The following is a 72,089-nucleotide window of genomic DNA, read 5'->3' as shown; positions in this document are numbered from 1 at the left end:
TTTTTTCTAAGTAATTTGAGATGCTGTCTCTATCAAATACTAAATTTCCAGACACGTGAGTCTACACTTTATCTTCTGTTTTTCTTTTTTTTGTCCATACCACACTTTTTAAATTATAGTGGTTTAAAATATGTATCTTAATATCTAGTGATAATTAGGGATATTTTTCTTTTTAATTTTAATTATTGCTTTTATACAAATGCACTTAATCCTCTTAATATTGTCTATTAATTTTTTCTTTTTTCCAAGTTGTGTATGTTTCTTTTTTATTTTTATTATTTATTTTTTAAAATTTATTTATTTTTATTTTTTATAATCATGATTATTCTATTACAGTTGTCTCAATTTTTCCCCCTTTGCCCTCCTCCACCCATCCCACCCCGCCCCCCACTCCCACAGTCAATTCCCACTCTGTTCTCCATGTCCATCGGTCATTCATACATGATCTTTGTCTAGTTCCTTACCCTTCTTTCCACCATTGTCCTCCTTCTCCATCCCTTCTGGCCACTTTCACTCAGCTCCATGTTTCCATGCCTGTGCTTTATTTTGTTCGTTAGTTTATTTTGTTGAACAGATTATACTTCTGACTGAGATAATATGGTATTTGTCTCTCACCAACTGGCTTATTTCACTTGGCATAATATTCTCCAGTTCCATTCATGTTGTTGCAAAAGGTAGGAGTTCCTTCTTTCTTTTTTTAAAAAAAATGTGGATTTCCTTCTTTCTTTCTTTATTTTTTTAAATGTAAAAATCCATTATAAAATATTAAAAAATTTAAATCAATTATAAAGTCTCAGCAATTAAAACCACATGACATCAGCACAGAAATAATCAAATAGATCAATGAAATAAAATGAGCATTCTAGAAACAAACATATAAATCTGCCTAACAATGTAATATATGATTATATTGATATTTCAAATCAATGGGAAAAATAAGGCTTATTCAACCAATAAAGTGCATGGACCACTATTATTTGAAATAAAACAAATATAGGGCCCTATTTCACACATTATACAAGAAATATTTAGGTGAGTTAAAAATCAATATGTAAAATCTAAGGAATTTTAGGAGAAAATACAAACTAATATTTTTCTTTCCCCTGAAATAAAATATTCAAACCCAGAAGCTATAAAGTAAAATATTGACAAGATGACTATATTAAACATTTAAGACTATATAGTAATATAAATATAAAAAAGTTAAAGGACAAGTAATAGAATAGGAAAGTATTTGCAACACATCTAAAAAAGGGTTAATAGTTTTTTTTTGTTTTTTTTTTAGGGAAAAAATTCTACAAACATTGAATCAAAAAATGAATAAAGAGTACCAAAAGGTCATTTAAAGCTTTTTAAAAATAATACAAATAGGCAAGAAATATACAAAAACAGGTTTAGTTTCAACAAATAATAAAGTAACAATTAAAATAACACATCATTGTCACAATCAGATTAATAAGTATTAAAAATATTTGTAATATCAAGTATTGGTGATGGTGAGAGGGACTGGGTATTCATAGATTCTTTTTCTTCATCTTAAAGCAGTCCTTTTAGCATATTTTGTGATGCTGGTTTGGTGGAGGTGTATGCTTTAAGTTTTCTTTTTCTGGGAAACTCGTTATTTTGCCTTTCATTTTAATTGAGAGCCTTGCTGGGTGGAGCAGTCTTGGTTGCAGGCCTTTGCTTCTCATGACTTGGAGTATTTCCTGCCCTTCCTTTCTGGCTTGTAGTGTTTCTGTTGAGAAGTCAGCTGCTAGCCTTACCAGGGCTCTCTTATATGTTACTTCCTCTTTCTCCCTTGCTGCCTTTAGGATTCTGGTTGTCTTTGATATTTGCCATTTTAATGATGATGTGTCTTGGAATGGGCCTCACTGGGTTCCTCTTGAATGGGACCCTCTGTGCTTCCTGGACTTGTGTGACTTTTTCTCTCCTCCAATGAGGGAAGTTTTCCATCATTACTTTTTCAAACTGGTTCTCTATTCCTTCCTCCTCCTCTTCTCCTTCTGGTGTTCCTATTATATGGTTATTATTACGTTTCAGGTTGCCTTGCAGTTCCCTAACTGCCTCTTCATTCTTTTTGAATCATTTTTCATTTTCTTGGTCTTTCTGAGAGCGTTTTTCTACCTTGTCCTCCAGCTTGCTGATTTGATCCTTTGATTCATCTAGCCTGCTTTTGATTCCTTCTACTGTGTTCTTCAATTCAGAAATTGTATTCTTCATTTCCTCTTGCCTCTTATTGATAGTTTCTATGTCCTTTTTCATGCTGATATAGCGTGCAGTAAGTTTCCTGTAGTTTCCTTGTAGATTTTTGTAAGTCTCTCTGAGCTCACTGAGCTCATTGAGCTTCCTTAGAACCTTTGTTTGGAACTCAATATCTGAGAGTTTACTTGCCTCTATTTCATTTAGTTCTTTTTCTGGGGATTCCCACTTTCCCTTCGATGGAGGAGGGGTGTTTCTTTGTGTTCCATTATTTGTGAGACTCTTCTTTTTTGTTTCTGTTTCTTAAATTGATCTGTCTTGACTTCTTGACTTTGTGGTGTGAACTTCTACAGGAGGAGACTGCTGTTTTTTTCTTTCTGGATCCGCCTGTGTTGATGTCAGATGTTGTTCCTGTCTGAACTTAAGCAGTCTGTTTGCGACTTCCAGGAATCTACTGTGTGTTGCTCTCTCCTTCAGTTGTTAATCTAGTCACTCTGCACTTAGCAGTCGGGCTTAGGCACCACAGGGTGTGGCAGAGTCCCTCCTGAGGGCAAGGTTATTGGGTCCTCTCACTTTGTGGCTGCTCAGGGGAGTGGTCTGCCTGAGCCAGGTGGCTGCCACCATGTGGGGGAGGAGCAAACACTGGGATCCTACCGGCCACTCCCTCTGTTCTCTCCCCATAGCCTCTGTCCTCAGTCTCTCCTCAAATGTCTCTAGACCACTCTGCGCCCCCTTTTGCCAGGGATCTACTAATCTGTGGCTGCCACTCTGTACTCAGCAGTCAAGCTTTATCACCACTGGGCCAGGGCAAAGTCCCCCCTGGAGGTGGAGCTATTGTGTCCTGTCACGCTGTTGCCACTCATGGGAGTGGTCTGCCTGAGCAAGATGGCTGCTGCTCTATGGGGATGAGTCAGCACCAGGATCCCACTGACTACTCTCTCAGTTCTCTTCCAAATGCCTCCCTCCCCAGTCTCTCCCCAGGTATCTCCAGCCCACTCCACCCCCTCCTTTGCTGGAGACTTGGGTAAGTGGCTGCAAATAAGAATGTATGCGTTGGCCATTTAAATGGCTCTTTATGTCTCCAGCTGCCTGTCTCTGGAAGAGAGCAGCCCTGCGGCTTTTCACAGCTGGTTGTTATATGCGTACTTTTTGGACTCTGGTACTATAGACTGGAGACCCCAACTAATGGTTTAGACCCTGCTCTTTTCAGGGGGATCCACCTGGCCCTTTTAGTATCCCTCTGTTGCTGCTGCCTGTGGGTGCCCCGCCCACCTTCTCGAGTCCCTATCGCACTCCTTACAAGTTAGGTTGTGCTAAAGCTGATTCTTCTGTCTGTCTGAGGTTTTAAGGCTCCTCTTTTGCTATTGTTCAGTTGTTTGTTGCAGAAGATTTGTCCACTATTTAGTTGTAATTCCAGATTGGTCCTAGGAGGAGGCCATTGTGACTTCCATTCCCTCCCCTGCCATCTTGATTTCTCTCTCTGTTAATTTCATATGAGAATCAATACTTCATTTACTTTTTTAATATTTATTTTTATTGCTGTTCTATTACAGTTGTCCCAATTTCTGCCCATTGCCCCACCCACCCTCACTCCCACAGTCAGTCCCCACCTTGTTGTCCATGTCCATGGGTGATTTTTACTTGTTCCTTGATCAGACCCTACCCCTTCTTACTCCCCTTATCCCCCATCTCCTCTCCCTTTTAGTCACTGTCAGTCTGTTCCTTGTTCCATGCCTCTGGTTCTATTTTGCTCATTTTTTTTGTTTTGTTCATTAGATTCATCTTGTAGGTGAGATCATAGGGTATTTGTCTTTCACTGCCTGGCTTATTTCACTTAGCACATAGTACTCTCCAGTTTCATCCATGCTGTCACAAAAGGTATGAGTTTCTTCTTTCTGCTGCATGCATTCCATTGTGTATGTACCACGGTTTTATGATCCACTCATTTACTGATGGTCACTTAGGCTGTTTCCAGCACTTGGCTATTGTAAATAATGTTACTGTGAACATAGGGGTGCATAGGTTCTTTTGAATTTGTGTTTAAGGATTCTTAGGGCATAATCCCAGCAGTGGAATTGCTGGATCAAAAGGCAGTTCTATTTTTAGTTTTTTGAGGAAATTCGATAATGTTTTCCACAGTAGCTGCACCAGTCTGCATTCTCACCAACAGTGCACTAGGGTTCCCTTTTCTTCATATCCTAGCCAGCACTTGATGTTTGTTGATTTCTTAATGATGGCCATTCTGACTGGTGTGAAGTGGTATCTCATTGTGGTTTTAATTTTCATCTCTCTGATAGTTAGTGATCTTGAATATCCTTTCATATGTCTCTGGGCCCTCCATATATCCTCCTAGGAGAAGCATCTGTTCAGGTCCTTTGCCCATTTCTTATTTGGATTGCTTGTCTTCTTGGTGTTGAGTCATGAGTTCTTTATATATTTTGGAGATCAAACTCTTGTCCAAGATATCATTGGCAAGTATGTTTTCCCATATGGTTGGTTCCCTTTTCATTTTGATGATATTTTCTTTAATTGTGCAGAAGCTTTTCAATTTGATGTAGCCCCATTTGTTTATTTTTTTATTTAATTTCCATTGCCCTAGAGGATATATTGGCAAAAATATTGCTGCATGGGATATCTGAAATTTCAGTGCCTGTGTTTTCCACAAGGACTTTTATGGTGACACAATTTATGTTTAAGTGTTTTATCCATTTTGAGTTTATTCCAGTGTATCATGTAAGTTGGTGGTCTAGTTTCATTTTTTTTTCATATAGTGTTCCAGTTCTCCCAACACCATTTGTTGAAGAGGCTATTTATACTCCATTTTATGCTTCTGCCCCCTTTGTCAAATATTAATTGACCGTAGAGACATGGGTTTATTTCTGGCCTCTCTATTCTGTTCCATTGATCTATGTGTCTGTTCTTATACCAGTATCATACTGTTTTGATTACAGTGGCCTTGTAATATAGTTTGATATCAGGTATTGTGATTCCTCTTACTTTACTTTTCTTTCTCAGAATTGCTGAGGCTATTCGGTGTCATTTTAGGGTCCATATAAATTTTTGAAATCTTTCTTCTCAATTCAGAATATGTCATTTGTATTTTAATATGGATTGCATTGGATCGATAGATTGCTTTGGATAATATGGACATTTTAATGATGTTAATTCTTCCAGTCCATGAACATGGTATGTACTTCCATTTATTTGCATTTTCCTTAATTTCTTTCTTCAGTGTTCTGTAGTTTTCTGAGTACAGGCCTTTTACCTCCTTGGTTCAGTTTATTACTAGGTACTTTATTTTTCTTGTTGGTGTAGTAATTGGGATTTTTTTCCTAGTTTCTGTTTTTGATATTTCATTGTTGGTTTACAAAAATGCCATTGATTTCTGAATATTGATTTTGCATCCCACTAATTTGCTAAATTCACCTATTAGGTTGAGTAGTTTTTTGTGGAGCCTATAGGGTTTTCTATGTACACTATCATGTCATCTGAAAATAATGGGAGTTTTACTTCCTCCTTTCCAATTTAGCTGCCTTTTATGTCTTTTCTTGTCTGATTGCTGTGGCTAGATTTCCAATAATATGTTGAATAAAAGTAGTGAAAGTGGACTCTTTTTGTTTTTTCCTGATCTTAATGGGAAAGCCCTTAGTTTTTGCTCATTGAGTATGATGTTGGCTGTAGATTTCTCATATATGGCTTTTATTATGATGAGGTATGCTCCCTCTATTCCCACTTTGCTGAGCATTTTTATTATAAATGGGTGCTGTACTTTATCACATGCTTTTTCAGCATCTATTGATATAGTCATGTGATTTTTGTCTTTCATTTTGTTTATGTTGTATATTACATTTATTGATTTGTGAATATTATGCCGTCCTTGCCTCCCTGGGATGAATTCCACTTGATGATGGTGTATGATTTTTTAATGTATTGCTGGCTCTGGTTTGCTAATATTTTGTTGAGGATTTTAATATCTATGTTCATCAGCAATATTGGCCTATAGTTTTCTGTCTTAGTTGTTTCTTTATCTGGTTTTGGAATTAGGATAGTTCCCGTTTTTTGAATTTTTTGGAATAGTTCAAGAAGGATAGGAGTTAGCTCTTCCCTAAGTGTTTGGTAAAATTTGCCTGTGAAGACATCTGGTCCAGGGCCTTCATGTGTTGGCAGCTTTTTTTATTACTGCTTCTATTTCACTAGTTGTTATTGTTCTATTCAGGCTTTCTGCTTCTTGATTCAGTTTTGGAAGATTATATTTTTCTAGAAATTTATCCATTTCACCCAGGTTTTCAAATTTCTTGGCATATTTTTGTTCATAGTAATTTCTGACAATCCTTTGTATTTCTGTGGTATTGGTTGTAACTTCTCCTCTTTTGTTTCTGATTTTATTTATTTGGGTCCTCTTTTTTTCTTGATAAGTCTGGTTAAAGGCTTGTCTATTTTGTTGATCTGTTCAAAAAACCAACTCCTTTGAACTGTTCTTTTAGTCTCTATGTCATTTAATTCTGCCCTTATCTTGATTATTTATTTTATTCCTCTTGCTCTGGGCTTTGTTTGTTGTTGCTTCTCTAGTTCTTGCAGATGTAGGGTTGACTTGTTTATTTGAGATTTTTCTATCTTTTTTAAGAAGGCCTGTATTGCTATGAACTTTACTTTCAGGACTGCCTTTGCTGTGTCTCATAGGTTTTGGGTTGTTGTGTGTTCATTTTCATTTGTTTCCAGAAACTTTTTGATTTCTTCCTTGATCTCATTGTTAACCTTTTCATTATTTAATATCATGTTACTAAGTCTCCATGAATTTGAATGCTTTTGAATTTGTTTCCTTGAGGTTGGTTTCTAGTTTCAAGTCATTGTGAACTGAGAAGATGCTTGATATGATTTCAATGTTCTTGAATTTGTTGAGGCTTATTTTGTGTCCTACCATGTGGTCTGTCTTTGAAATTGTTCCATTTGTATTTGAAAAGAATGCATATTTTCTTCTTTGAGGCGAAAGTTTCTGTATATATCAGTTAAATCCATTTGATCTAGAGTGCTGTTCAATGCCACAATATCTTTGTCAATTTTTTGCTTGGAAGACCATACATTGGTGATAGTGGGGTGTTAAAATCCCCTACTATGAGTGTGTTGCTCTTAGTATCTTTCTTGAAGTTTTCCAGTATTTTCCCTATATATTTGAGTGCTCCTATGTTGGGTGCATATATGTTTCCAAGGGTTATATATTCTTGATGGATTATTCCCTTAAGTATTATATAATATCTTTCATCTCTTTTTAAGGACTTTGTTTTAAAATATATTTTGTCTGATATAAGTATTGCTACCCCAGCTTTTTTTCATGTCTGTATGCTTGGAATAACTTTTCCATCCCTTCACTTCCAGTCTGTGTAGATCTTCTGTTCTGCGAAGGGTCTTTTGTAGACAGCAAATATGCAGGTCATGTTTTCTTACCCATTCAGCTGCCCTATGTATTTTGATTGGAGCATTTAATAAATTTACATTTAAGGTTATTATAGATAGGCACTTATTCATTATCACTTTTTCCCCTTTGTACTTGCATTCCACCCTGCCCCCTGCCCCCCATCTTCTTAAAGTAGTCCTTTTAGTATGTCTTAAGTGCTGGCTTGGTGGAAATATATTCCTTTAGCCTTTTTTTTTCTGGTTTGAGAAACTCCTTATTTTGCTTTCCATTTTAAATGAGAGACTTGCTGGGTAGAATAGTCTTGGTTGCTGGCCTTTGCTTTTCATTACTTGGACTATTTCTTGCCATTTCCTTTTGGCTTGTAGTGTTTCCTTTGAGTAATCAGCTGATAGCCTTACTGAAGTTCCCTTTTATGTTCCCAGCTGTTTCTCCCTTGCTGCCTTTAAGATTCTCTCTTTGTCTTTAAATTTTGCCATTTAAATTATGATGTGTCATGGAGTGGGCCTCTTTGGGTTCACCTTGATTGGGACCCTCTGCACTTCCTTGGCTTGTGTGACTTTTTCTCTCATCAAGTTAGTGAAGTTTCCTGTCATTACTTTTTCAAATGGGTTTTCTGACCCTTGCTCCTCTTCTTCTCCTTCTGGTATCCCTAAGATATGGATATTATTATGTTTCATGTTGTCCTGTACCTCCCTTAAACCTCCTTCATTTTTTCTGAGACTCTTTCATTTTGTCATTCTGTCTGGGAATTTTTATCCTCCCTTGTCCTCCAGTTTACTGATTCAATCCTCTGCATTATCTAGGCTGATTTTAAGTCCTTCCACTCTTTTATTTGTTCCAGATATTGTATTTTTCATGTCCTCCTGACTCTTCTTGATAGCGTATATGTCCTTTTTCCTGCTGATGTAGTTTGCAGTAAATTTCTTGTAGCTTCCCCGGAGTTCTTTGTAGTTCTCACTGAGCTCAGTGAGCTTCCTTATAACTATTAGTTTGAACTCAGTGTCTGATAGTTTGCTTCCCTCTATTTCATTTAGCACTCTTTCTGGGGATTCCTCCTTTCCTCGTGATTGGGATTGTTTCTTTGTCTCCCCATTTTAGGTGACTCTTCGTCTTTGTTTCTGCTTCTTATATTGATCTGCTTTGACTCCTTGTCTTCATGACGTGACCTTCTGTGGTAGGAGTCCTGTGGGATTCAGTGGTGCAATCTCCTTGATCTCCTGAACTTGATGCTCTTGGGATGCCCTTTATTCTGTTTTTGTGGGCTTTCTGGTTGTAATTAGGTTTTGGTTGCTGTTTGATTGTTCTTTGGGGGGTCCTTCCCTCTGTCTGGCTGGCTGAGAGTCACTCTGCCTACCACTTATGTATGCTGTTGTATAGGTACACTGTCTTCTCTTTCTGGATCCACCCCTGGTGATGTCAGGTGGTGTCTCAGTTTGGCTCCAGGCAGCAAGTCTCTGTTTGAGACTACCCGCGATCCGCAGTCTGTGGCTGTATCCTTCAGTTGTTAATTTAGTCAGTCTGTAATCAGTAGTCAGGCTTAAGTGCCACAGAATGGGGAAGAGTAATTTGTGTGGGCAGGGCAATTGCTTCTTCTCAGGCTGATGCCACTTGGAGGGGACAGCGACAGCTCTGCCTGAGCAAGATAGCTCTTGAGAACAGGGAATGACTTAGCACAGGGATCCTGGTAGTGGCTCCCTCAGTCTCTCCCCAAAGCCACCCCCCCCAGACTTTCCTCAAGCATTTCTAGTTCATTCTGCCCCACCCCCCATTTGCTGGAGCCCAGGGCTTCAAATGAAATTGTGTGTGTTGATCCTTTCAGAGGCTCTCTGTGTCCCCAGCCATCTATCCCCAGCAAACAGAAACCCCGCTGCTTTTCACAGGTGGATGTTATCTGGGCTCCTTTCTGGCTCTGGTGCTGTAGGCTGGGGAGCCCAGCTGGGGTTTCAGATGCCACACTTCTCAGGAGGAAACTCCCAGCTGCTGAAAATCTCCTCTGGCACTTCAGCTGCTGCCTGTGGTAGCCCAGCTAGACCTCTTGTGTCTACTCCACACTCCATACCAGTCACATTGTGGTGGTTTTTTCTGTCTATCTGTGGTTATAAGGCTTATCTCCAGCTAGTGTTCAGTTGGTTATTCAGAATGATTACTTCACTATTTAGTTGTAATTGCAGATTACAACTAAAGTTGTAATTGGTCCTGGGAAGAGGTTAATTAGCATCCACTTACTCCCCCTCTATCTTGGACCCTCCTGATAATCTTTTGCACAAACAGATGCCTCAGAGTTAGGGAGTTATCATCTGGAATTCAGCCTTCTCTTACTTGATTGACTGCATTAATGTAATTAGTGACATTCCGCCAAGGTACCTAGATGGAAAGGAAGCTGGTCCAGCCTCCAGGGTTGGGGGCAGTATTCATGGGTGAGTTGCTGCAGCTGGAGATGAAATGCGGACCCCAGCCAGGAGGCGAAGTCCCGCTTCTAACCCGAGGGAACACAGTGACTCCTGCGCTCCACCTGCCTCTCACGCCATGTGCTGCTCTACACCCCAAGAGATTCAATACTTTAAATAGCTAGTTACTGCTTCCTCTCCTTTGCCTATCCCCCACCATTCAATTTTATTTTCATCTTAATTTTAATCTTTAATGTTAAAAAGACAAAACTTAATCTTTGTACTTTTTAAACTACAATTAAACTACTGTTATTTGTTTCATCAGTTTCAAGGGAGACTTAGCTCACATTTCTTTCTTTGGGTAGCTTAACATATATAGCTAGTAAGCTGCTACCTAATATCAAGAATTCATATATTACAAATAGATGTCATCATCCTTATTTGTCCCTTAGTGGTTGTTCTACAGATGAATATATTCAGTGCTTACCTCTCTACCTCATGCTAAATCTTCAGTAGTCCTTTTGTGCTGGATTGCTCTGTAGTATCTTCTTCAGGAAGATCTTTTAGGAACAACATTACCTGAACTCCAGTATGTTTACAGCTCTTTGTGGCCTTTATATTTGAAGAGCAATTTCAGCAGATATAAATTCTTAGCTCATATTTCCTTCATTGAGTATCTTAAAAATGTTGCTCCTGTGGTTTCAGACATAAAATATTCCTGTTTAGAAAATAGATGCCAATCTGATCAGTTTTCCTGAATGCCTAACAAATATTTTACATTATCTTTAAAGTTAAATGATTTTGCTTAAGATGTGTCCAATGCTGACCAGTTTGTGTCATTTCTCCTTGGTATGTAGATCCAAGAGTTTTTAATTTCAGGAAACTTTTTTGAATGACAGTTTTAAATGTTTTATTTGTTCCATTTCCTAGATGCTTTTTATTTTTTCTTGTTTTGTTGCTTTGTCTGAGACTTCCCTTTCTATGCTGAAGAAGAGTGGTGAAAGCAGATATCCCTGTCTTATTACCGATCTTAAGGGAAATTCTTGTAGTTTTTCCCATTGAGTATAACATTACTTGTGTGTTTGTCATATATGGCCTTTATTATGTTGAGGTACGTTCCCTCTATTCCAACTTTGTTGAGAGTTTTAATTATAAATGGATGCTGGGTTTTGTCAAATACTTTTTCTTTATCTATTGATTCAGTCATATGATTTTTATCCTTCATTTTGTTTATGTGGAGTATCACAGTAGTTGATTTGTGGTTATTGTACCAACCTTGCATCCCAGGTTTAATTTCTTTTATATTAAAATAGTTTAAGTCTTCTTTATTATTTACTTATTTATTTTTAATATTTTATTGATTATGCTGTTACAATCGTCCCAATTTTCCCTGCTCCACCACCACTCAGTACCTCCTACTCCCCTCAGGCACTCCCCCCACCTTTGTTCATGTCCATGGCTCCATGGCTTCTTTGGCTACTCCATTTCCTGTGTTGTACTTTATGTCCCTATGGCTATTCTGTGACTACCAATTTGTACTTCTTAATCCCCTCACCTCTTCACCCATTCACCCATTCACCCAAAACACTTTCCATCTGGTAACCATCAAAACGCTCTCTGTATCCACGATTCTGTCTCTTTTCTTCTTGTTTGCTTAGTTTGTCTTTTTAGATTCTGTTGTTGATAAGTATGTGTTTATTGCCATTTTATTATTCATAGTTTTAATCTTTTTTCCCTTAAATAAGTCCTTTTAACGTTTCATGTGATAATGGTTTGGTGATGATGAACTCCTTTAGTTTTTTCTTATCTGGGAAGCTCCTTATCTGCCCTTCAATTCTAAATGATAAATTGGCTGAGTAGAGCAATCTTGGCTGTATGTCCCTCCTTTTCATCACTTTGAATATTTTTTGCCAACCCTTTCTAGCCTGCAAAGTTTCTTTTGAGAAATTGGCTGACAGCCTTTTGGGAACTCCCTGTAGGTAACTAATTGCTTTTCTCTTGCTGCTTTCAAGACTGTCTTTTTATCTGTAAACTTTGACATTTTAATTGTGATGTGTCTTGGTATGGACCTGTTTATGTCCATCTTATTTGGGACTCTGTGCTTTTGGGACTTGTATATTTATTTCATTCACCAAGTCAAGGAAGTTTTCTATCATTGTTTTTTCTAACAGATTTCCAATTTCTTGCTCTTTTCTTTTCTCCTTCTGGCACCCCATGATGTGATTGTTGGTTTGCTTGAAGTTGGCTTCTTACACTATCCTTGGTTTTTGGGTTTTTTTGATTCGTTTTTCTTCTTGTGGCTTTTGGGACTTGTATATTTATTTCATTCACCAAGTCAAGGAAGTTTTCTATTATTATTTTTTCTAACAGATTTCCAATTTCTTGCTCTTTCTTTTCTCTTTCTGGCACCCCATGATGTGATTGTTGGTTTGCTTGAAGAGGCTTCTTACACTATCCTTGGTTTTTGGGTTTTTTTTATTCGTTTTTCTTCTTGTGGCTCTGCTTGGTTGTTTTTTATTTCCTTATGTTCTATATCATTGATTTGATTCTTGGTTTCATCTACTTGACTATTGATTCCCTGTAAACTGTTAATTTCCATTAGTGTATCCTTAATTTCTGCCTGGCTCTTTTTTATGCTGTTGAAGTACTCACTGATTTCCTTTAGCATCCTTACAACCAGTGTTTTGAATTCAGATGCAGATGAGTAGCCTACTCATCTCCATTTTGTTTAGTTCTTTTTCTGGAGTTTTGATCTGCTCTTTCATTTGGGTCATGTTTCTTTGTCTCCTCATTTTGGCAGCCTCCCTGTGTTTGTTTCTGTGTATTAGGTAGAGCTGCTATGTGTCCCTGTCTTGGTAGTGTGGCCTGTAGGCTTCAGTGGCACAGCCTTCCCTATCACACAAACTGAGTACTTGAGGTGCACCCTCTGTGTAGGCTGAGTACACCCTCCTCTTGCAATTGGGCCTTGACTGCTGTTGACAGGTCTATGAGAGGGATTTACTGAAGCCAGTCAGCTGTAAGGACTGGCTGTGATCACTTACCATCAGCCTCTGCCCTCTGTGGAGGGTTGGCTGTGCCAGGGCGGGTGGTGGTCTTCTGATGTAGTCTGTAGTTCTCCACTGGGTGCACAGGCTCTGGGGTTTCCCAGGTGGTGCAGGCCAAGGCCAGTCCCTAGCTGTGTTCTGCCCCAGGACCACGCAGCATAAGCTACAAAGCAATCTGTGGATGGCTGCTACTTGCACTGGTCTTGGAGTTTCCCAGGCAGAGCCAAACTGTTTTCTAAAGCTGGCTGCTGCTAGTGCCAGGGCTGGGTGCTTAGTCAGAAGTATGGGATTGGGTGTAGGCCCATAAGTTGGGAGGGGTGGAGCCTCAGGCAAACACCAGGGTGGGGCAAACTGTGTATGGCTGGTTGGTGAAGTCCCAGATATGGCTCCTGCCTGACAGTTCTGTGACTCAGTGGGGAGAGGGCTCAGAAAAGACACAATGGCTTCTGCCCACCAGCTGTCCCCCAGCTCTTAACCTGACACCTCAGTTCCTTCCCATGTGCCACTGGTACCTTTCAAGCTGCTACGCCAGTGGTGCTGGAGCTCAGAGGGAGTGCATCTGAGTAAGTTGGGCAGAGGCCCTTGAAGAGGAACTACCAGGGAGTCCAGTAGGTTTTTTTCACTGACTCTAATCCTGCTGGTTTTTGCACCCAGAAATTATCGGGGCTTCTCTCCCTGTCACTGTTACCATTGCACTGGGGGCCTGGTGTGGGAACTTGGACCCCTCACTTCCAAGATATCCCTCCTGAATTTTTATCCACTGCACGTGGGTGTGGGACCTGCCCAATCTGCATCTCCTCTTTTGGATTGATGTGGCTTCTTTAGTTCCATAGTTGTTGGATTTCCTGTCAGCTTGATTTCTGATGGTTCTGAGTGATCTTTGGTCTGTAGTTTAGTTGTGATTTTGATGTGGTTATGTGAGGAGGCGACCCATGTTTACCTATGCCTCCATCTTGACTGGAAGCTCTGTTATTTTTTATTGCACACTATTGCAGATGTCCCCCATTTCCTCCCCCCGCTTTGTTCTCTTCCATCCGGTGCCATCCGCCGACCCCCGCCACCTCCTGGCCTTCACCACGTTATTGTTTCTGCCCATGGGTTATGCATATATGTTCCTTGGCTAATCTCTTCCAGTCCCCCAACCCCATCCCCTGTGAGATCTGTCAGTCTATCTTTATATGGGGAAAAATTCCAACAGGAATTAAGTAATGGACAACTTTTTGTTGTTGGATATTTCTGAAAGTGTCTACTAAGGATTTAAATACCATTTTAATTAGAGAACAGGACAAGAGATAAAAATATTTATCATTAATTAGTATTCTAGTAATCAAAAGCAATCTAAATACACAATATTAGATAATGCTGTTCATTTAGTCTAATTTGTCTTTTTTTAAAGGTAAAGTACTTAACCACTTTATCACTGATAGAAAAGTCAAAATTGCTAACTGGATATGCATCAGTGTGTCCTTTCGACTCTTTTGAGTTTAATTTACAATGAATTTTTTTCAGCTGAATCGCTTGCTTCCAAAAGGACCGGAACACTCCTGCCTGGGAATCAGGCCATCTGTGCTCTAAGTCCACTTTGCTGAAATGTGGCCGTGTAGCCTGTGGAAACTATTTACCCCCTTGGGCTTCAGTTTCCATACCTGTGAAATGAGTTTATTAGATTAGATAATCTCCAGGCTTCATCTAGTCTATGAAATATTATAGTTAAAGTTAAAGGTTACGGATAAAATGTTTTCATATTTGTTATAAAAAACTAAGATAAAGAAATGGAAGCCATATTTAGGAAATGAGTGGGCAGCACAAATATTAGAAAATGCAATTAATATTTAAAACAATTTTCCAGACTGGAAGGAGAGATTACTTTATCCAAGATAAACTTCAATAAAGGATATGTTTTTTCTTTTTTCCAAAGTAACCCTTATTTTAGAATAGTTTTAGATTTACAGAATTGTCATTGTGTTACGGTGAGGAGAGAGACCTCAGTCAAGAGGCTCCCTCCTCTGCCTTGGTTCTTGTCTTACTCGTAAGAGAATTCATTCAAGCAAGAGAGAAACAGGTATAGTGGGAACGAGTTAGCAAGTTTATTTATGAAACACACACGAGCACAAAGCTGCAAGCAGGCCCCCAGCTCGTATAAATGTCCCACATATAGAGGAAAAAAAGTTGTTAGTAAGTTTGTTCTATACACTTGAGCCGAGGCTACATGTGGGTACTTAGCTAATCTAAGTAGGCCGACTATTGGGATTCAGGGGTTATATACCTTAGTCAGCTTCTAGCTACCCCCACCCCCCCCTCTTCAGAATAGTGTACAGCTATAAAGGCTTTCTTTCTCCCTTAGCAAAGGCTCTCAGTGAAATTGTTACAGAGACCCCCTTTCCCTGCATAGGCCCCCTCTTCCTCCTGTGCAGTTCATGCTTGTGAGGTTCAGAACACCAGAAATCTTGGTAACATTGTTACAGAAGCCCCTTTTCTCAACACAGTCCAAGGACTCTCCCCTCCTCCTGCGCTATTTTGCTTGTGATGCATGGGACACCTGTAATCTTATCAAGCGGCGCTCAGGACGGCTGAGTTAATTGGTGACATGTCTCCCTTTTGCGTCCAGCCTCCTGCATTCAGTTTTTTGTTAGATTGTAATGGCAAGGGCTCTGCCTTTATTTCCCCTCCGGCTGCTCATTCCTAGCTGCCATTTAACAGTTGAAGATAGTACAGTGATTATTTGTTTTTGTTTCATACTTAACTTTAAATATATGTGTGACAATCAGTGCTAGATGGGTGGTATCAATGGTGGGAAGGGGTAAGTTTGGTCTCATGGGCGGACTGTGGAGAGACTTGACTTAACCTTTTACATGAAAACAACTCAGGCATGTTACGGGATGTGATCCTGATATTACGTAAAAATCTTAAAAAAACTAATAAAAGCTTAACTACATTCATAGAGATGCACGATCCAGACAGAATAATGGAAGTGACAATCACATTGTACTCTAACCTGGCTGTATGTACTCTGGAGTTCTGTTTTTGGTTCAGGGCACTGAGTTTTAAAAGGAACGTTGAAATGTGTGTAGGAGATCCAAGGGGGAGGGAGCAGGGTGATGAAAGATTTGGAAATTATACAAGAGGAAAGAGTGAAAAAACTGGAGAGATTTAGCCTGAAGAAGGGAAGACTTCGCAGGGATATGCAACCTATTACTTTTTAAATTAAATTTATTTTAAAAATTAGGTACAGTATTTATATAATTACAAAATCAAAATGACATGAAAGATACACGGTGCTTCCACTCCTGTTTCTACTCCTCTGTTCTTCATCCTGTTTAAGTATGATTTTTTAATTAGTTTCTCTTGAATCCTCGTAGTGCTTCTTTAGACAATTGTAAGCAATTACACATATACAAAAGGAATCAAACTGTATGTGTTATTTTGCACCTTGATTTTTCTTTTACTTTATAATATATTTTGGAGATCTTTTCATATATGAATTGAGAAGGCACCTCATTTGTTTTAAATAGCAGCGTAGAATTATATTCTGTGAAATCACCATACGTTATGTAAGCAGTCCCAACGATGAACGCTTGAGTTCTTGCCCCTGTTCTTTTTTATGATGTTGTCTTTCACAAGAAAAAAAAAAGAAAAATGAATAACAATGTTTATTTTTCATCTCGAATATGTTTGCAGGCATAGCTATAGGATACATTCTCAGGAACAGGGCCCTTGGGTCGAGACTTACCTACACATGCTCATTTTTAATTTTGAAAAATGTTGCCTAATTGCTCTCCATAGACATGGTTCCATTTGTGTGCACCCAGGAGCAGTGTGCGAGAATGCCTGTGTCCATGGCCTCGCCCGGACTGGGTGCTCCAACCCTTAGAATTTTGCCCATCTATTTAGGTGAGAAATGGCATCCCAGTGCAGTTTCAGTTTTAGTGCATCTCTTCATAAATCAAATATCTTTTATATGTTGAAGACCCTCTTCCCCGCTGTGAATTGTCTGTTCATACTCTGGACACAGCTTTCCATTGGATTGTGCAGCAGTTGTCAGCGCTGCGCGCTCATCCTGTTGACAGTCACCTCTATAAGCAGAAAGCACCATGTGTGAACACCTCTAACACTTTGCCCGCAGACTCTTTTTCCTGGCTATGGTGGCGCTTGTTGCCAGGAAAAGTCAGAGGACCCAGAAAGCTAATGTCCTGGAAGCTTCTACCATCCAATAAAAAACCAAGGATTTGGTGCATAAAACCCCTGTCTCCCCCCATCAAAGGAGACAGCTCTGGGGTATATTTGACCCTGCCTTTTGGAGTTTCCCAGGGGAGTAGGGCCCGCAGTGGCCACTGGCATGAAAACTTCCATTTTATTCCTTTCCCACTCTGTTTATTTTCCCATTCCATCCCCCATACTTAATCATTTCATTTCCATAGTAAACTTTGCACTAGAATCCTTGCCTCAGGGTCGGCTTCTGCAGGAACCCCGGCCGAGCCAGGCCGGCGGGCCGCCCTGGGAGCGCTCCTCCGACTGCGGGGGGCGGATGGTGCTGCATGTGCCCTGTTTGTCACCAGCCTGATAAATTCAGAAACTGAGCTTCAAAGTTGAGAAACTCTTACAGCAGTTTGGTGTTGTCATAATATTTAAGTGTGTGGTTTTGTATTTTATACACACACAGTAGTCTGCAATCAATGGGGAAAAGAACAAAAAAAAGTTGGTCTTTATCTTGGATAGTGAGTGGCAGAGGCTCTCCTTTAAATGGTGGCACCAAGAACGATGGGTGTACATACAACCAGGAAAAACTTGGTTAGGTATAAGAGGATTTCCTAATTGCCCAGGGTGACTAAAAATGGAAGAGGTTTCCTGTTGGTGGCAGGCAGTGCACGCTTACCATGAGAAGCGGTGAGTCTGCTTGGCTGGCTAGCTGTTGAGAAGATCAAGAATCATTTGGTGGCAGATCTCTGCCATTTTCACAGATTTTACTACTCTGCCTTAATGAAATGTGAACAGTGATGTTACTTACCAACTTAGGTTGTCCGTGCCCCCACGGAGGGGACCTGGTCCCAGGAAGACCCTCCGTCCTTCCAGAGGTTCTTTCTCTGTCTGTTGTCATGGAGCCAAAAAGCCAAACGGAAGCTGAGTGGTGAGCAGCACAAGCTTTATTCCGTGGCCAGAGAACGACAATGGGGAAGTGGAAGCTACACTCACAAATCAGCTTTTCATCCTAGAGAAATCTCGGGGAGATTATTATGGGGACAACATAATGAGGGGAAGCATATACATCTGTTTTCAGAGAATGGGCCTAATTCTATTCCCAGAATTGGGCCCCCCCTTTCTTCCCTTATATGCTCCCAGGCCGATCTGTCATGGCGCCTGTGGGTGTGTCAGTCAGTTACCTACTGTTTTGTAATCAGGGTGTAATGAGGTTCATGGTTGCCATCGTTGGCTCTGGACATTTTGTTTGTTGGTTTTTTATTGTAGACTCCTTCCTTCTTTTGTGTTTTTCCTGTAACTGGAATGGAACTGTAGGTACACAAGGTTTCACCAGCGAGGGCCTATGGCCTTGGTGACACTAACTCTCTCATTCTTTTCTCTCTCTCTGAAAAAAAACAAACAAACTTTTAAAGTAGTCTTTCCTTTTCCCCAAGTGTTCTCATGGATTTGCTTTCTCTAGTTATTCCTTTTTCTTCTATGAAAGACAATATTAGTAAAAAATGAAACTACAGTTGCCTGTTGAACAATGTGGGAGTTAGGGGTGCCATTCCCCAAGTATTTGAAAATTGTGTTTAACTTTTGACTTCCCCCCCAAAACTTAAGCACTAAGAACATACTGTTGACCAGAAGCTTTACCAATAACATTTGCAGTCAAATAACACAAATTTTGTTATACTGTAGATTTATAATAAAGTAAGCTAGAGAAAAAGAAAATGTTATTACAAAAATTTTAAGAAACAAAAAATACATTTACAGTATTTATTGTAAGTCTGCACGTAAGTGGACCAACACATTTCAGGAGTCAAATGTAATTTAATGGTTGTGCTCCTTAAAAACCAGTTGTCTCTCTAAAAATCATAGCGGACAGTTTAATTTTAGTTGATCCTGTTCTGATAGTTTTTGATAGACTGCGAGTTCCATTTCAACAAGTATTTGTAAATATTTACAAAACAGAAACTGGCAACTATAGGTAATGGGAATGAATCATCTTTTTTATCACTGTTTTCTCAACTAGTGTTAAAATACTAAATGACAGGTATTATGAGGTTTCCTGGGCACACCACTGAATCTCAAGAACCAATATGTTGACTTAGACCACAAAGCACTAAGCTGAAACCAGAGAAGGAAAGCATTTGCCTTTCAGTGCCAGGAGAGGATCTGTATCCCTGTGGCTAATACTTTGAGCCCTCCGGTTATAGAGCGTTCCCTACATCCACCTGAAGGAACAAAGCTCTCTTTGATGCTTAGGCGAGCTTGTGGCTGGACTGGAGTGGGAAGGTGAAAATGGCAGTTACAGCAGAGTGGAAGTCCACGCTGAAACTATAGGTCCCCTGTCACCACAACACTTAGGGTGCATTCACATCCACGACAGGCTAATGTGGGGCGTTAAGGACAGTGTACTCAGGAACAGTTAAAGTGCTAATGAGCTTCCTTTAAAAATGTTTTTAAAAAGTTCCCGCTGTAGTATATGAATTCGAAGAGACATCGGGGAGGACAGCATCGCTGTCCTTCATTATACTGTGTTGTTGAAAGGGAATGGCCTTGGTTCAAATTGCAGCTCTGCCTCTTAGAAGCAAAGCACTCAGTGTTTTCAAGGCCCAGTTTCTTCTGAAAAATGGGGATAACAAGAGGATAAACTGACAAGAAAAAATTCTGAGATGTCCTAAGTTAAATTTCAGCAGATTGATGGAGGGAGGAAGAGACAAGAGAGGTTAATCAGTTAACTAGTGCAGGTCAAAACCAACAAAAGATTGCTTACATTCCTGAATGTACCATGAAGCTTTGAATTAATTTATAAGTGGCTTGTCCCTTGAGAATAGCCAAGCAGCTGACTGCCAGGTGCCTCTGCATCTTGCTTACGCATGAACTTTCTAAATTTGTTTCCACAGCCAGTGTAAAGGGGAAACATTTCCTCTGTATGGACTATGAACCTGTCCTAGAACTAGCCCCACTTTTCCTTCTCCCACTGGCCTCATCTGTAGTCAACATAAATTCTTTCAAAACAACTTATATCTTTCTTCTCCAAACTTGATGTATAAAAGGTCCATCAACTCCAGGACTGTGACCCGTTTGTCTTTCCCACCCAACCCTCCCACTGGTGGTTTAGGCTTCATGCCCTGGGACCGGGTCTTTTTTTTCTGGCTAGCATAGTTGTATGGCTCAATAAATCCTTTCTTTTAGAAAAGCTTTTGGCCTTAAGTTTTTTAGTCAACAGTTCTTTAGAAGATTGTTAATGAGGATTAAACAAGATAATGTATATCAAGTTTTTAGCTCAGGCTTTGCTCACAGTATTTTGTACAATAAACATCTTTAAAAGCTTTCCAACGTTCCCTTGTAGCAGGAAACATGAAGAACTGGATGCCTCTGTCCTGCTTGGGTCTGGGTGGGGTGCTCTGCCCTGCTCGCCCACACTTCTCTTTCCTCTGACCCCCCACTCCTTTCCCTTTCACCCTTGAGCCTTCTCCTCCCTTGTTTGGGTCTTTTTCTTACTTCCTCTCACCTGAGAGTTCAGGTCTTCGTCATGAGCTTTATGAACGGTAATGCACAGAAGAATAACGTATTCCCTTTCCTAAATTCTACTGAACAAATCTTTAGAAGAGCAGAGGATTTTTCTACGTTGGTACCCTAACTCACAGTGCACAGCAGAGCAGGACTGCATTGGAACACCTTGGGTGTGTGCGTGTGGGACCGGCGGCGGCGGTGTGGGCGGGGGCTGTGGTGACGCAGAACCAGAACTGAGGGTCTGCCTGCCGCTCCACCCTGACGGGGGAGGAGGTCCGCTCCTCGTATCCTGGCTCTCCTATGATCCCTGAGCCATGAATACTTGCCATTTCTAATTGAAGCGCCTTTTGGATAGGGGCTTTTCTGTTTGCTTCTAGCTGAAGCTAGGTTTACCAGCCTCTCTTTATCAGTTTTTATTTTGCTTTTGAAAGAATGATAACACCCATTAGGGCTGCAGCTGTCCAGTTGTGCACGGAGTTTAACATTTGGTCCCGCAGATGAAAACCCAACCTGAAGTCAGTCCTCTCATTAAGGTGTTGGCCCTGTCTGGGAGGCATCCACCTGGAAGAAGGGAAGTCCAGTGAGGGGCAGTATATTCATACCCATCGGTTTGGGCAGCTGAACACGCAGGATATTGGAATGCATCTCCGCACTGAGCTCAAGCAAACACTGCATGAGGCTGCAAATCCGATAATGTGCTTTGAAACCCATGTAAGGGCCTCTCTTTCTCCTTATTTCTGAAGGGAAGTATTTTTAGTTCCAGTTGCTGGAACTAATGTGAGTCAGAATCATTTCATCACTTTCTTTGCAATGCTGATGAGCTAAAACCAGAATTAAACAAAACTAAAAAATATTTTTAAAATAATATTTAATGAGTACACATTTACAAAAGCAGTCATATTTCAACACGGGGAAAACATATAAAAATAAAAGATCAATGAGCTTAATAAAAATTTTCCTAGAATACAAGAAACACACCAGTAGTGAAGAAATTTAGTCTTTTTACATGTAGAACAGTTTGGATCTGTTAAAAGGAATACAGCTCACCATTTCCATCTATTCCAAACTCATTCTTTCCACCTTCAGTAAACCGGAGAGGCTGGCTGTGTTAGGATAGCCAAACTGGTCTGATGGTTTCGGGAGGGAGAAAGTTGGGGAGGGAAGAAAAGGAAACTGGCTTTTCTGTTCAGCTTGTGCAGCTTGGAGCCTTTGAGGTTGAGGCCGAGGGTCAGGCCTGGCAATGAAGTGTAACGTCAAAACCACCAGGGGGCGCTCTTTAACTCCTAGCCTCACGGAAAGCTTTTGTTAAGCCTTCGGGTAGAGCCTTTTTACTAGGTTAGAAAAGTAGAGTCCATTTCCAGGAAAGCTTTGTTACCTAGGCCTATTATTTTCTATTTTTAGGGATAAATTGTGACCCAGTAAAAACATATTACTCTGTTACTAAAAAGGAGCATGGTTAACCCAGAAGACTTTTTTATATCAGCCTAGATAGTCCTTAACCCATTTGCCAGCCAAAGGGCAGGTTCCCACGCTTGAACACTTGGCTGTCTGGCATAAAATAGAGCAGATGAGTAGTGACATTCTCCCTGTCCTTCCCCTTCACGCTCTAGGGTCGGCACTACACACCATTGCTCTGCTCAGAGTCTTCCAGCGTTTTGTATCCTTGCTGGGTGGATCAAGGATACGTTGATGGATCATATGTTCTGTGTATCTTCTCAGCACAAATTGAAGCAAAAACAAAATCTATAAAGGTATGATGAAAGCAACACCCTTATCGAATACCAATGATATTGACAAGGTCATTTTCAATTTGGCAATATATATAGCAAATGCTATTAAAAGTTATTTAATTTTGTAATCCCAATTCTTGGTAAATATTCTGAGGAAATAATTTGAAATATGAAAAAGGCTTGCAAGTGCTAAGGTATTCTCTGAAATGTTATTTGTTTTAGTAACAAAAGCATATAACCTTCATGTTTAATTAGGGCAGTAGTTAGTAAATGTTCATTAAATATAATATTATGCAGTTATAAATTAAATACATACACTGTGTAACTAAGAGAACAAAGCCACTGATACATTAAGTGAAAAAGGATATAAAGTTGAGTATACAGTATAACTAGAACTATTTTCAAAAAGTTTTATAGAAAAATATCCTGGATTATGAGTGATATTTTAATGCCTTTTAATTATTTGGTATACTGTCATGTAGAATATATGATGAAAGTAAAAAAAAAAAAAAGAGAGAGAAATAACTGGTCTTGAAAGAGCACGTGAGAAATGTCAAACCCAAAGTCTTTTTGTTCTTTCAGGATGTGAGAAGATTGTGCATAAGACTCCTTTTAGCTCCATGTATGAGCCAGGAAGGCTAGTCCTGGTGAAGGTCATCTTGGAAATGGATCTACCAGCACAGAAAAACAGGAGAATCATCCTGCATTCCAGTGAGGACGTGAGAAAGAACCTAGTCTCATGGAATAACTGCTCACACCGCTCTCTGCCCTAAGACTTTCCATAATTCTCTCTAATCTGCGTATCTGTCACACTTACACATTCATTATTCATTTAATTTCACTGCTTAAAATTATAATGAGCTAAGACAAATTATAGGACCTACTTTTTTATGCTAGAAATTCATTTCATAGATGATTAATAGTGAATAATATTTGGAATACATTATTTACAAAGCGTACCACAATACCTAAATAAAACCAAACCTAATCTAGTGTAACTTTACAACATTTATTTAGCTCATTGTCTAAAATTATGAACATATTTAGAACAGAATTCTGGTTTATTTGAATTTCTGTGCACGGGCTTTTATGAAGCTTTCCTTGCTCATTGTACATTGAGAAAACCCAAGTGCATATCCTTCGATTTTAACTCAACCTTTCTTGTAGAGAAGTGACCGTTGGACCACTGTATAGATTTGCATGTATCTGACCCATACTTCCAATCAACCATAGTATTTTTGTTGTGTTATAAAATGTTCCCCACTATACACACTGATATTAGTAAAAGCAAAATCAAAGAGCACATTTAACTATAGAAGTTGTTATGACAATATCTATGATCACTTTCATGTCCCAGAAAAACAAAACAAAACTCATTCCTTTTACTTCCTTTGGCTCTCCTCTTCAGACCTACCTACTAAAGCCTTTATCAGTGGCCACATTTTACTGTTTTCTCTTTCACTCCACTCAGCCTTTGAACCAGAGAGGGAAGTTGCACGTACTTCCCCTGGAATTTGCAAGACATTAGGTTATGCATGTTGCCGAAGACAAGAAGCTTCTGAGTACGAAGCCACGGGCTAATCTGGATCTTCAGGTGAGGCCTGCACTCATCCATCACTAAAGCAAGGTAAAGTGCTCTTCTCTTCCAATCTCTCAAGGTCTAAAAGTCAGGCAGCATTTTCTTCGCTGTCCACAAACTTCAGGCCATGGTGGGAGAAAATGCTTACTTGACTGAGCTCCTTGTTCATCTCTTAAGACTCTGGGTGAATTGAACATTGCTTTAAATGTCTGTTTTTCCATTCATTGCCGATTCTGAGATTTTCGAGTTCCTTTCCCATCCCTGTCGGATCCGTGTGAGGGTCTTGTCTATACAGGGTAGGATAAGGATGAACTTGATCACCAGCACAGAGCAAGGAATAATGAGTGCTATTATGTGAGCTGAAGGAAGATACCATCTGAGATTCCCAAGATTGAGGAATTTCTTTCCGCCATATATCAGGGTATGAGCGGTGCACAAGATAAGCGTCAAATAACCCAGTTTGGACTACAAAAGCAAGAAACAAAAATATGTACATTAACATTATTTACACTTTAAAGCAAAACACCCTAAGCCAATGAAGAATATTTTTCAACAACAACAAATCTTTGAAACCTATCTTATTTAGAATATTTTACTAAGTTCTGAAAAAAGCATCAACCCTCCTTCAGGATGATAAATATTTTATTAAAAAAAAAAAAGATTGTGTTACAAATGACATGGTGGTTTCACCTTAACCTGGCTGAATGGGAAAATTTCCCAGGAGTAAACTCTTTTGAGTTTGAATAAATAAGGTGCCTTGCCTTCTTAGTCAATGGTAAAACTCTTTTCTTGATTACCTTTTCTGGAGGTCAGAGATTAATAAGACACAGTATGTTCCCAAGAAGTACCACATTAATATACATTACTGACTAAAACCGGATACTACGCTAATTTCTATCACAATACAGAGAAATTAGTAAACTTTACTTTTATCTGTTTTGGCCCAAATACTAAAGCTCAATGTTTATTTTTCTCTTAATACCTTGAATAAAGGTGTTTGACATGAGAAATTGTTGACTGCATTTGGTCCCTGGAAGAAACTGTAAGACTTCTGAAATTCAAATAGTTCTATAAAACTCAAACCAAATATCAATTACTCATGGTTTATTCCATTACACTGATTCGCAATGAACATGCATCAGAATAGTCTGGAGGGCTTGTTAAAACAAATTGCTGGGTCACGTGTCCCAGAGTTTGTGATTCGTTAGGTCTGGGAGGGCCTGGGGATTTGTGTATCTAACAAGATCCCAGGTGGTGCTGGTGCCCCTGGCCCAGGTACCCACTCTGAGGACACTGGTTTATAAGAATAGTTAAGGCCCTGGCTGGGTCTCTCAGTTGCTTAGAGCCTCATCCACGCTAAGGCTGTGGGTTTGATCCTTGGTCAGGGCATATACAAGAATCATGAATGAATGCTTAAATAAGTGCAACAAATCAATGTTTTCTCCAAAAGTAATAAATTAAAAGTAAAAAAAAAATAATTAAAATTCCCCTTTAATGAAGTGCCCTGTGGCTGATACGTGAAAACAAACAAACAAACAATTTTCCCTGTTACAGACTAGCATTGACTCTTGTAGGATGATAGTCTAGCATATCATATTTTTAAGGTTTTAAACTTCATTTCAATATATTGCTTTATAAATCAATGTGTCCCTATCTAAGGTTGATTTTTGGAAGCAGAAACTTTGTCTTTGGGTTTCTTTTCACCTTGTACCAAGTACATCTCCACAAAACGTAATAGTTGTTGGTGCTTTTCAATTTATACTTGTGGCTGTGGCTCTGGGAGAGCCAGGAACCCTGGATGCCCTGCCAGGAATCAAACGCTTACGGAATCTGCCCTGGGGTACCAATGTTTCACATTTTCTAATTTGAACTTGATTCAGTTGCTGTTTTTATGAGACTGCTATGGACGTGCTGTAGCGAAATGAAAATGTATGCATGGTATGAGAGAAAAATGAGGATATTTGGAAAGAAACACTCATTTTGTGATTAAAATAGATTAAATCTTGAGGTCTTTACCTGGACAAATCGGAACTCTCTCCAGTTGACTGTGTTGCTAACTGATGGCAAGGAAGTAATTCCCAAGAGGACAAAAAAGAAAAATCCAAGGATTCCCAGAGACAAATATGAATCATTAAGCCAGGCATACGAGGTGTTAAATGGATTTTCTTTCTTGGTTATTGCCTGTGGAAAATTATAAGCAATTTATAAAAATTACATTTTTTTAAAAACTGCCCAAACTCTCAAAGGGATTGAAAATACCTCTGCATGGTTTATTTGCTCAAGGTAAATTATATGACATTTCTTAATAGTCATTTGAAAATAATTGTAAAGAAAAATACACTTAGAAATTATTATTATTATTTTGTTGGTAGACAAAGTAATTGGTTCTGCTGGAAGTTCATTGTAATCGTTGACTCCAGGAGCTGTATAGAGATATTTAATTGACCCTATAAATCCTAAAACAAGGTAAACATTTACTTAAACCATCTTTACCACATGGTTTCTTGTTTCCCAAGCAAAACTTGTTGTTCTCAAATGATTACATTAAGATTCTGCTCTTCTTCTTTATATGCTGATTAGTCACACAAAAAGTTTGGGTTCTTTCATGTCTAGTATGTGTAAATCTGCATCTAGTTTGTCACACCACAGATGGAGAGAAATCAGGCCCCTTTAATGTGATTCTCACCCCCAAATTTCCCATGCATTTTTTAGGGAAATAATGCAGAGAAACCCACAGAAGCACCATCAATGAGTTATTGACTAATAGACTTTGAGACTGAAGTAAGATTGGCCGAAACCAATTACTTCCTGACGAGAGCTGATGTATCCCACGTCCACTGGGACTGCTTTTAGACTCCCTGAGTTGATTCTTTCTGAATTCTTTGGTTATGCAGAAAACAGCATTTGCAATTTGCTTAGCAAATGAAACAATTGAGGACAATCCTACAAGCCAAAATACTAATGGTATTATAAGCACTGTTTTGTAAATTTAGTTACATTCTTGGGACACATGTTGGAACAGCCCCCTTCCTCACAAGATGGTTAGGTTTTGACTTCCAAAAGGAAGTAGCATGCATAATAACAGGACCTTGAAAATGCATTCATTTACATTTATTAAATGTGCTCAAAGGAATTTGGCTCTGTGTCACTAGGTTTCCTGAGCTCTCAACCCTGCCAGTTTGTCAGCATCCCAGGTCTGTGGGAACACAGGTTGGGACCCAAGGGACCGTGAGAATCTAACTTTCTTTCTCAAGTGGATTCACTCAAAAACAAAAACTAGACATGAGATATTTAATCCTATTACTTTAAAAAATAAAGATGCTTAGAAGACTGGTTTTCTGTAATTGTAAAATGGAATATCATATAGCAAGTTTTCTCTTTTACTTAAGGAATAGGAGAGTACAAATGAGGAGAGACTGACCTGGGTAGCGGTTTGATTTCCCAACCTCCATCGCACGTAATAACGAATAGGAATCACAAGTGTGTAGAGGACATGAAGGAAAGCAAACCCCAGTCCTAGCAAACCAAGCTGCTTTCTGCAGAGCATCCAGTGGTCCAGCCAGTCTGGGAATCGGCTGTATTTGGTACCTCGGTACAGCTGCAGAATGGCAGCGATCACACCAGGGAGGTAGACCACTGCGAGTAGTATCAGCGCCGTTACTGGAAAGACACGATTTGGAATGGAAATAGCCATGCGAAATGTGATGTCTTTCTTTTCATAAACATAAGGGTAGATTACTTCTCTGATAACACAGTAGACAAAAAAGAAGACACACAGACAGGCAGACAAGTAGAAGGGCATCTTCCACATTGGAAACAGTTGCAGGGGGTAGTTTTCAATTTCCTTGGCTGCCCTGAGAGTTCCTTGATCCAACGGAGTCAGTCCGAGAGTGTTAACTATGTCCATCACTTTCTGCTTGGCTTTGCTACTATTTCCGCAGATAAATACCTGGATTAAAAATAATTATTTTGTATTTATTTTTTCTTTAATAATTATTTTGAAAAGTCTATATAAGTACTGCTTAGGACAAGGACATGTAGTAGTGAACTGCTTTTCAGACAAGGCTGTGAATCAACATGTTTAATGAGATGATGTTTGAAACTTGCTCATGTGTGTTGGCTAGTTAAGTACCAGGCTTTCAAGTTGAGAATGGTTTCAGGCACATCACACTGATATGGCAAGACGTTGTTTCCCACAGTGTGAATAGTTAGATGTTTCTTCAGTGTTCGTGGGTGCTCCATCACTTATGGACTGCTTCCAATCTCAGAGGATAAATGGAACTAGTTTCATATAAGGAAAGGAGAGTGGAAAGGATGTCTAGCAACAATTTTAGGTGTGTTGTTTTCTAGTACTAGCAAGAGGCCCCCAGAAACTGGCGTCCATCCAACCAGGAGCTTTGCAGACAGTGGGAAACAAATCACAATTGGCCACCTAATTTGGTTAAGTCCAAGAAAACTATTCATGGCGCATATTAGCAGAATGGACTATTTAGTGGGTATTTTCTTTTGGAATTAAATTTCGGAATCTTTGAGGTGAAGACATGTTTAAAAAAATTCATTTTTTAAACATTGAGAGAAGTAAATTCACTGTTTAATCTTACCTGCCTACTTGCATCCAGTGCCCCTGACTGGAGAGCCCAGGCAGAGAGGGTGTTAAATGCTTTCACTACATGCGCTCCCGGTACCAGCTGAGCAAGGTACTCTGCGTTGGATTCTGGGTATTGATTAACTTTGAGGTTGTTGCTGACATCGACCAATATTTTCCCGCGGAGAACCTCAGTCAGTGCTGTGAGAAAATCATAATGTTCCCTGTGGATGGCTATGATTATGGTGTCAGATTTCTGAGCCGCTTCGGAATAGCTCAAGACCTCTGCACCATTGGGCAGCAGACTAGACATCTGAGGGGTTCGACTTCCAAAAACAATAGAGTAACCACACTGGATCATTTTAAGTCCTAGCGATCTTCCAAAATCTCCAGTTCCAAAAATACATACAGTCTCTCGCTCTTCTGAAGAAATCATAGTAAGAGGAAGTGTATCCGTAGTTTTTTCCATGACTGAAAGATAATAATAAAACAAATACCAACAAAATATGAATGCTTGAGGCATGGAAAAATTAATGAGAATTATCTCCAGGAAACAGTAGTTGGCTGATGTTACTTTAAATTTCTGGTGAATTCCCCACAAAATTTGGAAAGAGTAAAAATTGTCATTTATATTATCATGTGTCTTATTTAACAAGTTCATTGATAAAAACTTCTGTTGGATAAAGAGATACATTAACAAACCGAAACACTGGTGGATGCTTTAAACTATGCCCATGTTTTGCAATGATATTACCTTTATTGAACACTTATAGTTCCAAAATTTCTCAGTTTGCCTGGCTTTCCCCTCACTTCTCTATTCTTTTATTCTAATATATTATTTTTTCTCTCTATAACACTAGGACGAACACTTGTAAGCAAAATATGTATTTGATCAAGTTGCTGATGTCCTGTAATGAGATGGGTGATGTGTTTATTGAAATGTCCTCACTTGGATCATCTTGATCATTGCAAAGAGAGAGTGATTGTGGACTCTATTTTGAGTATTTAGCTACCACATTAATTTATTCTAACCTGCCATAAACTTTTGTTTAAACAAAGATATTGACTGCATAGTACTATTTTTTTTGTTTTACCCGTTACCAACAGTGTGATCTTGAGTAAGTTACTGAGACTCTTTGTGTCTCAGTGTTATCATCTTGGTATTTGTTTTAAAATAAATCCTTACCTAAGCATGTGTTTTCACTGATTTTAGACAGAGAGAAAGGGAGGGAGGGAGGGGGTGGGGGGGGCGAGTGGAGAGAGAGAGAGATCAATGTGAGGGAGAAATGTGGAATGGTTGCCTTCTGTTCGCATCCTGACCAGAATCAAACCCATAACCTTTTGGCGTAGGTATGAGACGATGCTCCAACTAACTGAGCCACCCAACCAGGGCTCAGTATCATTATCTTTAAAATGAGAAATTGGTAGTATCCACTTTGGAGACATGGGAAGGATCAGAGGAATTAGTGTATCTTACACTAATTCCTTACAACAGAGGAACAGTTTTTGAGACACAGCAAGTTGGCTATTAATAGATTAATTAATAATGCATTAGTTACCTAATTGTCAACCTGTTAATTATAATTTAATATAACCTTTATATAAACTCTATAAATTAAGGTTAATTATGCTTCTATAACTGTTTTTATATAAATTTTATATAAAATTTATCTAAAACAGCATTCAGTAGTTCTTAAGAAGCTTCTGCTATACTCACTTATTTCTTGTAAATAAAATCTTACATGACATGGCTTTAGAGCATATGAATTTATCAAAACATAGATGTAAAAACAGTTCAAGTGCGAGTTTCTCTCATTTGTAATTCTTTCACATTTTATTTTACTATTTCTCTCTCAGAAGGCAGCTTGGCAAGCCAATGTAACATACTTGGGGTGTTATCCCAACCGTTAAAATTTATTTTCACTCTTCACCCTTCAGAGACATCACTGGGAAAATTAAAGATACAAAACCAGTAAGGAGACATCAAATATCATTGGCTGACAACAGAATGAAATATAGTTATTCCATTGGGCAGTGAGTTACTCCTTTCCAAGTTGCAGAATTTCTTCGGTTGACAATTGTGTTGATCACATCTCGAGCTCCACCTCAAACCCTCCCGGTTCGTTTCCAGCCCTGGGGCAGTCACTGAGTGCTGCTCAGCATCCTGTGCCCAACAGGCGCTCACTCTGGGGCCCTGCACCTTACAGCTCTTGATTATTGTACTGGGGCTCTTCTGATACCTGTACCTGTGATGTGTACAACCCATGGGGTGCCCATGGAGCAGTGGGGATCAGGACTCCATAGACAAATGGTTTCCTTTCAGCTTCTGGCACATGGTTCTGAAAAATGGAATAAGGCCCCTCAGAAAGTCCCACTGGATCAGAGCACCACCCATCTGTAACAGCGGCCAAGGTGACACCCTCGCCCTGTCTTTCCCACCTTCCCTGGTTTGTGCTCCTGGCCCCTCACTCCTGCTCCCTGAAATCACTTCCCTAATAAAGTGTCTGCACACAAGCCTTTGTTGCAGCTCTGCTTGCTAATCAACCCAGGAAAATGCAACTTTTTGACTATTTTTTATGAAAAAAGAAAAATGATCAGACCTAAGGTTATCATAAATGAGATGATGAAATAATATGTAAAAAAAGTTAATAATTATTTGGAAGAATTTAATTTTTAAGTCTTGGGGAAATACCCTAAGTGTAGGAATACGTCAGAATGAGATGTATGCATCCTCTCAACAACAAGAGAGGTCATTTTACAGTAAGTATTACATAAAGAAGGAAGTTACACCCATTTCAGACTATTTGTAACTCAAAATAGCTTATGTGTAAACATGGAATTATGGAGGTAGTAAGGTTTCTTGTTTAAATCTTTAAAAACAGTTTCCTAGTCCTGATTTACTCTTAGATCACGATGGGAGGAATAAAGAAAATGAGAGAAGTGGCAAACAGGAAGTAGGTTATCAAGGGAAAGATGGGTTAAAATAGTTATAACATAGTGGTCTCCTCTTTCTCCTTCAGCTCTTTATAAACCTCGGTTACATACCAGGAAATGCAACAAGAGCATCTCCTGGTGTGGAACATCTCCAGGGCTGGTTTTACCTCCTGTGAAAGCGCTTCCCAGACGGGCTCCTTCAGGGGAGGGCCAGACATGCAATGTGATCCCACAAGGTGTTTGTAGAGATTAGAGACTGGCAACCAATGACGCAGATGCAAAGATGGCCAAGGTGATTGGAAAGCCATAGTGGCAGCTGCCACTGAGATGTGTGTATGTGCGTGTGCACATAGGTGTGTGACAACAGGGGCCAGGTCCTGGTCATGTAGAGTCTTGCCCCTCATCTCCCTGTGCCTGCAGATCCTACCCCAGGTTTTGGGAGGCTGAGGCGGCACCCCTCCTGGGTGTTTCTAAGTTGGCATCCCGTGAGGCACCCGCTGGAGTCAGGGTGGTGTGTGTGTGTTCACTTCTCTCACCTCCCAGCGGTCGGACATCAGAGAGGCTCCGGCCACTCCCGCCTTAAGAGGATTTTAGCATAATAAGACCATGGGGGTGTCCAAACAGGATTACAAAAATTCCATCTATTACATGTTTATACTTAACAAATCAACGATATTAACAAATTTTTTTATCTGAAATAATTAAAGACTCATAGAAATTTGTAAAAATAGTATTAGGAACAGAATCACAGAAATGGCATTCACATGGGGGGTTATCAGCAGGGAGGGGTTGGGGGGAGAATGGGGGGAAAAGGTACAGGGAATAAGAAGCATAAATAGTAGGTACAAAATAGACAGGGGGAGGTTAAGAATAGTATAGGAAATGGAGAAGCCAAAGAACTTATATGTATGACCCCTGGACATGAACTAAGCGGGGGGGGGGGGGGGGGGGGAAGGCTGGAGGGAGGGAGGGGTGCAGAGTAGACAGGAATAAAGGGGAGGAAAAAAATGGGACAACTGTAATAGCATAATTAATAAAACATACTTAAAAAATCTTTAAAAAGTAGTACGAGGTCCCTATGCATCCTTCACCATTTCCCCTGATTATGGAAATAAAAGAAATGGAGTAAGCATTGCTAAGACAGTCACTTTCTATAGAGTCAGGAGGCGACTAAGGAAGTGGGGCCAGTGCACATCTTATGCATCAATTCTCAGATCTGCTGAGTTGCTAAACCTGTTGCTAAATTCTCCTCAAGGCTGACTCACAAACAACCTGGAACAACTACTGCTCTGTGGACACATATGGACTTGACCTCATCCTTGTAGTTTTTACTTCCTCGTTTGCACATATAAACTAACCAACCTCTGTTAACCTAGCCAGCAGTTCTTCATTTGCATGAAAGAATTACACTTTATGGTTTGTGCCTTTACAAAACCTGCCTTTGTTCTCTCTGGAGAGCAGTTTGGGTTGCTACTTGAATCTGTGTCTCACAGATTTGAATCTTTTTAAAACTCCAAATAAACTTTTAAATTATTTTACATGCTCAGATCTTTATTGGTTAACACCTCCAATGGTTATATTTTACATACATATAGTACAATATCTGAGCTGGAAAACTAACATTGGTACAAAGCATGTGTATAGTTCTATGTCAATTTATCCCATATATAATCTCCTATATCCACTACTGCAATCAGGGTCCAGAACTATTCCAGCAGTATCCTTCTGTGGTGATACTTACTCCTCTCCTCTGCCTTTCCTAGCCCCTGGAAATGATTTAATTTATTCTCTAACTCTATAATTTTGTCATTTTGGGAATGTTATATAAATAAAACCCTACAAAGCATCTTATTGGTTTTTTTTTTTTGTCATTTAGCATAATACCCTTGAGATCCATCCAAGTTGATGTTTGTGCCAATAGTCTGACCTCCTCATTTGTTACCTGTATGTTCTGTTTGGTAAAAAATCTCTTTATGTCTTCTTCCATTTTCTGATTGGATTGTTTGTTTTTTAAACATTGGGTGATTTTAATTCTTTATGTATGCTACATATGAGTCATTTGTAAGATATATGGCTTTCAACTATTTTTTCCCAGTCTGTAGCTTATGTTTCCATCATCTTAAAAGGGCCATTCACAGAGCAAAAGTTTTTAACTTTGATGAAATTCAATTTTTTTATTGTGTTTTGATATCATGTCTAAGATTTTTTTTCACTAAACCTTAGGCCCTCAATATTTTCTCCTAAAGGTTTTATAGTTTTATATTTTACATTTAAATCCATTATTCATTTAGAGTTAATAATTGAATAAAGTGTGAGATTTAAGGCAAAAATCACCTTTTCCCTATCATTTGTTAAAAAAGATCATCTTTCACTGAATTGCGTTTTACTTTTGTAAAAATCAGTTGTCTGCACATGTGTGGGTCTGTTTTGGGTTCTCTATTCTGTTCCATTGATCTATGTGTCTACCCTTTGCCTTTGCCTGTACTTGTATAGAGAGTCTTAAAATTGGGTAGACTGATTCTTTCCAATTTATTTTTTATTTTCAGAACTGTTTTAGATATTCTAGTTACTTGGATTTTCAATATAAGTTTTAGAATAAGTTATACACACACACACACACACACACACACACACACACATTGCTTATACTTAACAAATTAATGCTTTTTAACATATTCCAAAATATAATGCAACCTATTTGTTTTGTTTAGGAGATAATCTCATGATATTTTAAATATTAATTTATGCTAAAGCATAATAGTCATGTACACATATCTGATAAATGAATACAAAGTTAAAGTTATATAATGGACTTATTTTCATCCTAGCAGTATATTTCCATGTACAAATAGATCTGATTTGGAGATTATATCAAAATAAAATTTTAAAGTCCTTAGGTATCAGCACCTAGGGACTAAATGGTCCTTTTCCCCTCCCCAATCCTGAAATAGACCTATTCCCCATTCTCTTAGAAAGAAGAATAAGGTTCAGCAACTCAACCATGCCTCTTCTAAAAGGTGGCATGTTTTTACCTTGCTCTTGAAAGACAGACCATTTGTTTCCCATAGTGTTTGCATAGAATAAAGAAGAAAATAGATAAATACTTGTGTATATAAGACCATTTGTAAAAGAGAAAAGGAAGAAAACTCTTTTTCTGGTGCGGATAGGCCTGAAAAAAGAAATTAGCCTTTGTGGATTATTCCTATATCTTTTAGTCTGAGACATCTACAGAAAGTACAAATTAAGGTGAATTATTTTATGTAAAGATCAACCTTATTTACATTATTAGAAATCTTATTTGTTTTTAAGCTCACCCAATTTTACATACACACACACAAAATGCAAAAAATGTTTCACATAAAAAAAGTTTGGAGGTAATCATAAAAACAACTATAAAGACAAAACTATCAACATTACAGCACACACACTATGAGTAATAGGAATAGCTGAGAGTCACAATAAAATCATAAGTAGACAGAGAAAGACGCCCTCCCTACCCCCACCACAGAGTTTGGTTTGGAGAGGAATGGGAGGAGAAGGGAGATGGTGGTACAGGCAGAAGTCTTCTTGGCATTCCTTTCGATCTTTCATTCCGTTATCAAAGCAACTTAGAATTGTTAAGGCTTTAAAAATGCATATACATCTGCAAAGGATTACAAGAGAAACCAGTGTTTTTCAACCCTGCTGCACATTAGAATCACGGGAGAGCTTTTGCAAAATACTGATGACTGGACTCTTGAAGTCTGAATCAATTGGTCTAGGATAGAGTTTGGGCATTGTATATTTATTTTTAATTTTATTATTTTCCTTAATTTAAAGCTTCCCCAGATGATTCTACTGTAGAACCAAGAGTTGAAACCACTGCCCGTTAACTTTCAGTGGCTCTTTTCCCTTGTCACCATTAAAATCAGCTAGGCAACTAGTAAATGCTAGGGCATCACCTGTTGAGCTTCTGATTCAGCTGATCTAAGGGAGAGCTCAGACATTAAAAAAGAAACAAAACAAAACAAAACAACAACAACAAATGAAGCAATCAATTCTAAGGAGCACCCAGGGCCAAGAAACCACTAGGAATGCAAAAGATGACTCTATCTTCTTCGAAGAGGGACGGTGGGAGGCAAAAGACAGAGGGAGACCAATGAGCTTGTGTCAATGAGCTTGCAAGGGGATGCAGAAACATTTTACCTGCTTTACAATTTTCCCCCTAAGTAATCATTGATTGGGTCTGAGCATCTAGAATCTTATTGTTAGGAAAACCAGAGGCAAGAATGGTGTGCAGGCCCGACAAAGAAATGAGCCAAGGGAACCAGACTCAAGACTTGGTGTCAGGCTGCAGGTAAGCTTTGCTCTGTGCCTCTTGCAAGGAAACCTTCAAGAATTTTCTTGCATGAACCACAAAGTTATAGCATAATTAAATCTGTTCACTTGCCATGGCCGGGTAGCTCAGTTCATTGGAGTGCTGTCCCGTACACCAAAAGGCTGCGCGTGTGATCTAGGTCAGGGCACCTACCTAAGTTGCAGGTTTGATCCTTGGTTGGGGTGTGTATGGGAGGCAAATCAATGTTTCTCTCACATGAATGTTTCTATCTTCCTTCCTCTCTTTAAAATCAATAAACATTGGGTGAGGATTACAAAATAAATACATATGTACATACATATATAAATCCATTCACAAGTCTATGTCACTTCTTAATAGCTACTCTCATATAGTGCATATGGTATCTCGTTCAACATTTGGATAAAACCTTTATTAAGGACATTCTGCTACTTTCTGCATTGAGAACTCAGCTGTGAATTCTGAAATGGTGGTTCACACAAGATTTTGAATTCCTTGGATAGCATGTCCTTCGGACCTCCCCACGCCCCCACCCCTTGGTGGTGTAGCACACAAACGCAGTGATCTGGCTTGGCAGCTTCCAAGGAGTTAGAATAGAAATAATGCTTCTAAACCCTGTAAGTTGTAACAGGATTTTTCATTTTAAAATGATGCCTGTAAACAGGATTTTTTGTTTTTGTTTATTTTTTAGTCCTTCCTTCTGTTTTATTATTCCTTTTGAATTTCAACCCAAAAGCCCTACATGCCTTTACAATATATTTATAATGTGCTGAAGTCCGTCAATCAAATATATTTTTTTCATCACAAGGTATATATTGGGCAGGAGGGAATTCTACAACTATCCCAGCCTTCTTGTGATTCAGAGCATTTGTTTGCTTTTTTTGTTTGTTTCATAATCCTCACCTGAGGACATGCTCATGAATTTTAGAGAGAGAGGGAAAGAAACGTCAATGATAGAGAGAAACATCAATTGGTTGCTTCTTGTGTGCGCCCCCGCTGGGATTGAACCTGCAACCTAGGTATGTGCCCTGAGGGGGAATCGAACCTGTGATCTTCTGGTTTATATGGTGATGTTCACACCAACTGAGCCACACTGGCCAGGGCCAAAGCATTTGTTTTGATATATCCCAGGGACAATTGGACAATTGGAAAGAAAAAAACCCAAAAACAACTTACACTACCAAATGAACCCATCCCATTTACTGAGCGATTTGTGTATTTAGTGAGAGCAAAGCTGTTTAGGGAAAGCAAGTGTTCACATTTAAGCAAAATCAAAGGACTTTGGTTTAAACAGACCACTGGTTCCAGTTTATAAAAAAATTTACTGTGCCCCTGCAAAAATCAATGTTTTTTTCTACCAATTGTTTTTTTTTCTTTTGGTGGATAGTTCAATTTTCAGCCTATACGTTATTTGAAAATATAACAGCATATTTCTTATTTTAGTCTTGTAGTTAGAAGTGGGTCTGTTAGTAATAGCCATAGACTAACAGGAACATATCATTTAAAGCTCTTGATCTAAATAAAGAAACCACTGCAGGTAGGTTGCTGAAAAACCAATTATTTCAATTGTTTTGTGAGAAAATGTTATGTGCCTCATAGCAACTTAATTTACTGATGATTAGTTTTTATGCTACCCACTAGAATGACACAAAAGGAAATAATCTTATTTTGTACACTTCCATCAAGTCACAAGAGCATAACTAAATATAACCTTTACATTAATGTTCTGTAGGGATATATCCTTCCATGTGAATTGCTAATAATCAGAACTAGCTAGGGCTTCTGCTGCAACTTAAATGATTCTGTTAGTAACATTTCACCACCACTAAATGAACTACCAAGAGAGTGAGGTAATACGGATCTATATTATCTATTTTAATTGTACTTTAGGAAAAAATATTTTTAATTTAAATTCTTTGGTGAAATTCTAGTTCAATTAAAAATCTTATTAATATATGTTTTCACATTTAGATCTCAGCAGCACCTGTCAAGATAGATGAAGATTGTTTCCTGATTCCCTGGCCAAGAATTTCATTAGGTAAGTTCATTATCCATTGTCTGTGCTGATTAATTCATTTGATTAAAGCCTGGAACTCATGACAACAAGGTTGGGAATTCATTCATGTCTGAGTTCATTTACCTTGACTTCCATTTACATTCTAATTCCTGAACAACTTCTTACAAATCTGTGATTCACAAAGATTCAGCCTGAGGACCAGGAGCAGGACTGTCACCATCAGAAAAACAACTCTCAGTGACTGAGTGGCATTTGGCTCGTATGTAGTTCATGAGCATTAATTTAAACAAAGTTCACTCAAAATTGAAATGACTGAATCACTTTCTAAATATCCCTGACTGCAGCAGTCCTAGAAAAGCAAAACCTACTAATTTACACTGAATACTAAGTGGGTTGTCGTAATCACCAAATTATCCAATAAGCAATTTCCTATGAATAGTCATTAATCTTTACACTGAAGCCACTAGGAAATATCTATTTGATAACTGCCAAATTAGTTTGGTGGTAGAGCAGTTTCGCTGTGGATCTGATCCCATCCCTTAAGCCCTGCTGATGGGAGAACTCCTTTCTGCTTCAAAGTATCTCCTTACCATTTTTAGAAATCCCCTGGGGGTGGTTCACGCTCTTTATGAACACAGTTTCCTTCATATTCTTTTGGATACCATGTTTTTCGATTTTTAACCTGGTGCTCAGAGGCAAGGACTCCCAGTGGCCACAGAGCCTCTACCGTTTCCCAGGATCGGCTTGAACTGTGGGGCCAGATCTGGCTGTTTCTTACCTCAGGAGAGAAAGTGCTCTTGAAACTCCCTCCCCCTTCCTGTGTTACACTCTGATAAAAAAGCCTGAGTGCAGTGGTGGTTGAAAAATATTTTTTAAATGACTCTTTTAATTCCTAGGTTTTACTTATTTACTTACTTACTTATTTATTTATTTATATTGCTCAATTACAGCTGTACCACCTTTTTCCCTGTTGCTCTACCCTGCCCTGCCCCTTTCCCCCCCTCCCCCAGTCAATCCCCACTGCGTTGTCTGTGCCCCTGGGTCCTCTATACATGTTCCTTGACTTGACCCTTCCCCTTCTCCCCCCCAATATCCCCCTCCCCCACCCCTCCGGTCACTGTGAGTTTGTTATTTCCATGTCTCTGGTTCTATTTTGCTCGTTTGTTTTGTTCATTAGATTCTACTTATAGGTGAAATCATAGGGGTGTGGCTGGAGCCAGCTTGCCAGCTGAAAGCTTGAAATCATCTGTGAGGGCAGTTTTCACAACTTGGAAATCAGCAAATGCTACAGATTAGGACTTTATTTTTTCCCCCTGAGAGAGGGGTTTTCCAGCACTCCACTGGGGATTTATTGCTCAACCCTTTCTCCCAAGACTCTGGCGTGTGATTGTAACAGGGTGCAGCTAGGCCCCCAGAAAGGAGATTAGTAATGGGGTCCAGAATTTGGGGTGTCCAAGAAAAATAGAGGATATTCTCAATCCTGCCCGAAGTGCGCTGCCATGGAGGATGGGAGACATGGAGCAGGGCCATTGAGAGTTATTTTGAATGTCAATAATAGCAGGATATCTTCAAACCTCATGTGCAAATATGGTTATTTTGCATATCCACAAAGCTAACCAAGAAGATTTGTGTAACTTTAACTCAGGATGTAACTGGCCAAGCAGCAACACCGCCCCCCCCCCCGCCCCGCCCACCTCCTTACAGCGCCTGCGGAGGGAGTCGCAAATGGGGCTACCGGGAAAGGTTCTCTCCAGGATTTAAACCCAGGCGTGGCAGCCTTACTAGAGGCTTTTGACCATGAGATTTTGAGGAACAGAGTCGGGGCTCCCTTGACCACGTGGCTTAGGAAGCAGGAAAGTAAGATGCAGCAGCCGTGCAGGTGGTTCCCCTGGTTATAGCCTGTGTGCATGAGAGCTCAGGGATGGCTGGCTCCATGCCACAGGGGAACGATGCAAAGACCGTGTGGGAAGGAAAGGGGAGAGAGGACTCTTGCTAGGAGGCCATGAGAAGGTGCCACGTGGTTCTGAATTAAGAGCTGGAGGTCATAGAAACGCAGTGGATGGTGCTGGGAACAGTGAGAGCCCTGCCTAGCCAAGCCCCGGACTTCTGTTCTTTCTCTTCTGAAGGACGGTACCCTGACTGGCCTGACTGGCTTGACTGGGCAAAGTGGGGAAGGCAGGACGGTGTGTGTTGGTGGGTGTTTTAAAGGGATTTTGAGATTTAACAGCGACATTTAGCCATTCATTGAAACCTGTATAACTTTTGAATAGTTCCTTTCCTTTTCACCAAACTCTGCCATTGAAAGCCATAATTTTTAAGGGTAGCGGGCAGAGGACCTAGAACAGAGGGACCCCAGGGAAGAGGGGCGTTGTTGTGGTAATAGCATCTGGGGCCCCCCCCCCACCAACAGGTCCACTTTCAGTAACATGATCACAGAAATGGGAAAATAATTGCGCGGACAGGATGACTCATCTTTTCAATCCTGACTGCACTTCAGGCCAAAATCTCTTTCCTTAGGGACCTCTCTTCTCAGAAGATTCCTAGATTCTTAACTAAAACAGTGTCCATGTGGTTCCCTCTACTCCAGCCAAGGTCCCGGATCCTCTCTACCCCGCACACGGAGTCCACACAGTTTGGGCTGTAAATCGGACACCACTGTGAGACTCTCGGTTTCTTCAGGGCGATCCACACAGGGCCCTTTGTGTGTCCCTGCCGCCCCAAACGCGCATTTTCCAAAGCTTCCCATTTTCCACACGTGCCTTACAAGAAACAAGAAAAGAAAGAAAGAAGGAAAGAAAGAAAGAAAAGTAAAGAAAAGAAAAGAAAATGGAATAAGAGAAAAATCCATCACAATTTGGGATCTCAGTCTAGGATAACCACCTACTGGCACACTTTCATTATCAACCATGATGAACCGTTCACCAACCTGCTAAGTTGCTTTCTGCTTGACCTCCTTCCGCTTCCCATACCACATACGTCAGGGCAATGGAATGGGATGAAGGAATCATTTTAGCACTTGGGTACTAAGATACTTTAGTACTGAGAAGAAATAACTAGAAGCATAATAATTTTTTATGTTTGATATAACTTAGTTATGCCAATTTGAACAATTTGATATAACTTAGATCTTTTGAACTCTTCAAAAGCCTTTATATCTTATGACATGCCTTGAGGTATTACAGAAGAGCTGAAGTGTTTTACTTAAGTTAAGCTAATTAAAACCTTTAAAAATTCAATATTCCACTTTTTGTGACCTCAGTTAAATGCCTGTATTGTGTTATGTCAGTCTCAAAAATGAATCACTCTTTAAACTGAATTAGACTCCAAAGTATTACAAATCTATTATGAAACTTACCCACTCTAGCAACATAATAGGGTTATTGTAAGTAAGGTTAATGAGAAGAAACATCAATTTTCCTGCAATTTCTTTCTCTTTTTAAAAAATAGTTATAATAATTTCCACTATTTCCTTTGTATGTTCTGCACAATATGAAGCATCCTCATTCTTCTCCCTAAAAGGCAGGTAGTTGAGATTTGAATCCTTGACTATTAACCAGTACAGTACAGGGGACCTCCACCCTCATAATCTGCTTTACCCATAATGATCAGCATCTTCCAAAAATAAAAAGCAGTGTCACCAACAATATTTTGGTAGGATTTCATGTTTTCGACAGATTTATTGCACAACCTCTCTCTGTGCCAGGCCCCATGCTGTCTTGAGACAGGAGCGAAGTGATAAACAGACCCTCCTGGTCCTCGGGGGTGTTCCTGGCTTGGGGAGGATGTAGAAACATCAAGTGGTTACAATGCAGTGTGTGAGGACCTGAGCAGAGGAGAGTGCAGCATGGATCCCAGGCCAGAGAAGGGACACTAGTCCACCTGGGAAACGGCAAGAAAGTTTACTAAAACCTGTGCAAAATGCCTTCAGCCACTGTTAAACTTGGCTCAAAGCTGTTTCCACACCCTATGAAAGGGATCAGGTGGAATGAAAGCTGCATAAGCGCTGTCGATGGCCAACAGGTCCCTTCGATGGCCAACAGGCCACTTCGATGGCCAACAGGCCCCTCCGATCGCCCTGCTCCTCAGGGTTGGGGCCATCTCCAAGGAGGAGCCGACGGACGCCCCTACGGTGTTGGGAGCGGAGGCCAAAGTGACTATCTAACCTGTGTTCTAAAGGCCCCTAAGACGTGTGCTATGGAGTTGTACTGAATCAACTCTTAGGCTTCTTTATACTCAGAATGATAGTTCTCAACTTTTCAAAATTGTAACCTTTATTTCCTCCTGACATTAGGATTGAGCATGTAATCTACATTTAAAATAAACATATTTCTCATCAAGGTTTTCAGAAATATGTAATTGTCAAAGTACAATGTGGTAAGACCACTCCACACAGAGTTGAATAAACTCTCCCAGAACACTGAGGAGAAGCATTTAGATTAGATGTCAATCTGCTGCCTAGTTAATTAGAGTCAAAATAATTCTTTTAGTAGACTACTGCATTCTTTCTGCAGTAATGTATTTCTAAAAGATGATTTTCAAATAGTACATTCTTTGTCCTTTTTTTCCTTATTGATTTTGGGAGAACAAATTGTTTCTATATATAGGTCAAGTACGTTTTCTTATCATGCGTTATTTTAAGCATTAATTATCCTTTAGTTATTTACCTAGCTTTATTCCTTCCGGGGCTGATTTCTTCTTTAAAAAAAAGTGCTAATTCAAATCATATTGGATATCGCCTAAAAGTCATTCAAAATATTTTGAGTATGTTTAACACATCATGTGGAACTGCTCAGGGAGTCCTCATAATTAACGAATGAGCTAGTTCACTCTCTTTGGATATACAAAGAAGAGCCATACAGGTGACTTCAGAGGTCTGGTCTTTATAAATCTTATTTTTACTATCTCTGGCCTAATGATAACTCCAAGAAAAAAATCCCACCCAGAAAAACTATATTCCTAGATTTTTTACAGTAGGAATTAAAGGTAAATGTGGATGCGGACACTTATCAAATGACCTCTTCCTCCGAGGACAACCGAGAGGAAACTAGCTACAATGTGCCTTGTGAGTCTTCCAGTTTGAATGGTGATTTTTTTTTTTTTTTTGCCAGTAGCTTATTAGACTTCTTAAGATTTTAAAAGGAAATGACTTTTAAATAGCAGTTGACAAGAGATGCAAGTGACTTAGAAAGAGAACTAGATGGTGAGGATCATTAAATACTGAACTGTGTATCTGAGGGTAACTGCAGCATTAGCTACTGAAGAGACTTTAAAAGGACAACCTACAGCCTTTTAATAATGGTAGAGCGATACAGGGATGGTTTTTCAGGAGGCAGGGAAATGCAGAATGGCTGCTTAGGAGTTTCTTAATTTTGAAATTCTATGACAAGTGAATCTTTTTCTTAAAGCTGTTTATAACAAGGCTCAAGGCCCAGTGTATTCATCTTTATTAACAGGCTTATCAAAATTTGTTCGGTTCCTTCTAGCAATAGTTAGCAAGCTTAAGCAAGGCAGAAATCTGGAAATTGTTCTCAAGTTAGGGGGCAGGCCTTGTATACACTGGTTTCTCAACCTCAAGTTGCTATGTGAACTTCATTCAGCAGAACCATAAACATTGCCAAATGATGAAAGTGCTATTACCCAATTTCTTTATACACAGCTACTCATTACTGTAAAACCTCGAAGCCTGACAAACAGAGACCTTCATCCTATTTTATGGGCTGGCAGCATTTGCCCTGCAGGTAGAATTTCATACCAGGTTAAAGCCCAACATTCTGAAAAACTAGGGGCTTGGCAAAAGGCCATATCTCAAAGAAGTTATTACTTCAAATAAATGTGCCATTTTATAAAATTACACCTACTATCAGAAAAAAATGTCCTTTAGTGTGAGTGACATTTATAAGACTGCCATTTATGGGGACTAGGACATTCTCACATAACAAGGAATGTGGTTTTGAAAGCTGAGCATGTTCTCCTAATGATAAATATGATAGCTATTTGTATGGAAAGAGACTCTCTCCATTACCTGGTAGTTTTCCTATAAAAATGAAACCTGCATTATTATAAAGACAGTAATTACTTGGTCAAACCAATAACATTAATAAGGTTGTCAAAATAGTCACACCTGCAAGCATCTTCAGTCACGGATTTTCGCCTTGTTAGAGTTGGACTTTGTGGATCCTTAGGCCAACACTCTTCTACTCTACATATGTGGAAACTGGGGCTGAGGTGTTGAGCTTCTAGTTAGAACTCGGTATAGAATTCTCCAATCCCCTTTCCAATTCTCCATCCTGAGAAAAACCTACCTTCTTGCTGCCTCTGGACGTAAGGAACCAATGCTTAATTTACTCTTCACAATAAATTTATATTTCAAATAACATTTCTCTGGAAAAGTAATTGCTAAACTCTAGAAAGAAATTTAAATCAAGATCAAAGATGGAACCTGTTGCATAAATCAGGACAAATTTCAGCTCTTGGTCAAGAAGTGACCTCAGATCTGAGACTGCAGAGATTGCCAAAACCACATTCTTCTAGGCTCCCTTCTGATGGGCACCGTAGGATTGCTCTTCTCCAGAATAAGATACTGAGAGGAATCCAAACCCCTAAATTCTTTTCCTTGGAACTTAGAGAAGTTACCTTTGTGTAGAGATAAGAGATAAAAAAGCCAGGAAGCCAGACACTTGCTGAATTGCTTAACAGACTGTGAGACACCCTTGGCTAGCCTTTCCAGGAGAGGGGTGCCGGGGGCGCGCTGGGGTGTTTGCCAGCACCTGCTTCCAGTGCCAGCGAGCTTAGGGAGTGGAGTCCTGAAAGGAGGGGCTCAAGGTTGGCTGAAGCAGATAAGGGAGGCGGGCCCTGTGGCGAAAAGTACAGGGCAAATAGCCAGCAACATGACCCACCTGCGGTAGGGGAGCTTCCAAACTGCTACGGCTAAGACAGCTGCAGCCTGGCGCGCAGCTGGCCCGGCTGGGAGGACGACGCTTCTCAGCGCTGCAGCCCAGGGCTGAGGCTCGCGCTTCTCGCTGGTATAAGAAGGCAGACAGAGAGGGAGGGCCCGCTAGATTTCGCAAGAGAAGCGGTGAAAAAAGCGTTTCCAGGAAGAGTTCAAACTGGGAATCCCGGGCAGCAGGAAGGACCGGAACTTCCCGTTCTGCCACTGCAGTTTTTGCGGCAGATGTTGCCGCTCATCTCTGGCAAGCGAGGTTTCTAAGGGTTTCTCCCATTGCTATCTGTGCCTTGCAAGCAGGCCTGGAGACGCTGAAGAGGATGCCTTTGTGAAGGGCCTCTCTGAGTAGCTGAGGAAATACCACCTAATCTAGGCATCTAGGTATTTCTCTTCTTGCCATCTTGTCTCAGTTCACTGTAAAAGGTGACAGCTTTCTCCCACGCCTGGAAGCCCTGGATTCTTATGGGGCTCAGCTTAGATGGTCTTGAGGTTATGATTTAGGTAGAATTAAATGGTTCAAAAGAAGCAAACCAAATGAAAGAGAGAGATGATAATGAGGATACCTTATTGTTGATATATATATAATATTGCATAATAATGTGCAATAATGTACAGTGTCCAGCAGAAGTAATGCCTGCTTGAGTGTGGTTGGTAGGTAGTAATATGAGTGGAATAATTTATACTTTTAATTCGAACATTTCTCCTAAAATGTCATATAAAGTGCTCAAGTGTGATATTGTTTTGTTACAGAATGACATGCTTATGATTTTGTAATAAAAAGTTTCGCAGCAAAAAAGGGGCGTTATTTGTTTCAGACCCTGTATATTGCATAATTGGACCGCTATCTCTTTCTCTATTGTGGGAGCTCAAAAGCCACAGCTGTTATGGTTTAAGATTTAACTAACGATGATAACTTAAGAGGCAAAACACCCCTGCACTCCCCTGCTCTGGGCTAGAGCCCAGAGTGCTCCCTGTCTGTCTTCCACCCAGCATCTGGTCTTAAGTTCCATGGTGCATGTGCTGAGGTCCAGATGTTCTGCCGCACTGGAGGCCTATTCCAGCACTTTTGATGACTCAATTCTGTTGCCTGGATTGCAACTGTCCCCAGAGCAGGTCATGGAGTCAGCTCAGATTCCATGTTTTCCAAGAAGTTTTCTCTGAGCCACTAGTTACAATTCATCTTTTCTTTTTCCATGTAGCACAGTTTATGCTTCTAATACAACACTAGGACAAATTGCTTCTTAAAAGAGTTACTGTATATGTATCTCCTGTCCTGGACTGCAGACTCTGGGGTTGACATCCTATCCTTTCAGGCTGGAATTTTCCACCACACCACACGCTTAGCGCAATGCTCAGTATATTGCACTCACTGACAAGTCTACTGCCAATTATCATATTATCACTTGAAGAAAGGTCATCTGATAGTATTCCTTGGGCAAGGAAGAATTTAAAAGGGATTTATTGATTTTATAGCAGCAATTTCCCCAGTCTGAAGATTGACAAGGTGAGACAAGGGCATGTAACTAGGAAATAAGGCCTCTGGTATGTCCCTAAGAAGCCTCAGATTTTGTCAGCACAGTTTTGTGACTACCCCTAGCTAGCATCTGGCTCTAAGCCATGTGGGCACAGAAGCTTGATTCTTAGTACATTGAACCTCATACTTAAAACCAGGATGCTGATTTGTTAGTTGTCAATGGAATATAAGCACATAGTCATTGTGAAAATATAGCACCAGTCATTCTAATCATCATATATATCCTCACCTTGTAAGCATATCCCATGGAAGCCATTTTGTACAGGCGGCTGCTCCCCAAAGAGGGCAGTGCGTTATAAATTCCAAGTTGCTGGCATCGCATCATGGAGATATATGTGCCACCTGAAGCAGACAGTTGGAGTCTGTGGGCCAAGGTCACTCTGGTTTCTGGATTGTGTTTGTACCCATTATAAGCTGACTTACTGGACAGTTGTATTCCCAAATGTAGCCTCCAACTAATAATATAATCATTGCTTTATATACTTGTTATTAGGTGGACAAAATATTTTAAAACCTGATTATTATGAAAGACAGGTATATTTCAGTTACGTAAGCTCTTTTCTTTGCCAAAGGCAACTAGAGTCCCAGAAAAAGAAGATTAAGTTACTAGAATATGAAGGAGAAAAAAGTTTCTTTATTAGTACTAAACTTAAGAGATATTTGACTTTTTTTTTTATCTTCTGGTATAAAGATTGATTATTCCCTTGATCCTAGGAGGAATGCACAATTCATAACTCCTCAGTGTTTTCCTAAACCCTTTCTATGGGGGAAAAGTAAGCTTCCAAAGATGCCAGCAGCCTGAATACCCAAGGACTTGCCTTGGCAGGATTCACTCTTCTCCCTGAAGCCTTTCCAGAATTCCCATTGAGGCTTCCCAGATGTTGCACATTGACAAAGAATTCCTATTTAGAGATTTCCACATTTTCTGTGCCCTGAGTCTTTCTTGCTACATCCTCAAAATTGACCCTACATGAACCAGAAAATGAGTGTCTACCTAATACTGCCTCCTTGCGGCTTCCCTGGCCTCCTCTTGTTCTAGCCTTGTAGAATCTGTTTCCCTTTCTGCTAATCATATCTTCATTTTTCTTTGAGAAATACCCTTGCACAATCTCAGTCCCTGTGATACAGGTAGAAGTGACAGCACTGCTGAGCTTTCAGGAATAGACACATGACTTAGGCCCAACCAATCAAAGCACACAGCCTTGTCCATGGTGATTGGTTCAGTGATGACATGTGACCTAAGCTGAGCCAATAGGAATCTTTCATGGAACAATCCACAAAGAAATACACTCTTTAGGGAAGATTGCTGAGCTCCTAGAATGTAAACCAGGTAGCTGTGAAGAGAGAGCCAGCCTGAAGAAGAAGCCCCTTCAGGAGAAAAGAGAGCAAAGAGATGGGAAGAGACAGATTTCTGAAACTGTTGGAACTCCGTATCTGAAGAAGGCTCTATAGTTACATGAGTCAATAATTGGGTGTCTGTTATTTGCATAGTCCTGCCTAATAAAATGAGATTAGAATAAGAATGAGAAGGGCACCTGCTCAGTCTTGCTGGTCCAATCATACTATCTACTAAGGCAGCTTTGTCACAGTGTGCAATCAGAACGAAGATGCAGTTTGCTGTTAAAAAGGTGTTTTGGGGGTTTTCTTGTAGCAGGTGTGGGATTTGGGTAAGCAATCAGTTTCTTTTTTTTTTCTTTATTTTTATTGTTGACACTGTTACAAATGTCCCCATTTCTGCTCTCCCTGCCCACTTTGTCTGCCTCCACCCAGCCCCCACCCTCTGGCCATCACCACACTGCTGTCTGTGTCTATAGGTTATGCATATATGTTCTTTGGCTGAAGTTTCTCAACAACTACTTCTTATCCTCCCCCTCCCCCTCCTCCTTCTTCTTCCTCGCCTGAGGGCATTGTTTTCCCGTTTCTTTTAGAAAGAGAAGAAGGGAGAGTGGAAAGGAGAGAGAAAAACATAGATGCAAGAGAGAAGCATTGATTGATTGCCTCCCATATGCGCCCAAACCAGTAGGGATTGATCCTGCAACCTGGGATTGTGCTCTCACCTGACTGGGAATCAAACCCTCAACCTTTGGGTTATGGGATGTCGCTTCAATCAACAGCCATAGTGGCCAGGGATGAAGTTTCTCAGCTTCTTGTTGGTAGACTTGGAAATTTAATTTCTTGTCCCAGAAAACTACTTTTCCTATTTCTTTCCTACTTTATGGGAAATGGGCTACGGGAATTCCCCACCCCTTCAGAACTGCGAAACTGCAGAAGGTACTGTAAAGAAACCTAGGCCATTAACCTGGCTTTACCCAACTTCTAGGATTCCTGCCAACACAGAACAGGAAGCAAACTCAAACAACATGTTGCCACCCACCTGTACCCAAAAAAAGTCCTGATGGGAAAATATGCCAGACACTGGCAGTATTGGAGCCTGGGTTAGGTGATGATGTCAGGCATGCCAATAAAGACTTTTAAAATAAGACACGCCTTAAAGAACCTAACTGTCACTAGAAACTCAGAAGGCTAAAGTGGAAAAGTTGAGTATATGTGTCAGATGAATGAATAAAAATATTTTAAAAAGTCACCGACTAGAAGTGAGAGGCAGCTACTTCTGGGAATTGGAAATGAGCAAAAATATCCCCGTTCTCTTTATCTTATCTCTGAGTCTCTGAATCTCAAAGTCTTTGTTAATTTTGGAAGTTCCCGGGGGGCAAAGACAGGGCTACGGACTGACAGGTCACCACTAGAAACCTGGGCATTGTCCAAGACACGCCTGCCGACCTCAAAGCAGGTCACTTAGCTATGATGTTATCAAAGAACATGATGTTCAAAATAGTTTGAAGAGATAGAGGAACATTTCAGTTAAGTCAATTCATCTGTGGGTAATGGTTACTGTTACCACTGGAAGTATTATTGGTAGACAGTTCCAGCACGTACCAGTCTGTGCCTAGTGAGAGTAAGGAAAGGTTAGTGGGATTTTCACATACAAAGGAGGAGACAAAAAAAACAAACAAACAAACAAAAAAAAACTAGAGTGAACGTAGCTTCATTCATTGACTTGTTCACCTCCCAACAGAATTAGAAATGAGATAAGTATAAAATAGGTCATAAGAAGAAAAGAAAAGAATAATGAAATAATTCTTTAAAATGAAGCCTTCTTTAAAATGAAGGCTTCATTTTAAAGAATTAAAGTGAAGGTTTCATTTTAAAGAATTAAAGAAGTGAAGGTTTCATTTTAAAGAATTAAAGAAGTGAAGGTTTAATTTTAAAGAATTAAAGTGAAGGTTTCATTTTAAAGAATTAAATGAAAGTTTTCAGATATTTTAATTCTTTAAAAATGAATTTTTAAAGAATTAAAAGAATGAAATTTTTCAGATATTTTAATTAATTCTTTAAAATGTATTTTAATTCTTTAAAATTCTGAAAAATTGATGCACAGGTGCAAAAATCAAGATACGAACGGGGTACACGAAGAACTATTTTTCCTTAGGCACTGAGTTCTCCTGCCTGGAGACAGCCATGTTGGTGATTTACTGGGCTCCTTACATAGGCTGTGCATATGAAAGCAGATACACTTATTCTTACAAAGTACAAGTGGGAGGCAGTAAAGGGCGTCAAATGTACGAGTATGATGATGGAAATAGATTTGACTTTGGGTGATGAACCCACAGTGCAGTGTACAGATGATATATCATAGAACTATACACTTGAAACCTATATGATTTTATTAACCAATAGTCACTCCAGTAAATTTAAAATAAAAAAAGAACTTAAGCCCCAACTCCAAAAATACAAGTGGCAGCCTTCTAGTCCCATCCTTCTGCCTCTTGCTTTTTCCATGTAACACTGTACCTTGGAGAGCATGCAGAATAGCGGGTGAAGGCAGTGCTGCTTAAAATGACGCACACGCACGCCCACTCCCTTCGCTTGCTCCCTCTTTCTCTGCTTCAGTCCCTCAGCCCCCGTGACTTTCCAACACACTGTAATTGAATTATTTCTTATGCTTGTGGTTTGTCCTTCCCCCTCGATTGCAAAAGCCACGAGGACAAAGAATTTTTGTGTAATTTGTCATCTGCTGTATATGTAACGCCAAGAATGGTGACTGGCATATAATAGTGTCTCAAAAAGCCATCATGAACTGGTTTGTATTTATTTACTGTTGTTAAACCTATTCCCTTAAAATGAAAATTTTAAAACAGATGCAACTTAGGGCAACATTAATTGATGGACAATCTTCACTGAATTTTTATACTTTTTTAAAATACTGTGACTTTTGCTGGTTGCTCTTCTTCCCCCTTCAACTAAGTCAGTCACTTTCCTAAAACACATTTCATTCTGGTAAACTTCAAAATATTATTGTAAGCAGTTATAAAATATTGTTTCCTCCCCCTCACTATTGTTTGAAATAGTGTTCAACAAATACTGTTGAATGAGTGAGTGGTTTCAAGGGAATGTGGTGGTTTGATAGAAACCCATAAAAGAGGTTCATAGAAATTTAAGATCTTTGAAACTATTCATGTAAAAAAATGTATTGATGAGGTTACACCTGTCCTTCACCAAAAAAAAAAAAAAAATAGAATGCTCAAGTAACCACCTCTACTGATTGCCAAACATTTTTGATAAAATTGTTCAGAAATGGCCAGATGCTTCCAGCCACTTTATCTCTTGCTATTCCCAGGGAGCTGCTTTTTTTCAGGGGCCCTTTTCATCTATAACCTTTTCATTTAATTACTTTTTTTCCAACTCCATATCTCCTATGTCTACAATAGCATTTTGTGAAAACATAATAGAGTTTCTGGGTCTTTTGTTTCCTCCAAGTGTCTCTGTGGTGAGATATTGCTTACTGAGTCCCAGGAGTTAGCAGCTGTGAACAGGCTGTGGATGGAGGTCCAGCATTCGTTATATGAAAGAGGGTGGGGACTTCGGTCTTCACTTTAGGGAACTGCAAGGGAGCCACTGAAAGAGTTTTGCTTCCTCAGATCTGTCACCTGGGTTTTCACATAAGAGTTACCGGGAAAAGTGATGTGAATATATGCTTTCAATTGGTGTAAGTGAAAAATATTTTTGTCATTAAAACAAGGAAGATGAGAAAAAATAAGTGGCTTATTCTACTGGGTCCTTTTAGATATCTGATTTGGTTGGGAATATTCTTAACTTGTGCCTTCTTCTTTCTTCTTCTTCTCCTCCTTCTTCCCCTCCTCCTCCTCCTTCTCCTTCTTCTTCTCCTTCTTCCTCCTCCTCCTCTTCTTCTTTTCCTTTTCCTCCTTCTCCTCCTCCTTCTCCTTCTTCTTATTCTTCTTCTTCCTCTTCCTCCTCCTCTTTTTCCCCTTTCTCCTCTTCTTCTCCTTCCTACTCCCCTTCTCCTTCTTCCTATTCTCTTTTTCTTCCCTCTTCCCCACCTCCCTTTCCCCCTCCTTCCCCTTCCCTTCTCCTCCTCCTCCTTCTTTTGCATTTTGTAAAGCAGTGATTACATGATAGGTTTTATGCACGAGAAAGACCTGGCAAAAGAATATTTGGAGACAGTGGAGAGGTAGGTAATAATTTTTGATGTCATTCAAATGTGAATTACTTAAAACCCTAGGTCAGAATAGTTTAACTTTGAACTGACATCCAGGGCCATTCGTAAATTAATAGCTATTCCCCAAGAAAATAATTCATAAGCAAGAGAAATATTTTAATTGAGTACTCAAAATTTAAATGGAGAAAGATATCAAATCTCACAAAATTTAATTACTAGAAATAAAAGCTTATTTATTTATTTATTTATTTAGGTGGGGTCGACATCTGTCAATCCTGGTGCCCCCTCCCCCTCTTATAAGAATGAAGCTTCATTTGATCTGAGGGAGGGAAGCCTAATAAAGGACACCCAAGAAACCCAGAATGATTCAGCCAAGCCCAAGGATTTAGATAGCAGGCAGGCCAGAATGATTCAGCCAAGCCCAAGGATTTAGATAGCACTCAGGAATGCTTTCCTTAATTCTAAGAAGTCTACTCTTCAGGCTACTCTATCTGAAAAGAGCAAAGGAAGAGACAGGAAAACTCGAACTAGCAGACACATGGACTCCAAATACGAGTGTCTGGGATAATCCGTGGGGGCAAAACAATCAGGAACTGCTGAGGGAATTACCATCTATGTCATAATAATTTATCTTTATATGGATAACTCTGTTATGGCTAGGAAAAAATTATGTTTTATCTACTCAAATAATACAAGAAATGATATAAAAACATTTTAATGGAATTTTTATCCAAATTGGTTATATTAAAAAATTTAAAATCAGTTTTTGATCCTGATCTGACTCCCTTCCTCCTTAGATAATACTCACATGGTCACCACATCCACCTCTTCATATCTAACAACTGCCACACCGTCATGTCAAACATCTCATTGCAGATCGTCAACTCTTGTCCATCCAGCTCACTTACCCTGTTTATCCCCTTCTTGCTAGTTTCTAACTTCATCAAAAGCACCGGTCTTTGCCCTTGTCATCGATCTTTTATATTCATTGCTTGCTCTTCCTTTCTCCATCTTCTCACTTCCCTGGTTACCCCGCTGAGATTTCCTGTGTACTATGACCTTTTTCTTGTAAACGCTTCCTTATTCGCTTGGTCATCCCTTTGTCCATTTTCCTGGCTTGGCAAAATCTTGACCTGGTTTCATTCAGCTATCTGCCTACTTTGCATCTCCATCCAAACAGCGGAATGTTGCTGGAGAAAGATCAAACAATTGTTTTGGCTGGAGTCATTTCAAAACCATGACCACATGTATCAAAGGCCCCCACACTGAGTGCTGCTGTACCTGGCAAGCGTGTTCAGTTCTAACTCCTTAAAACTCTTCTTCCTTTCTACTCATTCACATGTGATGATCTCACCACTGTCTAATCTTCTTACCGCTATATTCACATTCTTGTTCTTCCAAGTCTGTTTGCCCCCATCTATGGCCATTCCCTCCAGATATGCTCTGGATCCCAGCCTATGCTACCTTCCTAAAGGCTTCACTCCTGCAATTGTCCCCTTTCTTTCCCCAGTCACTGGTGTATTCCTCTCCACCAGGTCACATCTGACAGCAATCAAGTAATGACTTAATACGCCAACCTTGAACATTTGTTCCCATGGTAGGATGTTTGCATATTGTAGTTGCTCTGCTTCCACTTGGAAAGGTCTTTGCTTAGATCTGCAAGTGACTGCCTCCTTATTCTGGTCTCAGCTTAACTTTTCTTCCAGCCTTTAATGACCTTAGCTCAAATGATCTCTCCCACCTTTCAGACAGTCACTGCATGTCATATTACACAACTTATTTTCTTTATGCTACATATTGCCTGAAAATATCTTTTAAAAAAATTGATGTACTGATATGCATTCCACTTCCCACAGGAGTGCAAGCTTCTCAAGGGTAGGGGCTGTCTGTTCTTCAGTTCTGTGTTACTGCACTAGAGAACAGGGTATGGCACACAATAGGTGCTCAATAAATACTGACTGCTGGATTGACTGATAGACTACCTAAAGGCAGTAGCTTTCATAATTTGGAAGAAATTAGTCACCAGCAATGCAGAATAAAAGACGTATTATTGTATTTACTCCTTCAAACCTATTTCTGGAAGGCCAGTAAAGAATAATAACATCAATGGGGCTACTAATAAAAATGCTTACATGGAACGTTTCATGTGTCAGATACTCTTCTGAACACTGTCCAAATATTGACTTATTTAAACCTCGCAACAACCCTTTGACACAGGTACTTTTGTGGCCCCCATTTTACAAATTGCACACAGTATACCAGTATAATTAGGTGCTCCCTAAACTTGGATTTCATTGTTGTTTCAGTGGGAAAAATATGAGCAGTGTCTATTCAACATCAATCTTTCATGTCATCTCTGTGGAAAGTATGTTGGTAATACTTTCCACAAAAAGGAACAACCATTTAGTATACTATATAAAGAAATCTTTTAGCTGCCCTGATCATGGATTCACTATATACCAGGAGCTGTGCTAGGTACTGTGAGGAACACCAAAGAAGAATAAGACAGGGTTCTTTCTATAAAAACAGGATTAATCATTTTAGTAAGTCTGAGAAGGGCTATACATGTACAAAGAGCTATATAATATCATTAAATAAAATGAATAAATAGACTTATGAAATATTTATACTTTTACATGCATACTTCTAATTTTTATGTGACAATATGCTTTCTATTTTGAGGACATGGAAAATCTTATGAAATTAGATATGTGGTTAAAGGCCGCATTGCCATACCTTGGCACCTAGCTTTCAAAATCTTAGGATATGTAAAGGGTGTCAGATCCAAACGAGAATGTCCATAGTGGGACCTCATCGTCTCCTGTTTCTGAGCAAGATGACCACAGGCATCAGTTGACCTACCCAGGTCAGATACCATTTGTCTTTGTGCTACATTCAGAGCCTTTTTAATCCGCTATTTCAGGACTCCATGTGAATATAAGAGCGTTAGCTTAGAAGAGTTGGCAATACACCACTAGTTGAACTAACATTATTTAAAAATCATGAAGAAGTAACTTAAGAACAAATATAGACAGCATCTCTTAGCTTCAGCATGGGTTGGATGATACTCAGCTTGTTTTACTATAGAACTGGGAACACCCTTGGGTGGCAGTGACTAGGGGACATATGTTTTCACTCTGTTTTCACATCCTAGAATGGCCCATACCCTCCAGGCTGTCCTGGACACATCTCATTTCAGAGAAGACCGCTGGGAGTTTCTGTTTGTGTCTATAATTTCTCATAGTTAAGTCTCTAAAATATCTTAACTTTCTGTGTCAACTACACAGGTTGCTCCAACTCTATTTCAATTCTACAGCTACATATATTCCTGATGTTTATTGCACAGATCTGCAAATGCTAGGAATTTATGATGTGCAGTTTTTAAAAACACAGAGGGCTATATTAATAATGTCTGTAAGAAAAAAATTCTTTATGCTTTGCATTGCCTCCGATCATTTTTTATTGAAGCTTCCATTGCTAGCCAGAGTGTGTGGAATTTTAGGGATCTTGGGTGTAGCAGGTTGAATTGTGCCGTGTCCCCACATACACACAAAGCTATAACCCATATTCATCCCCAGTGTCTGTGAATGTGACTGTATTTGGAAATAGGGTCTTTGAAAGATAGATGTAGTTAGTTAAGAATCTTGAGATGAGATGGTCCTGGATCTAGGGTGGGCTCTAAGTCCAATAACCAGTGTTCTTGTAAGAGAAAGAAAAAACAGAGTTGAGACACAGAGATGTAGGGGGAAGCCCAGGAGAAGACAGAAGCAGATGTTGGAGTTATGCAGTGCCAAGCCAAGGGATGCCAAGGGATGCTGGCTGCCACCAGATGCTAGGAGAGAGGCATGGAATAGACTCTCCCTTAGAGCATCCTGGGGAACCAACCCTGCCACCATCTTGATTCGGGACTTTGGCCTGTAGATCTGTGAGTGAATAAATGTCTGTTGTTTTAAGCTATCAGTTTTGTGATAATTTGTTACAGTCGCTCTAAGAAACTGGTACACTTGGTTTTAGTTGGGCAAGTAATATATTCAGGCTTGAGTAATACCATGAGGATCCTAGCATATTACTTATTATTGCTTTCTTTGTGGTTGTTTCCTGTCTCATATATCACAAACGCCCACTTTGGCTATAATACCTAGGTTAAGGACCATTTCCCCCTTTACAATAAAGACAACCCCAAATCACCCAACCAAGTAAACAAAAAGAAATACGTATTTCCATGGTTTTGCTTTTTTAAGTATTTCATGTGTATTATTACAAAATTCCAATGATCATATTTTTATTAATTTAATGAACAATGCCCAACTTAGAATTTTGGTGAAACAAGCCTTCCTTTCTTCTGGTAGAATTTTAATCAAAGTATTGCAGAGAGATACATAGTTAGCAACATGACATAGACACCTAAGATTGTCATTGATATATTATGGTTTGCAGGACACGGAAAGGAAATCATGTTGGGCCAGGTGACTAAGGAACTCCATGCCACTCAGCCTTCCTCAGGGCCTGTCGGGGAGCTACTGTGGCGGGAAAGAGAATTTCTCGGACACTGCTCTCAGTGTGCCTCAGACATTGTCCACATCCACCGAATTCAATCTCTCCCTTGCTGGCTGTGGTCACAGCTCTGCATTGGGCTCTCTGGCCATTCAACTGTGTTAACAGTTCTAGAAGGCAAAAGCTTGTGTTTATTTCGTTAATAATTACAGTGGGTGTGCTATTTATAAAAGGGACAACCAGAGGTTCTTAACCTGAAATCTGTGAATTCAGGTTCACAGAAAAAATTTCTTAATTTTATTAAGCTTAACATGAAACTTAGAAGTTTTTAAAAAAAGTTATGAATGTTGCCTCCAAACCATGAAGCCAAGGAGTGCTACACTGTATTAATATAGCCCCATGACTCTGTCACAGGCCACATCATCGGTGTTTTTGCATTGTGTTCTTTCTATGTTATATATTTTTAAATGATATTCCTGCTAATTACTATATTAGAATCATAGTAATTAGCTCTATTGTCAATGTTGTTATAATGTGTTAATAAAGAACTTGCATATTGCCATATCACAACATTTTCTTTTAGTATTTTGATAGCTGTATTTCAATTATTTTTCATTGTAATTCAATTTCAGTTGCTGTTGCAAACCTGTTTTAGTTAATGTGAGTGTAAATTTTATTTGGAGGAGCACCACAGGCTTCACCAGATGTCCAAGGAGATCTATGGCACAGAACATTTTCAGAACCCTTGCATTAGCTCTTAAAAGAATGACAGCTAAAGTCTGAGGCCCCCAAATCATTCACTTCTTTCAAAAGCTGGGTTATTTAGCACATTTTCTTGCAAGGACACAAACAAATGGCAAGAAGTAACATTTCAATTTTTCAAAATGATCCAAGCTCTTGTTTTCTTTAATTACTTTACTTTTTATTTACATTTTGTGTCACAGCTTTTTTTGCTACCACATTGAGCAAGTTTTATTAGGATTTCTGCCAAAGGGTGCAGTAGGTTATAGTCATCAGTCTTCTGCGGTTCTCAATTTTGATTCTGAATGTGTGAGAATCTTTACTCTGCCTTGTTCCTGTACTGGCCTATCTTATTTGATTTGGCAATGGAAACGGAAACCATGCAACTCTCAGAATGCGCATGCTGGAAGGCACAGTCATTTGATGGGGAAATAGTGACCGTAGAGGAAGGTTATCTGGAAAGGGTGTCATGCAATTCCTTTTATGGACACGACAAGGCTCTCTGTTTATATTACTTTGACTTTCATTATGGCAAATTATTCTGCTGATGGTATGGCTTCTGAGTGTATAGGTGTGGCTAAATGAACTTGGAAATGATGCATAATTATATGCCTCTCCTCTGATGTCCAAGGCAAGTAGAGCATATTGTTATTTTTTGGCTCTCTGTAGGGCTAATGGCTTTAGAATGCGCTCTGTTTTTTGAACTAATTTTTTAAAATGTTAGCAACAAAAATACCTATGCATATATTCACACATGTATATTTGAGTAGCAGACTGATTTATTCATTCAACAAACACTTTTTAAATGCTGGCTACCTGCTAAGCCTGTGCTGTGGACTGATCTCATATGCTAGCATCATCCGAGAGGATAGAGGCATCGTGCTCACTTCATGGTCTCCCTCTCCAAATCAGATTTCCCCCTTTAGGAATACTGGTGCTGTTCGTCCCTTCTACAATCTTATTTCTACCAATTTTATATTCTTGCGCATTTTCAATCTCTGGGTTTGCCAATCCTTTTCCTTCTACCTACAATCAGGTGTTCAACGTTCAGAAAACAAACCAAAACAAAACACCTATGCTAACCAACTATGCAAACAAAAGGAAAAAAAAAAAGAGAAAAGCAGTGACTGTCACTCATGATGATCAGGCCTTTCTTTGCTTCTCTTCATCTCCAAACACACGTGAAAGTTCTCATTGACTTCTAAGGCCTTTGTGATTTGATACTTTCTCTCTTTAAGCTCCTGAAAGTGCTTAGTGACTTTCTTAATACCAATTTTGGTGGCTATTGTCAAATCCTCAATTCTTCTGACCAGGGGTTTAAGCTTGTTGACTATGCCGTCCTTAAAACTGTCTCTCCTTCTGTCACTGACACTGTGCCATCCCGATGTCCCCTGCTCTTCAGGTTGTTCAGTCATACTCCCCACCCCCCCCAACCCCATCTCTTCATTCCTCAATGTGGACTGTCCCCAAGACTCTTGTACTTCTTTCTCTCTGTCTTTGAAGCGTGCCTCAGTGAGTTGTGTCAAAGTCACCCTGCTGAAAAATCCTGTGTCTTTCCTCCTCGACTGGCAGATATTTCCACCGTTGCCAGGCAGATACCTCCTGTTCACATGCGCTCAGGCCCCTTAAACCTGGGCTTCTCCCCACTTCAGATTGGAGACACTGGTCTTCCCACGCCTGTAGTCACCCAGGCCCCGGACGGGGGACGGTTATCGCGGACCCCTCCTTGCCCCCATTGTCCCACACAGCCAATTCGTTGCTAAGTGTCATCCAGTCTTTTTCTCAAAATTTTTTCATACAGATTTTCTCTATTTGTACCCGTCTTGTCTTTGTTAAGGCTCATTCTGAATTTCCAACTGATCTCTCTGGTCTACCCCCCAGTGCTGTCCCCCACTCTCAAACCCATTTACCTGGTTCATTTTCTCAAAACACTGCCAAGATTAGTGTAGGAACTTCTTCCCCCCACCAAATCCTTAGTTCCTGTACCAAGCCCATGCATAATTTTTGGGACCCAGGCCATGAATCTGCTTTCCCTACACTGGAATAGAGTGGGAGGTTTGAGAGGTTGTGACTGCGGATAACGCACATGGAAAGTAATGCCTTCTGTCTCCTGCCCTCGCTTCCTCCCTCCCTTCATTCCTTCCATTCTCCTTCTTTCTCTCTTTTCGTCTTCTTCTCCTTTGGTCATTGTATCCTAGTGAATGGGATAATGTTAACTGATCTTACACAGATTCTGCAATATTGCTATTTCAGAGCCTACCTTTAAGTATGGAAACCAAGGAAGAAAATGGGATATAGGGCTAGGAATACCTCTAGGCCTCACTGGACTGGCATGGGGATGGCAAAGCCACCCCCCCCCCATGCCCGCGCCTTTGCTCTATTTGTGCTTCTTCTTCATCCCTCTCTCTGCAGACTCTTCAGTAACATTTGTTCTCAGACTGGAATGTGGCCCCTCACAGATCTGAAATTTCCATCCTTTATTTCCCGGAACATGGAGAGAGAAATTCTTGCTATCTTAGTGTCAAAAGTGAAAGTTTTTCTTTAGAAAATCTGATTTCCTGGCCTGATTCAGAGTATATTAACGAGGGCCCAAGTGGAGATTTCTGTGGTCCAGCACGGCTGCCCGTGGCGGGGTGCGCCCGCGAGGATGAGGGCAGGGCAGTTTCAGAGAAGGGCGGCGAGGTGCGAAATTCATGGACAGAGACGAGGGCCCAAGGAAGGCCCAGTCAGGACCGGGACTCAGTATCGGGAGGGCAGAGCAAAGGTGGTTTGTGGGCTCACTAGCTGTGGACGTGGGGCAAGTGGCAGGATTACTGGAGGAGTGAAATCAAACAATAATCTTAAATTACATTCTGTAGATTGTAAAGAACTACGCAATCCAAAACAGGAATACCTACTTATTCCTCCTTTCCTATTTTCTGAAAACTGATTTCTTTTTTAAAAAGCTTAGATTTTATCACCTTTTCTGTCACGTTTTCCTGAAGTAGTCACTTCATTCTTATGTCCCCAATAGCAATTTGGACATAGTTCTATAAGCACTGTTTTTACTGTGCTGTAATAATATATCCTCCACTAGACTGAGTTTATCTAAGGCTTGAACTATAATTAATTCACATTTGTGTTCCTTTCAAGTAGTTAAAGCTAGAGTATGTTTATAGTAAATGTGTTATTTATTTATGGGGTTTTTTGGGCGGGTGGGGGGTTGGGGGAGAGAGATAGAGAGAGATCAATTTGTTGTTCCATTTATTTATGCATTCATTGTTTGCTTCCTGTATGTGCCCTGGCTGGGTTACACCTGCAACCTTGGTGTATCAGGATGATGTCCTAACCAGCTGAGACTGAGCTAGCCGGCCAGGCTCCATAATAAATGTTTATTGAAGGCAGGACTGCTAGGGTCTAACCTCCCCCTGGAGCACAGTACTAGAATGGAACTCACAGGTGAATGCAATTAGTAGGTCCTTTCACACAGAAAAACAAGATAACATTCTAGGTAAAAATACGGCCTCCTGAACTAGATTGCTTGGGTTGAATTCCAGATCTGGTTCTTACTAGCTATGTGACCTGTGTTAAGTTGTTCAGGTTCTCTGTGCCTCAGCTTCTCTGTGTGTAAAATGGAATATTAATAGTACCTACCTCATTGAGATATTGTTAGTATTAAATGAGATAATATGTGCAAGGAGCTTAGAGCAATACCAGGCTCATGGCAGGTTCTTAGCGAATATGAACTATTATGACTAGAAAAGTTTTTAATTTACAGTTACCATCAGGGAAAAGGACAATAATGGAATGAGGCATTTTGCCCTATTGAAATAATATTTTTACTTGTTTTTTTCTTCCATTTATTTCTCACATATTTTCTGCCCTTTTTCTTCCTCTTTTTACTTTTCTAATCCCATTCCCTTTCTTCTTGGGTCAAGTGGCAAGTGTTAGTAGTAATCAGAGTTGAGACTGGGAATTGAAAAAGCAACAGTTCTTGGAAGTCACTAGATTAATCAGAGAAGACTAATGATAATAAGAGTTTGATATATGAATATACGAATCATTTGGAAAGCTTTCCTGGATGTGAGCCTAAAAGTTTTCAGAAAGAGTAACCGAAGATGAAAGCACTGTTAGTTCGCAATGTCTGAAATGCATTTGCTACCTTTCACCTTTTGTAGGTATTCAATGGCTTTGCCTAATGCAAATAAAGTGCCACTACCATTCTGGGTGAACCACACTTCCTTATTTTCAGATTTAGGACTCCTAAGCTATGAAGCTGCATTTTCCTTGTTTATAAAGAGGTTTCTACTTCAAGGTGTGCACATATTAATTTTCATCTTGTGATCTTTATGTTAATTTCAAACCTCTTTTGGCAAGTTTTTTTTTAATATCTTGCTGTTGATATAATTTGGTAGTTGTTTGACATTTGATCTAGTCAGAGCTGTGTGTACCATTTGTCCTTGAAATTCTGGGTATATTTGATGACCTCCCTTCAGCTCCTTATAGTACAGTGGTTGTGTGCTACAGAACATAACAGAAATACAAAGTTTTTTTTTATTGGGAACTTTGATTGGCTGTTTTTGTCTAGAACTTTCTCTTAGTTCTAGATTATGACCGTGCCACAAAATACACTTTATTTAATACTTTTAGCTTAAGCAGTCCTGTTCATTATAAAACAGGTATTTGCATAGTCAGCCTTAAATTTTATGTGTTTATTCATCCCTTCAATTCTACTGTCTTTCTGATATAACCAATTGTTATGGGAAATCAGGAGGGGTGGCGTGTGGCATGAGAGTGCTGTGAAGCTGTGATGTTTGAATAAGGTGGATTTCCAGAAGGGTCTAGAATTAAGCCTGAGCTGTTAAATGCAGTATTCAAAAACTGAAAAAAAAAGCCTAAAGTTAAAAGACTTTTAAAATGAATCTTACGAAGGTAACTTTGTTCTTAGTAAGTAAATTTTTGGTTTGGGTAATAGAATGAGCACGAAAGAGAAGCATATATACTGTGGTAATTGGAACCTACAACGAAGCTATTCAGAAATGACTAGAGATAGATTCTGATGACACGTTAACTCCAAAAGTACAGCTTGAGTGGCTTATAAGGCCATCAAAATTGAGCAGTCAGAGAGTGTACTTATTCTCAGCATTCTTTTATTTTAAGATGCTAGATGGATGCCTCACAAGGTCAACGGAAAGCACATGTTAAATGAACTGCTCCCTTGGTTTTCTTCAAAGCTTCATTTAATAAAGGCACCCAAATAAAATGTGCTTGTTCTGTTTTAGTTTTCAAGGTATAGCCAAGAAAAACTTTGAATACATCCTCCATTTTCATGTTTTCTGAAATAGCTTATTTATATAATTTTTGAATGTATTTTCATTACCTTGGAATGTGCAACTTGAGTGCCAGTAGGTTTCTGACACAAAGGTTAAGTTAATATGTCAGTTCTGCCATCAGTAAAAACATCACTCTATTTATGGATACATGTTTGTTATGGAGAACTTTTTCAGTGAGGAGGTGGTTGGATGCATGGAAACTTTTGAGTAAATAAGAGATTAATGGGGGTATTTCTGTTTCCTCTGGTTATTCCCCACAACCATAAAAATTAGCAAATGGTGATGGATAAATTTAGATTCAAAGATAAACAACTAAATTTTACTTGACTAACAAACTGTAACATGTATCACTTGCTTGTTTTTTTCCTCCTTTTTCAGTGATGAGGGGGTAAGGGGGGAGGAGGGTCTAATGTGCAACATAAATTTGAAAGAACTTCTATTTAATACTTTTTAAATAATATTTTTTATTCATGGTAAAATATACATAATGAAATTTATGAGAGAAAGAAAGAGAGAGGTCGATTTTTATTGTTCCAGTTATATATGCATTCATTGGTTGATGCTTGGAACGCATAACCTTGCCCTGACCAGGGATGGAACCCACAACCTTGGCATATCAGGACAATGCTCCAGTCAACTGAGACACCCAGCCAAGGCCATCGCCTTAACCATTTTTAAGTGTACAAGTTAGTGGCATTAAGTTGACTCACATTGTGGTGCAATCACAATCACTGTGCTTTATCTGCAGAGCTCTTATTTCAGAGTCTTTTTTGAGGTGAATTTTCATGTCTCTAATTTAACCTACAAAGGTGGAAGTCAAGGAGTAGATTTACTTTATAAGGAATGTGATCATGCTAAAGGTAGAATTTAGTGATGTACAGTTGGCATGAATAGAAAAAGGTGAAAAAGCAAGTGGACTGTATCAGGTGATTTCGTGGTAGGAGGTAAGCACCATTTATCTAAAAACATGCTACATCTGGCCATGTCCCTACAAAATTTCCATCCCTATAACCTTGTTCTATGTTTAATTATCAAAGATTAAATTAGATGCTGTGCTGCAGGCTGCTTCGGCCACAAATTGGATGAAAGGGCAGGGGCCACAATTTCTATTCTGGGTTTGGAGAGAGGCTCTTCCTGGCCCTCCGGAGGTTTGATGACCCCTTTGTGCCACAACCTCATGTCTCCCATGTCCGCAATGGGCAGAAGCTTAGGTCATACAGAGGTCTTTGTTTTCCCAGGAAGAGGCTTTCGTTCCCCACATCCCACATGTTCAGAGAATTGCTGAGAAGGATGGGTAGCTAATTCCAGGACTAGAGGTCAGGGAGCCTGATTGAATTGGGAATCTTCGAGAAGATATGGAAGAGTCTCTCTTTTCCTTTGCACTAAGGGAGAGCTTAATGCCGACACTACAAGGCAGGAGTGGGCTGAAGGGCAGCCAGAAATGGGAAGGGCACATGTATTTCCTATGTACCGCAGGTCCTCCAATAATGCTGTTTTGTTCAAAGTCATTTCATTATAACATTAATGAGATGCCATAGGAACTTAACTGTTGTTCATATCAATTAGCTTATGGTAAAACTGTTTTTTTTATACATCATTTCACTTCAAGTTGCAGAACTTATCGACAATGTTAAGTGAAGACTTACTGTAATTATCTCAGTGGAAGGCTTCGTTATATAGTATATTTTCAAACATTAGACAATGACCCAGTAATGATGGTGAAATCAATAGTAGATTACTACTAACATTCTAATAAACTGAAATAAAAGACAGTAGAGAGTATCAAAATGAGTGCTACTTCATGAAACATTCTTTTCAGTGTGTATGTGTGAATATATCTGTTTATGTATGTGTGTAGGGGTGGATGTGGTTATTGCAAATGGGTGGCTGTGTGCAATGGAAAATTTATTTCTTACCAATAAGTCACTACTGAGAAAAAAGTTTGAATCTACTGAAGTCACAACTTCTTGCTTCCAATTTTACAGAGTCTAATTTCTTCAAATTGCACTAACATCTGGGTGCAATTAAATCATATCTGTAAACTTTTTCCAGATTACTCTGTTTTCAAAGAATTCTTTTCAACTCAAGCTAATGGAACACTAGTCAATATGTGGAAATGGTAATTCTTTACTAAAAATAGCTAATATTCATCATATTGCCCAGTATTATTCTAAGAGTATTCTACGTATTAACCCTTACTATAATTCTTTGTGATGGGAAACATTACTGTCCTTATTTTACAGATTAAAGAATGAAGGTGCTGAGAGCGTTAGGGAATTGCTCAAGCTACATAGCTGGTATGTGGCCAGGATTCTAAACCGATTACCTCACTTCAGAACGCATGATCTTGACCGCTATACTATGCCACCTCTCACTGTATTAAACAGAAGTATTTTGTACACAAATATATTGTTTCTAACAACATTGTGGATTTAAGTTTTTGGAAATACTGGTTCAAGGTGATTGAAATAACACAATTGCTACTCTTCTCTGATAACCGATTTCAGAAAATATTTGTCTGTCACTTAACACTTGTTCTTTGGTGTGGTGTAAAGGTGCAGTGTTACACTGTCTAAAACTAGGCGGGTTAGTAGTGCATTCCTATCTGTGTGAAGAGGAATGGTATGTGTGAACACTAAGTGGTATTTATTACACAAATTGGCATTTAGTTCAGATTCTCAGTTAGACATTTCTGATCAATAGGTGGCTGCTTAATGGAGCCCAAAGAGTGACAATGCTATTGTTGTACCCAGAAAACAGATAAGGGCGATTGAATGCAACTTTCCAGGCATTTTACTGTCCCATGAATTTATATAAAAAAATAGAGTTGGAATAAGAAACAAACTAAGTGAAGCTATGCAGTGTGGGTGGTTGGCATCACTTTGAACAAGAGTAAATATATATTGTTTGTATCATTCCCAGACAAGCTCTTGTTCTTATCCCGAAGACCTACTATTTCTGGGTGAGCTAGAAGACTCCTAACTGCCTGTGTCTGGATCTGCGTGCTTGAGGTCTCTTCCTGAACCACAGCCTCTGCCCCGGTGCAGCCAGCTGCAGTTGCTAGGGTGTTAGCCACCCCAGACTGGCCCTCCCGTGAGTCATGGAGCTTGGGGTATAAAGAACTGAGTTTCCTCATTCCTAGTGTGGGATGAAGTAATTCTGAAGTGTAGATCGATTCAGAGGTTCCCTGTTGGACTAAATTCCAATCTCCCAGTATGGCTGATGGTGGTGGTAAAATAACCACAATTTATCCCCCTCCCTGTCTCATGACATTGCAGGGCCCCTATTAAAAGTGGAGTCCAACCCTCTCTGGTGGCTCATTTGGTGGGAGCATCATCCCATTCACCAAAAGGTGGCAGGTTTGATTCCCCAGTCAGGGCACATACCTAGGTGGTGGGTTGGATCCCAGGTTGGGGTGAGTATAGCAAGCAACTGATTAATGTTTCTCTCACATTGATCTCTCTCTTTCTCTCTCTCTCTCCCCCCTTCTCCTCCTTTCTCTCTCTGTAAAATCAATAAGCATATCCTCAGGATAGGCTTTAAAAAATAAAAAAGTGGAGTTTGTTTTTCCAACCTTGAATCTAAATGGTTATGTGAACTTGCTTTGGCAAATGGGTTTGGCAAACATGAACCAATCAAAAGATTGAGAAGTGCTTGCCTGTTGACCTTGTTTTCTTGTGGCATTTTGGAACCTCAAGACAGCCTGTTGGAGGATGAGTGGTGACTTTGAGATGAGCTGTTCCAGCTAAAGTCCCCTAAGGCCAACCATTAGCCATTTGTGTCTGACTTTTAAAGACTTTCTAGCCCCAGAAGAGCTGCCAGCTGAACACAGAGATCAGCTGAGTTGGCTCAGACAAGAAGAATCATCTGAATGACTCACAGAGGTGTGAGAAACTGTACTTGTTCATTTTTCAAAATCAGTAGGTTTCAGAATGGTTTGTTCTGTGACTAACCAACTCTGGCCGACACACTCGCTTAACGACATTCTATCAGCTTCTCTCTTCCCTTATCTCTCCTCTACCTTCCAGTGGGAGTTTCCAGAACCTTGCTCAGATCCTTGTCTCAGGATCTACTTCTGGGGGAACCCAAACGAAAATGCTCTTGATTTAATTTTTACACATACTGAAATCTTTTTCATTAGGAATTCTCAGCAGGGATTGTACATTAAGTGGTACTGAACAAGAAATAGAGCGCAGACCGGCTATGCCCATTTGACCTATCTTACAGTGTCCTTGGTGTCCTTGAACTCGACACACTTCCTGATATTCCCAAGTCAGAGTGTGATGCGCAGCCTTAGTTCTTCCCTGAGCCTGACTGTAAGAATCCCCCCTCAGCCACTAGGTGCGGGAGAACTGGTCCTCCTGGGCGGCATGGAAGTGTGGGTTTGGTCTCACTCTTTGCAATACATGAGGTGACTATTTCCATGAAACCTTTTTTTCCCCCTGAAACTTTGACTCCTTTCTTCTTTAATCAATTTACTATCAATGTGATTTGAATAAATAAGAGAAGTTTAAAAACTTAGTGGCTTTATGAATCAACGAAACTCAGTTTCCTTTGGATTTTCCCTAGATAGCATAAATGGATAACAAGAAACAGACAATTTATCAGGTAAAACTGCAAAAAAAATACTAATTGTTTATGCCATCATTGCAATGGTGTGTGTGTGTGTGTGTGTGTGTGTGTGTATTGGGGAGCGTGCAAGTTTGGACTGGGCAGAAATTAAAGAAAGGAAATTACATTTGAAGAATAGATATGTTCATGAAATTGCAGATATAATTATTTTATAAATCCTTTAATACAAATACATTTTTAAATGCAGTTATTTATGTGGATCCAAATTTTCCAAATGTTTTTCCCTTTACCAACTCTTTATGTGGTGGTTCTATGAACTAAGAGTATAACCATTGTCATACTTATTATCATACATCAAAAATTAGTCTAGCGATTGATATCTTAAATACAGTTAAAACTTATTCTGTTTTTGTAAACTTACCAAGAACACTGTGCAGAAATACAGTCTTATATTCTTGATTATTTATGCTACAAGCATCTTTCTCTGGGGAGATTTTGCATTTGCTTGACATATGACTTTGGGACTATTAATATTACTTTGGCTTCTCATTGTAGCACCCTGACACTGCTTCATTGTAAGAGTAGTTGTTATTTATTATCATTTCAAGGTGGCAAGATAGGACTATATTTCTAAGAAGTATCGCCCAAATTATTCTGTCATTCAATGAACAGCAGCTACCTTCCCCTCAATCTCCTACTGCACAAAGAGTGCATTTTCTTTCTCATATAATTAAAAATATATAGTACTTTAATTAAAAGGCAATATAAATTCATTAGAGCTAATTTTTGGAGGAAAAAATAAAGGCAATAAATAAAAATTATGTGTAATTCAAATACTTAGGAGCAGCCACTAATAACATTTGGTATATTTTCTTCCAGAATTTTTTGTTTGAGTAAAGATGTACATTTATTTTTAATGAAATTTGCATTATAGTATATACAGTTTAGAATATACTTTAAACTTAAAACTATATTGTAGTTACCTTTACCCTATAAATATTTTAACATCATGTTAATGGCTTCAGCATGTCTCTCTGTATGGATGTTCATAGCTTGTTTGACTCAGCCCCTGTTGTTAGACATTAGTGTGGTTTCCAAATTTTCATTTACAATTGCACACATGCTAAAATATTTCTGCACATCTATTATTATTGTCTTAGTCTAAGTACCCAGAAATAAAAAAAATAACTAGATCAAAGAGTAATAAAATGTTGAGGCTTTTGAAGAACCTTAAAGAGATCATCTCTGTTTTTACTCTCTCAGGGTACATTTTAATATTTTTGTGGCTCTTGGCAACATAAATTTTATATTAAATTGTCAGGTAGTATGACCTGTAACTGCAAAGTAAAATAAGGATACCTATCTATCCATCAATCGAAGTAATGTAAGGACCCATATGTCATGTATTTATCCTCACATACTGTACTTTATAAAAGAGAACTGATAGTTAGCAGTGATGTGAATCCGTTTCTAGGGAATGCTTTCTCATCCAAACTTTTTGAAACCTGGCCCTCTACCCATGGCCGGTTGGTTCAGTAAAAATGGCAGGAAAAACACCTGCCACTACCTGGCAGGAATGCCTCAGAGTGTGCTGTAACCCACCGTATCTGTTTAGAAATCATATTTTAATCTAATTTACCATTGCGGTATAAATCAGAATGATAGTTGTTTTACTGCTTTGGCCCATTCTATTGAAAACAAATGGGGTTTAAAGAAGGTTAGGAAACTCTCAAACAAAATTCATTTTGTAAGACATAAAATTTAATACCTAAGAACTTGATTTTTCCTTTGAACCTAAGGGAAACCATTTTGTAGGTGGAGTGAGACTATGGAATAAAACACAGGTGAAAATACATAATTGATTAGGTTTCAAAACTAGAATAAAATATGCCCCGGCAATGTATACCAAGTTATTAGTAAAGCTATTTAACAAGAAGGGAAAGACCTGTAGGAGGAATTTTGTAATTTTCTGTTTCAAAGCGTTAGCTAGTCTGCCACCTTCCCGAGTCTCTCTCTCCCTCCTGCCCCCCAGCCTGGAGCCGCCCTGTCCGTACTCTGCTGCCTGGCTCTGGTTGCAGCCATGCAACCACCTGGCTCTGCGCAGAAGCCTTCCGCCTCCCTCTAGGCTCAGGGCACTCGTCAGCAGCTCGCACTGCAGACTGTGCTGAAGTGGTAACAGGAGGGAAGATTGCTCCGTCCGCGGCCCCCGCTCCTGCACTTTCCTCCTGGGAGGCACGCCTGCTGTCTTTGTACAACCCAAAGGACAGGAGAGACCGAAACAAAGCGAATCATGATCCTGAACGTGCACTCCTGACACCCTGCCTCTGAATGGAATAGCTCAGTGCTTAGATTTTAGTCATTTATTTATTATCCAACTAATAAATATTAATTGAGAAATTGCTAGGTATCAGGCACTTCTAAATGGTGTGGATTCCACATGGAAAAAAATATATTCAAAATAAGGACCATAATGGAGATTCCAGTCTGGCAGGGGTGAGAGGTAATTAAATATGCAGCAGTTCCCTAATGTGATGTTAGGTAGTGACAAGTGACAAGTGAAGAAAAATAAAGTGGAATATGAGGGCAAAAAGAGAGAGAAGGGCTACTTTTCTAGACAGGAGGTCAGGGAAGGCCTTTCTGAGGAGACAGCATTTCAGCAGAGAGCTGATGGGAGAGAGTCTAACCCTTGTAAGTCCCTGTAGGACATATAGGTGACATGTCCTGATAGGAGAAGCTGTAAGTGAAAGTGGGAGGGTGCCTGACAAGAACAGGGAGGCCAGTGTGCATGGACGGAAGTGAACAGGAGAGTAGGAGATGAGGGTCAGAGTCACTCAGCGCTCAGGTAAGGTAGGTAGCGCAATGTCCAGCCAATGTAAAGTATAGATTTTATTTGAACTGCGGCAGGAGTGATGCGACCTGTTAACCTTTTGTTGCTGTTGTAAATTTTTTTTCCAATTTTTGCTCTTATTGCCTTATCCTAGGGCATTGAGGAGAGAGGGCTTTTTTCGTTTTTCCAAATTTTCTTTTGCTTTTATGTTCTCTCTTTACCAAAGGCATACTTAAAATGTCTAGTTTTATATAAAACTTTACAGAGGACTTGGGGAAGTGAGGGTTTTCTTTCTTTCTTTCTTTTTTTTTTGATTTCCAGTGAGAGAATCCACCTCAGATTGCTCTAGCAAACTTCATTGGAAAATTAGTGGTATATCTTTCCAAAGTCAAGGAAGAGGTCCATCTAGGCCTTGGAGGCAGGGCTGCTATGGGGACCTCTTTTGAACCAATCAACTCTAGTGAACGGGGTAATGACAGCGGAAGCATACCTGCTCTGAGAAGACCTCCGTGGATTAGGTACAGGTTTCAAAGCAAAGCTGTGCTGACAAGTTTCTATGGAATGGCTTGTGACAACGGTGTGGGCAATTACCCACATATGTTCTTTATGCCTTTTGATGGAGGCAGACCCTTGAAGCAGAGGCTTCTGGGTGGGAGACATGTCTCTGCCCTCTTTCTCTATGGAGGGTTGATATTCTGAGCAATTTGGTTGCAAAGTCTTGATAGTGAGAGCAAGTTTTCTCTCACTTTGTATCTCCTTGCACAAAACAAAAGGCAGAAGGTATTTTTGGCATTTAATTTTGCTTTGGGCCCTGTTCTTTATGATTCTGAAACTGTCCTGCAATTACACACAATTATAGGTTCTATTTTATATTCTTACAAGATTTGCTGATAACTTGGCAGGCAGATACGGGTTTATTGTGAAGAAATTTTTGCCCACTCTCATGTGTACTGCTGTGCCAAGAACCCAGAATTTGGAGTGCAGGAGACTGTATTAAGTCTGGTTCCTGGGAAACTCTGAGATGGAGATTTGTGAGCAGGTTTGTTGGGTAGTGTTCTGTGGATGAGCACCTGTGAGGGAAGCAAGACGGGGCAGAGGGAGAAGGTGAACTATTGTACAATTGCAACAGAGGGTTCAGCCAATCCTACAGGGTACTCTGGAGCTAAGCTGGACCTTCAAGGTTACCTGGAAGTGAGGCAGGGAGCCAGGCCTCTGTATGCAGTGGTGACCAGTACAGGGAGAAGGCTCCCCTTGTGCAAGGCAGATCTCTTAGGCCTAAGGCAATGCATTGCCTGAGATGGGTACAGCTGTGGGATCTCAGCCACCAATTCTACCAGCCACTGGGGAATGAGTGCTTTGCTCATGATATGCAGGGTGAAGAGAGGGAGGCTCTGGTTGGTTCACCACAGCATCACTTTGAAGACTTGAATTTCAGTTCTACTCTACCACACTAGCCTGTGAGGCTGTAGGCAAATCCCCTAACTTCTGGGAGTCCCGATGTCCTTATTTTTTTTTTAAATGGACCCAAGCAAACCAAATAAACAAACCTCACTCTATAATAATTCCTTTTTATGTAATGATTTTTTTTGAGAGAGGTAGACATTGATTTGTTATTCTACTTATTTATATAGTCATTGGTTGATTCTTGTATGTGCCCTGACCAGGGATTGAACCTGCAACCTTGGTGTATCAGGAAGATGCTCTAACCACCTGACACCCAACTGAGCTACCTGGCCAGGGCTAAACAATCCTCACTTTAAAAATAGGATTAAATGAACAGTGTTGTGAGCACTGTGTTTCACACTTTCACTTATGATGTATGATTGTATAAAGTTTAGGTCTTCCTTTAAGTCTATGATACATGTATTTTAAGACAATTCTATTCATGAAAAGACACATCCTCAGGCATGAAAGCAGTTTGCTTGAATTTACATGGGAAAGACTTACACAAAATGCAATCTTGGATCTTTGGCCCTTAAGCCCTTATTCAACCAATTCACCAGAGTTCCTTCTCAGAAACTGAAATAACATTAGTGATACTAACGTTACTGATGAGAGATAATGCCTAATTTATAGGGTTGTTATGAGGATTGAATGAAAGGCATTTGCATATCATAAGTGGCAGGAAAAAAGTAAATCAATATCACTGTTCTTCAAAATTGCTATTTCTATCAGTAAGAGATAGGCATGGTCTAAGCCATTTGAAAAGAAGAGGGAGGGTGTACA

General features: G+C 39.6%; 1 protein-coding gene across 1 annotated transcript; it reads right to left on the bottom strand.

Annotated features, from left to right (window-relative positions):
- Positions 1–21,600: 21,600 nt before the first annotated feature.
- On the bottom strand, positions 21,601–44,936 carry STEAP4 (STEAP4 metalloreductase). The gene is made up of 5 exons (XM_054563917.1): positions 44,819–44,936; positions 28,652–29,106; positions 27,472–27,999; positions 26,067–26,231; positions 21,601–24,515 (listed from the first exon to the last, which is right to left on the bottom strand). The coding sequence occupies exons 2-5, from the start codon at positions 29,102–29,104 to the stop codon at positions 24,252–24,254; spliced, it is 1,410 nt and encodes a 469-aa protein (XP_054419892.1). The 5' UTR covers positions 29,105–29,106; positions 44,819–44,936; the 3' UTR covers positions 21,601–24,251.
- Between the last annotated feature and the right edge of the window lie 27,153 nt (positions 44,937–72,089).

The sequence above is a fragment of the Pteronotus mesoamericanus genome, unplaced genomic scaffold (genome assembly GCF_021234165.1).
Source record: "Pteronotus mesoamericanus isolate MK-2021 breed Mesoamerican mustached bat unplaced genomic scaffold, CSHL_Meso_final scaffold_85, whole genome shotgun sequence".
In the NCBI taxonomy this organism is placed as follows: domain Eukaryota; kingdom Metazoa; phylum Chordata; class Mammalia; order Chiroptera; family Mormoopidae; genus Pteronotus; species Pteronotus mesoamericanus.
The sequence above is the reverse complement of the archived record's forward strand: the minus strand, read 5'-3'. Positions and strand labels throughout refer to the sequence as shown.

Bases quoted from the DNA above. Each gene is read 5' to 3' on its own strand.
- STEAP4 (XM_054563917.1), bottom strand. From the start codon at position 29,104: ATGGAAAAAACTACGGATACACTTCCTCTTACTATGATTTCTTCAGAA. The intron at 28,000-28,651 runs GTAAGATTAAAC...TTTTTAATCCAG, and splicing joins CACTGGATGCAAGTAGGCAG to GTATTTATCTGCGGAAATAG. The intron at 26,232-27,471 runs GTCAGTCTCTCC...AATTTTCCACAG, and splicing joins GAAATCAAACCGCTACCCAG to GCAATAACCAAGAAAGAAAA.